General features: G+C 42.1%; 1 protein-coding gene across 3 annotated transcripts; it reads right to left on the bottom strand.

The window, feature by feature from the left end:
* Positions 1-13,016: 13,016 nt before the first annotated feature.
* Positions 13,017-52,670, bottom strand: LOC134601545 (C-type lectin domain family 10 member A-like). Of its 3 annotated transcripts, XM_063446062.1 has the most exons (7): positions 52,589-52,608; positions 42,271-42,328; positions 39,977-40,070; positions 37,392-37,463; positions 29,855-30,006; positions 28,452-28,558; positions 13,017-13,388 (listed from the first exon to the last, which is right to left on the bottom strand). In XM_063446062.1, the coding sequence occupies exons 3-7, from the start codon at positions 39,996-39,998 to the stop codon at positions 13,235-13,237; spliced, it is 507 nt and encodes a 168-aa protein (XP_063302132.1). In that variant the 5' UTR covers positions 39,999-40,070; positions 42,271-42,328; positions 52,589-52,608; the 3' UTR covers positions 13,017-13,234. The 3 variants fall into 3 exon arrangements, with proteins under 3 accessions (XP_063302132.1, XP_063302133.1, XP_063302134.1); XM_063446063.1 differs by lacking the exons at positions 42,271-42,328; positions 52,589-52,608 and adding an exon at positions 41,891-41,978; XM_063446064.1 differs by lacking the exons at positions 13,017-13,388; positions 28,452-28,558; positions 29,855-30,006; positions 37,392-37,463 and adding an exon at positions 41,891-42,016 and having other exon boundaries at positions 39,996-40,070; positions 52,589-52,670.
* Between the last annotated feature and the right edge of the window lie 14,786 nt (positions 52,671-67,456).

Raw genomic sequence — 67,456 nt, 5'->3', positions numbered from 1 at the left:
CTCTATATACCGTGTAAACATGGCTCCCTCTATATATAGAGTAACATGGCTCCCTCTATATACAGAGTAACATGGCTCCCTCTATATACAGAGTAACATGGCTCCCCTCTATATACAGTGTAAACATGGCTCCTCTCTATATACAGAGTAACATGGCTCCTCTCTATATACAGAGTAACATGGCTCCTCTCTATATACAGAGTAACATGACTCCCTCTATATACAGTGTAAACATGGCTCCTCTCTATATACAGAGTAACATGACTCCCTCTATATACAGTGTAAACATGGCTCCTCTCTATATACAGAGTAACATGGCTTCCCTCTATGTACCGTGTAAACATGGCTCCCTCTATATACAGAGTAACATGGCTTCCTCTATATACAGAGTAACATGGCTCCCCTCTATATACAGTGTAGCATGGCTCCCCTCTATATACCGTGTAAACATGGCTCCCTCTATATACAGAGTAACATGGCTCCTGAGCTGCGGGTGGGGGCCCTATAAAAGAATAATGGGGGGGCCTACAGTCCTCCCCCCGCTCCCAACCCCTGCGCAGTGGGTGGGGGACCTAAAAAACAATAAGGGGGGGACCTACTGTCCCCCCCTGGCCCCGAACCCTGAGCGGCGGGTGGGGGACCAAAATGAAAATCCCCCCCCCCATCAAAGGTGACTAGGGGTCCCCAAGCCCCTAGTTACCCACCCCCCCACCCAAATAAAAAAGCCCCTACATACCCCCCTCACCCTAAAAAATAGTGAGTGGGGAATAAAATTACTACCCTGTAAAGTAAAATTCAACTTACTGTTCAACGTCTTCTTTTTTCTAAAATCTTCATTTTTCAGCACCAAAAAAGGCCAAATAAAAAGCCATCATACCCGTCGAACTTAAAAATAAAATAAAAAACCCGAGCGCAAAAAATTAATCCATCTTCACCCATGGAGGGCTCCACGCAGACTAGGGTATTAACATAGACCCTATTGTTACAATAGTTACTTGAAAAGCATGAGGAATGCCGGTGGGGTACCAAATGCTCATTTGTTATACCTCCATGCACTACAAAAAAGAAAAATAAATAATTAAAAAATATATATAAAAAAAAATAGATGCAGCTTCCAAATGAATCTAAAATGGATGCTGTCCAGGAGGTGGGAGGGTCTGGGAGGGAGGGTCTGCTGCTGATTGGCTGGAATGTGTCTGCTGACTGTGAGGTACAGGGTCAAAGTTTAATCAATGATGAAGAATAGGGGGCAGACCGAACATCGCATATGTTCGCCATCCGTGGCGGACGCGAACACGCGATGTTCGCCAGGAACTATTCGGCAGCGAACCGTTCGGGACATCTCTAAACCTGACCAATCCGTATTCCCTAGTACACTTCTTCAGCTGAATAATATAAAATAAAATAAACATTGCAAAAAAGAATTATTGTACCAGCGCTATAATATTGGATATAGATTCTTAGTATCACAATGTGAGAGAAATATTAAATAAAAGCAGCTAGATCACCTGTTCTTATCTTATAGTATGGAAGTATCAAAGAAAATCAACGGTGAAGCGCTTAGTGTCAATATAGTGCAAGTTCTATCTATTAGACTTATGCAGTGAACTCAGCAATAAACATGCATATATACCTTTTATAGCTGTCTTATTGTAGAATATACGTAAAATGTATTGTTCCTTTAAAACATAAAATGGAAACACATCATGTATAGACTGTATAAAAAGTGAAATTACAAAGTCAAAGACAAGTCACTACTCACAATTTAATGAGCTAAAAGGTATAGCTCAATTTATGCACTTTTGGGGTCCGTTGAGGAGACCCTTTCCCTTCTTTTAGGAGATGAGCGTAATGTCTTTATCCTGTATTGGAAAAGAGAACATATATGGTGCAATATTGCAATATTCCTTTAAATGGTGAAATACAAGGGTAAATCATACTCACAAACCCTGAGCCTTCCAATTAGGCTCAAATCTGATAGCATATGTGGTTGAGGACCACATTCCTTCTTTTCAATAGCAGGAAAAAAATTGCCTTAGGTGTGTAATTTTTAAAAATATATATATATTTTATTACAATCAAATATCAACAAAATATTTAATAAAAAGCACACATAAAACAGGCAAATGGAAGTCCAATAATAAAGAGTCCTATGCTCACAAATCCCAGGACGCGTTTCGCCTCAAAGGCTTCCTCAGCTGGGTAGAAAAAAGTCTCTGTCAACTATAAAAGGTATATATGCATGTTTATTGCTGAGTTCACTGCATAAGTCTAATAGATAGAACTTGCACTATATTGACACTAAGCGCTTCACCGTTAGAATTTCTAAAATAAACATTGGGTCATACTGCCCAGAAACTCTTATTCCTAGTCTGTGTCTAACAAACTCAGGGTAATCATAACAAATAACAACGTATACATTGGATACCCTCATAATTATAATAATAATAATAATATCCATAAACCTATTCTCCCTAGCGCACATCATTATAGACTTAGGTTAAATATAATTGTGTACTATACTCTTAACTAAACTTCCATTCTAAGTCAATTCCTCTTGGATTTCTGAACTCTTATATTCAAAGTAATCCTAATGTATACCATTACTTAATATTAATCATTAGAACTTATCCCTCATTACTTTTCTTCCTTTTGTTACCATAATTTGTTTTACTTCACCTCGATATCAACAAATTACTTATTCTTTTGAATCTATAAAATACAGTTGAACTCAATCTTTGTATTATTAAGTATACATGAACCTCATTTTATCCACTTCATGTTTTGTCTACCCCTGATACTTCTCATCCTATGTATAGGTCATAATGTAATACTTCTCTTCATAATACTGCCGTTTGTAATTTTACTCCATGTGTTATATAGTTATAAGAACTCTTTTTTGGTATTAATACTCATAACTGTTTAATAACTTTTCATTGTCTGTTTTCTTCTTCGTTAATATTTTAAAATATATATGTATGTTAGTGTAAATTATTTATTTCTTTGTAAGTCTGTTAATCTTCTGTAACAAATAAAATATGTAGAATCTTCCATCACAGTTTGCAGGTCAGATGAAAAGTCTCTTTCCAACAGTCGATGTCCAGTTGTCTCTGAACGTTTTAATTTTCCAAACTTTTTATTAACCATACCTTACTAATCATACCCCCCTTTTAAACTGTTTAATAATCTGGAGGTATAACCTTGTCATATATTAGATGTTATAGACAAACATTGTTTCACACTATACTTTAGCAATAGTAGCCATCTTGTCTTAACACTGGCACCATTTTGTCATATGAAACAAACTACAAAAGGCATATATTGTTTCCTACATCAAATGTATTTGCAAATCTAGGTTTTATCCTATCAAAACTTTTTTTCTTATATATAGTCAAAACATATGTGTGTCCAGGCTTTGCAAAATATAGTAATCCCTTATCAGTCCTGATAATAAAATCTTATTCTCATGAATTAAATCAAAGATTTGAAATCAACCCCAGAAGTAACAAGGAATATATCCATTGTTTTTCCTTCAGTAAAATGGTTGGAGTTACTCTATATTTGCTCACACCCAATATAACATACGTTGTATGTTCCTAACTCACTTGCAACTTGCCGCTTATATAGCGGTTTCTCTTTACAATTCATATATTAATTAAACATTGTTATTGAAACATATTATACATAGAATACTCATTTTTACTACTTTGTTTCAGCGGTTGTACATAGTACTTTTATTAGTGCCTGTTCAACTTCCTTAGGGTCATAATGTTTAGCAAAAAAACGTTTATTTTATTTTCTCCGCCTATTCTAAGTATGCTGGTTGGTCCGTGCAGTTTCGTCTTAGTCTTCTGAATTCGTTGTGGATATATGGAAGACAGTTTTAAGATTCTGTAAATGTTGAATACTTATTTTGTATGACTTCCCAGCTGTATTTTATACTATATTAAAGGACAGTGACATTATGAATACATGGCAGTTAAATTTTGAACGGAATTAGAGCGGGAGTAACCATGGTTACATACAAATGTAACTTGTTCTATTGAATAAGAATGAGAAATCGATACTATGTACAACCGCTGAAACAAAGTAGTAAAAATGAGTATTCTATGTATAATATGTTTCAATAACAATGTTTAATTAATTGTAAAGAGAAACCGCTATATAAGCGGCAAGTTGCAAGTGAGTCCACATCCATTGAAAAAGCCGTTGTTACGAAGAAACGCGTTTGGAGGGACTGACTGGAAATCACGGAAAGCCAGCATCTAGGACGCATCTGCCTTTACTGCATTCAGCCATATAACAACTATACTGCTAATCCGGGACGCCGGGAGCACTAAAGTTCGGCACCTAGTCTGCATTCTGTAAACCAGTTTACAGACACTCGTTTATGAGGTCTGGATTTGCATTATTATGTTTTATTAAGAAAGTTTTATAGTGATTTTTTTGTTGAGCACAAAATACAATAAAGTAAATTTTATTTTTTCAAAAAAAGAAATTTTGGACTGCACTTTATGAATATATATCGACACTGAGATTGATTAACTAATTGGTTCCCCCCTTTTTTTCTGTATTTCACCTAATGCTTTCGTATAACACACATAAAAACAACAAAAAGCAATGCAGACTAATAATTCAGTAAAACAACAAACAAACATATATTTTAATTTGTGTGCTGTTCTTATCTCTGGAATCAGCCTGTGCACATCTGTCGGCACACATATCCATGCCCATTCTATAAACTAATCATGTCTTGTGAAGTTATTTGATTCTTATAACTTTGTGTCTTACACTGCATTTCTATTTAGCTAAAATTGCTCTTATTTGTCTGATTATCAGTTTACAAGGAAAGGCCTTCATTGATTTAACACTACATGTATTTTTTCTGTCAAAATTATCAATCAACAAATTCAATTTCTCATTTGTTTTTGATTTTATATTTTGGATAAAATACTTGCAAGATCTTAAATAATGTTGTTTATTGCACCAAAAACAAATCATTTTTGGAGTTATATTCTGCCTTTGATTGTTAACTCTGCAGTATAGCTGAGCAAATTGGGAGGGGTTTAGCTGTCTGTATCACTCTTTCACACTCTGTCCAAGAAGATGGAGGAGGAGGAGGAGGAGGGTTGTTAAATCTGGGCTTCTTTCTCTGCCTAATTTTACAATCCATTTTAACCCTTTCATTTCTGGACGCCTGCCTTAATTTATATAAGAACAAAGCAACTTTTCTCAAGGTTCTTTTTTCTTTTGCAATTACAATTGCAGTTGGATCTAGAGTTTAAATTTTTTTTTTCACAAATTCATGAATTAACTGATCTTCAGGAAACTTAGCAACAAGTCTATATGCACTTTCAATTTTACCAGAAAACTAAAAATATCCTCATCATTGTGTGGTTTTAGTTTTTCCAACATTTCAGTGTCTGCAAAATTGTCCCCTATTGTTAATTTTATTAACTGTGTAATAATAATTGTCCTCAAATCTTACGGGCACAGTCAGTCTACATGTCATTTGAGTCAGCAGCCATATTTTAAATAGTCTATTCCTTTGTTCGTCATTTAGGCTGTATTTGTCCAAATTTGACTTAAACATTTCAGCATTAGTAAATGCATCCACTGACGTGTCATCAACTGGAATACATTTCACAATTTTCATTAATTGTTCATGGATTTTCAAATTAAGTTTTGCAGCACTGTCTTGAAATTTACATTTCTGCAAAGCACTCTGTGATGATACATTTTCAGTTTCAATTGGTTCTGGGATTAAATTCTGTGCCTGCACTTTTCTTGTGTTCAGACACACTTGATTTAATTCATTTCTAAGCTGGCAAATAAGATCATTTCTTAATTCAACTATATCCTCTAGCTCACAGACTGTTATATATACTCTGTGTTACATTGATACACTTTTCATTTAAATCTGATTTGTCTTCTGTTAACCCATTCAAATCTATTTCTTTATCTGCTGATTCAAAATGTTCTTGTCGTGCATCTTATTTACAAATCAATGCATTGTAAGTACAGATTAGTTTTCATTGATCTTTTGATTTTTCTTATTAACACCAAACAATTTCTTGTCAATTTCACTATGGGCAATTTTACATTGTGTGTATAAAGCAGGGGTCCTCAAACTTTTTAAACAGGGGGCCAGTTCACGATCCCTCAGACACTGTTGGGGCGGTAATGAAACAAAAATGATCACTATATGCAGGGCCGGCCTTAGGCCCTTAGGTGCCCTGTGCGAAAAATCTTCACAGTGCCCCCCCCCCCCCCCCCCGCCCAAACACACAGGTACAGACAGACCATCACATACATACAGCCAAACATACAGTCTCTCTCACACACACAGTAACATGCAGACAGTCACACACAGAGGCAGACAGTCACACAGGCACATAGTCAAACGCACACACACACACAGAGGCAGACAGCCACACACACACACACACACACACACAGAGGCAGACAGTCAAACACACACAGGCAGAAAGTCACACACACACACAGGCAGACAGTCAAGCACACACACAGGCAGACACACAGAGGCAGACAGTTAAACACACACACACACACACACACAGGCAGGCAGACAGTCAAACACACACACACACACACACACACACACACACACACACACACACAGGCAGGCAGTTAAACACACACACACACACAGGCAGACAGCCACACACACAGGTACTCACACACACAGAGGCAGACAGTTGCACATACTCACTCACTCACAAACAGGCAGTGATACATGGTTACCTTTGTCCTTTATGGTCTGGGAGGAGTGAAGGCAGTGCAGTCCAGGCAGCTCCTGGGGTCTGGTTGTTGGTGAGGCAGGTACTCCTTCCTGCTTCCCATGCAGCTGTCATTTTAGCTCCGCCCCACTGTCATTTAAGCTCTGCCCCGCCGTCAATTAGCTCCGCCCCTGCCGCACAGTAAGCCCCGCCCCCGCCGCAATGCTGGGGTTTTTTTTTCTACTCCCGGGTGGAGAATAATGAAATCCTCCACCCGGGTAGCCGACAATGTGTGAGCTGTGTCGACCACAGGGCGCCCCCTGCTCCACGGCGCCCTGTGCGGCCGCACAGCTCGCACACCCCTAAGGCCAGCCCTGACTATATGCTCTGAGACACACAAGACTCCTTAGGTTAAAGTATTCCCTAGAGACACTCCAAGTTACAAGTGTTAAAAAGAAATATAAAAAAGGAAAAAATGTGTGTGAAATCATCAGAAGTGATAACAAATGGTACAACCTGTGTAGTAGTCGGTAGAATCTACCATAAACACCATATTTCTGGTGGAATAAAATACACATATAGTGCAATACAATAAGAACAAGCAGGGGGTAAGGGGTGGTAGAAAACTCAATATAAAGTAGCAAATTCAGGCGTATCTCCCTCAATGTTAGGATAATTGTGTAAATACAGGGAATCTTCCAGCCATACAAATCCTGACATGGATGTATCTTCATGAATAACTCAAAATATAAGTAGAGAAGAGAGAGAGTGCAGACTGTATAAAAATTAACAAATATATTTTACAAGTAGCACTTACAATGTGTCAAAAGACAGACAAACAGCATGTCTCCACATCAAAGTGCTATCCGGATTCTCAGCAGATGGCAAAGCAGCAATCAGGATCACAGACACAGAATAAAATAAAATAAAAGTCTGTAAACAAGTTGATAGTTGAAATCCTAAAATCCTACACGTTTCGTCTCGTTCTGGACTTCCTCGTTAATGTATGATCTTGATCCATCGGGTATCTTCTTATATACCGGCTCAATTCCGGTGAAAATTTGTGGCAGCTGATGGCATATGTTCCACTGTGGAACGCATGTAACACTTCCGTGTATACACGTCACTTCCGGTTGATGGTATTCATACGCGGGTATATCAGGAACACGGCATCAATAAGAGGCATCAGGGAAAATTTAGTTTTTTTCATGGAAAAATCATAATATACAGAAGTATAATACAATAAAATAATACAATGTAATACTATTTTTAAGGCAGAATATGTCAGTCGTGGCTACCAACTGTTGGGGGCCAGACTAAAAAATAGGAACGAATTCCTATGCACACTGCACACACGCATAAGGACATAACTACACACACATATACATACATACATAAACAGACAGACATAGACATACACATACATACATAGATGTGGACATACATACCCTCACATACATACATACATACAGACATACATACAGACATACATACATAAATACACACAAACATATATGTGGCGAAACCAACCTCGCCAATGGGCATTGGAGAAGCCTGTTTGCCCGCCTCCTGCCTGCTGACTATGGCCCCTGGGAGATTTGGCCCTTTAAATACAGTATTTGGGCATATTGTATTTTATTATGCTGCTGGCCCTTTAAGAACCATCTGGGGACATACTGTGGAGTTACTGGGTGGCCACCATTTAATGTATCAGAGGCACATGGTGAGACCAATGGATGAAGCACATGGTGAGAACAATGGATGGCGGCCATTTTAACTCACAGACACTGTTGTGACTTTTCTACACTGTGTCATCTCGCCGGTATTTGGTACACAAAGACATTGTGCAGTAGTTTTAAACTATACAACAGGGGACACATTATACAGTAATTATTTTTTATATAATCTGTATATGTTCTGCGGAATCTGCATTCAACTGTATCTTCCAAACTACTGAATGGATCTGGGTGAATTTTGGATATGTTGTTCACCCAGATCCCCCGGTTCTGAGGATATGTATGTGGTTATTGCATGTTTTGGGGTCCCTGAAATATGTTTTATAAAACTGTATTTCTCTGTCTGTGATAATTACATTACCCATTGTGTTCAGTAATCATATCACAGGCAGAGGGGAGGATTTTGTGTGGGAGTGTCTGTGTGTATTGTATGTATTGATTGGTTGTTCTGTAAAACCCTGTGGGCAGTACTATGTTTGTGGATTGGGAATAAAAGTGGCTGTATGTGCCAGTACAGTCAGTTCTGCTTGACCTCAAAATGAAGTGTCATCTCGTTATTGGGGGAATTGGATTGTATGCTGATTGCCAGGAGTGTAAGCTGATTGTATGCTTTTCCTGTTCAGCTGTTTACAGCATTCATATGCTTGAGAGCATTCGTATGCTTCTCCGGTTCGGTGGTTGTGGTGTCTGCTGCAGTGCTTGGAGTCCTCAGGAAGCGCTAGGAGCATCATTCAACGGAGGTACCCAGTCGGGGTGCCCGTCAATCCGTTACAATATACATACATACATACACACATACATACACACATACATACTGACATAGCTAATTTTTCTTACCTTTATTTGCAGGAGGGTGGCTGTGGCTGATGGGAGTCGGCGTGGCACCCGTGCCCTGTCTCTCCTCCCTCCCCTGTGGAGGGAGCTGGAAGGAAGTGACCACCGGCCTTCACTTTCTCCCAGCACAACTTGCGGCTGCAATTTTTTAAAGGGGCCCTGTTGCGCTATTCCACTGCCACAACACTGACCGAGCCCCTGAAGATATAGGGCCCTTTGGGCCGTAGTTTGAGGACCCCTGGTATAAAGATTGCCACAATACAGCATCTGAAAAGCTGCTATTAAATGCAAACTGCAATTTACTTTTTTCTGCAATATCATTTATGAACTCCATGTTACTCACCAGATCAGTTATTTCTGTCTAGTTAGTTGATTCACCTACACAGCTGCGCTTAGCTTCACAGTCTAAGCTCAACACGCGTTTCGTCACTATGTTGCACCTTTATCAAGAGCATTGTATTCCTCCAAATTGCATCATACGGACAATCCGGTACCGCAACGTCAGGTGTGAGGTGACTAAAGAATACTAGCGTCATGTTGCCAATCCAGTAACACCACGTCACGGTAGGCGGGTAAAACCCCTGAAATAGACTGCAGGCACTGAGACCGCCTGTGTACCAGATTAACCCCTAAGAGTTTAAAGGCACCCAGGATAATTTATCCTATGCGTATATACAGGGCTCTAGATTAAAATCATACTATGTTGGTAAAAGGTACATTATAAATTAGGATCCCTTCGTATTGTTATAAGTTAGCAGGCCATGATGGATGTACATATTATTGCGGATCTGGAAATATATATCTAATAATCCAATATTTTGAAAAAAAGGAGGGGTACTACGTGGTTCAGATGTCAAGATAGATGCTGATTGAATACATCATCATACTTGTAGATTTTACAAAAATACATAGGATGTCAGCATCAATAAGTAAGGACCAAAGATCATGGTTGTCAGTTGGGACATAGGAGAATATATAATGACATTAATAAAGTAAAGTTACAACCTACATACTTTGATAAAGTGCTTGCCTTATTAGTAGTAATATTGATCATAGTAACAGTATTCAATAGTGAGATCAGTAAGTGGTTATCCTGCCCTATGCGTACTTACAATACAAAGTCCAAATATCCCATGCTAAAGTGCTTACACGTATTCTGTGACAAATAGGAACAATCAAGTCTATATCTATACACAGGGAAGGGATAGTGAATGGTGGAGAAAATTATTATTAGAGGAAAGGGGAGAAGGAAAAGCCTTCATTAAGTCCCTTTGGACTCAATGTTTTCAATCTATGTATCCAAAAAGACTCTCTTTGCCTCAAACAATTATCATAGTCGCCTCTCCTTGTAGTTTTTTTCACCAGTTCTAAACCACAAAAACGTAGACCTTTTGAATCCCCTTCATGATATTCCCTGAAATGTCTCAAAATGGGATTGTCTACTGTATTTTTTGGAGACCTAATGTGATCATGAATAAGTTTTTTGAACAGGCGAAAATTCTTCCCAACATATTTGAAATTACATTGGCAGGTGAGCAAATATACTAAACCTGCCATGTTGCATTTGAAGAAAGATGTTATTTTGAACTCCCTTTTCCCTTCACTATCCTTCACTATTTTGAATCTCTCTTAATGTATTTACGTAAAACACACCTTCCAGATCCAAAAGTACCAGTTAGAGGATTGTGAAGCCACATTGTGGGGAAGGGCTGTCTCTGTTGTAAATGGCTTGGGGCCAGAAGATCTCACAGATTTTTTTCCCCTGCATGCTGTAATGGTTACATTAGGGGCAAGTACCTCTTTCAAATCTTCATCATGGTGAGTAGTGGCCAGAAACGCTGAAGTGATTCTTTGACACTCCCCCAGCCTGAATCATAAGTAGCTATAAGTTTAATAGTCCTCTTGGAGTCCTTAGACGCCACATTGGGGACAGTCTCATTTATCAGTGCACTACAGTCAGACTCCAATGACCAAAACTCAAAAAGGTAATTTTTGTACACTTAGCATGGGAAATTTGGACTTTGTATTGCAAGTATGCATAGGGCAGGATAACCACTGACTGATCTCAGTATTGAATAATGATACTATGAGTCTACATAGTTAGACAGCCAGAGAAGAACAACCTCATGCAGCAAACAACATAAACAGCAAGACCAAGACCTTGTGGTCCTTTGTTCACTTATATATATATATAGATATGACCATAAGGACATCAGAGTATAACCCTAGTCATATAAGGACACGACCCCCAATCCACATTCCAGACTTCTCAGACAAAGAAAGCCTTGTGAATATTGATACCATCTGTTACTTATGTCAATCCAGACATCCATACATAATCGATAGAAACATAGAATATGCAATATTCTACACGCACCCCGGCCACCCTGCATTCTGCAAACCAGTCAGGGTGGCTTTTGATGATGGAGCATGGTGCTGGAGTTACAATGGAACCCGGCCTCTGTAGGCAGGAAAAGTTCAGGGAAGTGTGCTCAATGCTCATGGATGATGTTATATAGGGAAGAAGTGTCTCTTCTTCCCTATATAATAGCTGGTCTCCTAGTCCTCTACAATAAGTTGTACTATGCTCCTAATGTTGTTCATTTCTGTACCCAGCATTGTCATCTAATAGTTTTTGACTCCTTTGATTGATAAATCATTTATAAATCTGTGACTCCTGACTACTTTCCCTTAATTCCTATATGTACTTTGATATTTGTGTCTTGTCCCAGCTTCCTGCTGCATTTTAGAGCTTCTTCTTCTAAACCTTACAGATGGAAGAAATATTTCTCCCAACTATTGCTATCTGTCCAAAGCCATTTCTGCTATAAAGCAGAGCAAATAATGCACCAATTGTGTGAACTATAGATGAGTCCTGTAGTCTCATTGTATTGGTGGTCATAGCATTGCTGTTATCTGTGGGGTGCCTATGGTATTTGATACTTGGGACAACATTTTCTTTTGACACGATCAATTAAAAAAGAAATATTTCCCCCGGTGTCTCTTCACCCCTTGCTTTTTGTGTGTCTTTCCTGATCCCCTTAACCTCTTGTGTCTCCATGTAACCCTCACTTTCTAGTGTGTCTCTCCTTGTGTGTACCGTGTTAGCTCAGTTACCCCCTCACATGACTCTCTTTATCCCCGCATCCTATTTTGTGTATCTTCTTACCTCCTCACCTCCTGTTATGCTTGTTATTTACCCTTAAGTCTCTGTGTCTCTGTTTTCAACCTCAGACTCCTGAATGCCTGGTCCTAACCCCCACCCACTTTTGTGTCTTTCTTAATTTCTACCTTGTGTGTCTTACTTCCCCCTCGTTATTATATTATCCCAGATTGCAGCATAGCTGAAAAGGGCAATTTCAGAGAATCTTCTGCCCGTTCAGTGTGGTGCCATGTGACTAAAGAATGGACAGAACATGATATTCACTCAAAAAAAATAAAAAAAAACCCTCCCTCACTCTTTGCTCAGAGCCTAGGTCAACTCTAACAGACCAAGTCTAGGATCATGAATTTCCTGTGCTACTGAAGCTTAATGGCCACACCACAAACAGTGACAGTCTAGCTGTATGCACCCCTTACGATTTATTACATGTGGTGGTCTGCAACTGCACCATGTATGTATGCTACATTCAGACACAACATCTTTATCCCTTAACAAATATTCTTATATCAGTTTTCCAATTTTTGTATACACACTGACAATAGATGTGTATTAAACTTTATTTCCAATATTGACATGGCTCATTGTTTACCATATGTTATACGCATTACAATATATTTTAATAACATTTATACAGATTCAACAGCGGATAATACATATGCATTAAGTGAACCTCTCCTCTTGTATTGTGCTGGGTTATTAGATGGGAATTTTTTTGATGGACTCAGATGGTCATCACATCGTCTCCTCATGGCTTACAGTCCTCAACGAGATAAGATGTCCTTCTCACACACAAATGGGCTATAATTGGAACACAGTGCATCATTCCATAGACTATTTGGTCTAAAAGTAGCACAACTCTCAACTTCACCTGTCTCCTGGTCCCTCCAATCATCAGGTTGTCCTGGACCCCAATAGCTACAACATAGAATGTATAAAGTTACCAAACAAAGTCAGAATGTGTTAATACATGTGTTAGCAAAATGGATTTAGACAACATTTTATTGCCAACTATTATAAATCCTCTTAGACAATGAAATAAAAGATCCTTTTTATATACGGTGAAAATGAGTATAACCCCCTCTCCCTATTCTATAGCAATGATGACACCGACAAAGCATCCTCTAGCATTCTATAAAATTGAGAAACCTCATCATAAAAAAATAACTATTTATTAAGTCCACCTCCCTCCAATATTCTCTAACAGTGATAAATGCCAACATCCTCAAATAGTGAGAAAAAAAATGTGTCTAATATGTCTTTGTCTCCTTTGTCATATTAACCTCTCCAATAATGAAACTTGTGTAGAATTTTTTTTCTAATTTCATGTTGTTACGGTTGCCTCCAGGCTGGCTGGAAGTTGGACCGTAGAAAGGATGCTCCTAGCGCTTACCAAAGGACCATCAGCACCATAGACACTATAACTACTGCGTAGACACCATACGTACTGCAGACTCCATGAACCACCGCTGCTGGGCTGGTATCTCACCGTCTGCTCTGCGCCCTGGACCTACGACCAGTCTCCAGGTTCCAGTAGGTGAACCTCTTCCTTCTGTAGAGCGAAGCAGGATCAGGAACAAGAGCTCTTACAAGAGCTCAGTAGCTAAGGGAGTATGAAGAGCATAGCAATCCCTGTAGTGATTATAGCTGTCCACTACAAACATGAGTCAAGGCTGCAAATCAGAGGGTCAAGTCATTCTGTTTTATTGGCACCAACAGAACCTTCTTTTATGCAGGATCCCCTTAGATAGGACCGACCACAGGGTGTTACTGTTACAAATCGCTATTTGTAACTGGCCCTTTAAATGAAAAATTGCCCTGCTTCCCTGGATTGTGGAGAAGCCTATTTGCCAGCCTCCTTCCTTATGACTATGGCCCTGTGTGAGCGGTGATACCCCAGATGGCTATGCCATGGAGCCTATTCATATAATGAAAGACTATGGGAAAGACTTTAGCTCCTTGGCAATTGAACTGTGTGAATAGGATCTGCGCGCTATTCGGTAGTTTTGTGCGCTCAGATCCCAGCTATCTGGGGATATGTGAAATGTCTGTGTGTTGTGTGTAAAATGTGACTTTATGTGTTTTAAGGTGTTTTATGTTGTTTTGCAACCATGTGGTTAATGGAGTCTGCCTCTAGTCCTGGATAATTGAATTACTTCCCCCCATTGTCTCCAGGATAGAGGGCCCTGTAAAACCATGCTTCCAGAAGGTCAAATGCACATTTGTACTAACTTCTGAACCCCTGGTCCAATTCGTATGATTTTTGAGTATGTTGTTCCCCTGAATGGATTGATTGTGAATATGTATTTTTATGCGAATGATGTATATTTTGGGAGTTATGAATGTTGTGTAAAAACTGTATTCTTATTGTATGTAATAATTGGTTTAACTGTTTATCTGAGGGGAGGGAATGTGTGGGCTGCACCAGATGTGTGATTGGTGATTTTATGCCTCCCCCTGGGAGTGTCCTATTTGCATGTAACCTCAATAAAAGCCAGGCTGGGTGTTCCAGACCTCAGACCTCTTCTGACCCTCTAACTTGCAGCCTTGACTCATGTTTGTAGGGGACAGCTATAATCACTACAGGGATTGCTATGCTCGTCATACTCCCTTAGCTGTTGAGCTCTTGTAAGAGCTCTTGTTCCTGATCCTGCTTCGCTCTACAGAAGGGAGAGGTTCACCTATTGGAACCTGGAGCCTGGTCGTAGGTCCAGGGCGCAGAGCAGACGGCGAGATACCAGCCCAGCAGCGGTGGTTTGTGGAGTTCGCAGTGCTTATGGTGGCTACGGTGCTGATGGTCCTTTGGAAAGCGCTAGGAGCATCCTTTCTACGGTCCAACTTCCAGCCAGCCTGGAGGCAACCGTAACATTTGGTGGCAGCGGTGGGATGGCGTCCTAGCGCAAGGAGCAGCACCCCAACAGCACTGGTATCGTATGAGAGTTATTGAGGGCAACGCTAGCCACTGCGCAGCGTCCCTACCTTGAGCAGCATGGAGCCAGCCAGTCCGTGCACAGCAGCCGAAATGGAGGAGAGGTTCCTCAACAGATTGCATGGCTTCCTATCCTGGAGAGATGGGGAAGTCTCAGAAGAGGAGATGTGTGGGTACAGACATGAGGCCAGATTTGAGCTGTGGGAAGAAGCCCTACAGGAAGTTCAACGTTGGCGAGGAGATCGTAGTATCAGCCGAGAGCAGCAAATCCAGGCTCGAATGGCAGAGCGGATGCCCTTCCTGGGCAAACAACCCCTTCCAGTGTGGGTAGCTAAACTAGAGAAACTAGTATACAACGAACTGTGGCTCGACACCGCATACCAGGCGCTACAGTGGTACGCAACTCAGCTCGCTCCAGAGATGGCTGAGTATGAATTCCCAGAGTGTGGGGATTTCGATGGCCCTGATCTATTCTGGGAGAATATGGACGATGATGACTTTGGTAGGGCTACAGATTCACGCTTCTGGGACCTGTTTGATGACCGGGAAGACAAGCTGGGCCTCCCTAGAACTATTAACCTAGAGGCAGATCTGCGGTACCTAGTCACCAACGAATGTGACCTTGAGTGGAAGTACCAGCACCTCATCGATGGGTCCCGGGAAGAGACACCCGGTCCCCTTCCTCCACGGCATCCAGAGGTACCCCAGGAGAGCACAGCAGCAGAGCCAGGTCGAGAGCCCTTCAGCTGGCAGGACATCGTAGGGGTATACTGGGAGGAACCTCCGATGGCAGGTGGAGATGGGACCGCAGTCTCTCTACCGGCCCTACAGGGATGCTGGGCAGGAGGCCCAGATCCCCAACCCCAGGGTGAGTTACAGGGAGAGGAGAGCAACGACCTCCCTCCCCAGCGGCAGCGTGAGTTAAAGGGAGAGGAGAGCAGCGACCTCCCTCCCCAGCGGCAGTGCACTGTACAGAGGGAAGAGACAACCGGTCTCCTTCCCCAACCACAACCAGAGGTACCCGAGGCAGCAGGCCTCAAAGACTGGTCCTGGGAGGACCCCCAGCAGGCAGGTGGAGATGGGACCGCAGTCTCTCTACCGGCCCTACAGGGATGCTGGGCAGGCGGCCCAGATCCCCAGCGGCAGACCCAGCTACAGGGAGGGGAGAGCATCGACCACCCTCCCCAGCCGGAGTATGCCTTCCAGGGAGAGGAGACAACCGGTCTCTCTCCCCAGCCGCAGCATGTTCCACAAGAAGCGGAGAACATCGACCTCCCTTCTCAACGGCCGCAGGAGTATCAGGAGGAGGAGGTAAGCCAATTCCCCCCTCCTCAGCTAACTTCTAACCTGGGCCCAGGGTTAACAGTTCCCTTTGCCCCCGGGCAGGACTATGCCCCAATTCCCCCAGCAGAAGCGCTGGCACCAGGGCAGAGTGCCGCTGGCCTCTGCCCCCCAAGTACTACCAGCTATTTGCCCAGCTGCACCCGGAAGGCAGCGAGTGCTGCATGTTTACCCTACAACCTGGGACCTACAGGCCAGTACTATTTATTGTGGGGGGGCTTCTCTGCCAATGTTTATTTGTGGGTGGGCTGCGAGACTAACTTAGGCACTGACCGACAGAAGGTCAGGTGCCTGGTTAGTCTCCCTCCAAAAGGGGAGATGTGTTACAAATCGCTATTTGTAACTGGCCCTTTAAATGAAAAATTGCCCTGCTTCCCTGGATTGTGGAGAAGCCTATTTGCCAGCCTCCTTCCTTATGACTATGGCCCTGTGTGAGCGGTGATACCCCAGATGGCTATGCCATGGAGCCTATTCATATAATGAAAGACTATGGGAAAGACTTTAGCTCCTTGGCAATTGAACTGTGTGAATAGGATCTGCGCGCTATTCGGTAGTTTTGTGCGCTCAGATCCCAGCTATCTGGGGATATGTGAAATGTCTGTGTGTTGTGTGTAAAATGTGACTTTATGTGTTTTAAGGTGTTTTATGTTGTTTTGCAACCATGTGGTTAATGGAGTCTGCCTCTAGTCCTGGATAATTGAATTACTTCCCCCCATTGTCTCCAGGATAGAGGGCCCTGTAAAACCATGCTTCCAGAAGGTCAAATGCACATTTGTACTAACTTCTGAACCCCTGGTCCAATTCGTATGATTTTTGAGTATGTTGTTCCCCTGAATGGATTGATTGTGAATATGTATTTTTATGCGAATGATGTATATTTTGGGAGTTATGAATGTTGTGTAAAAACTGTATTCTTATTGTATGTAATAATTGGTTTAACTGTTTATCTGAGGGGAGGGAATGTGTGGGCTGCACCAGATGTGTGATTGGTGATTTTATGCCTCCCCCTGGGAGTGTCCTATTTGCATGTAACCTCAATAAAAGCCAGGCTGGGTGTTCCAGACCTCAGACCTCTTCTGACCCTCTAACTTGCAGCCTTGACTCATGTTTGTAGGGGACAGCTATAATCACTACAGGGATTGCTATGCTCGTCATACTCCCTTAGCTGTTGAGCTCTTGTAAGAGCTCTTGTTCCTGATCCTGCTTCGCTCTACAGAAGGGAGAGGTTCACCTATTGGAACCTGGAGCCTGGTCGTAGGTCCAGGGCGCAGAGCAGACGGCGAGATACCAGCCCAGCAGCGGTGGTTCGTGGAGTTCGCAGTGCTTATGGTGGCTACGGTGCTGATGGTCCTTTGGAAAGCGCTAGGAGCATCCTTTCTACGGTCCAACTTCCAGCCAGCCTGGAGGCAACCGTAACAGTTACAAAACAACCAATCATACACGTACATTACAGAAAACACTCCCAGCCATTACACACAAAATCCTCCCCTCTGCCTGTGATATAATTATGTTACACAAGGGATTAACATAATTATCACAGACAGTAAAAAATACAGTTTTTACCCATACCCTGTAACTATAAAACCATACATCCAATCTCCATAAAAATTACACATTTGGACTCAGCATACTTTAAACATAAACACTCTCAAAAATCATACAAATCCCTCCAGTGGATAAAAAGTTAGATGGAAGTCCTTTATGACCGACCGCAAGCACATTTTCCTGCCCCAAACAGTTCCATAGATTTGGGCTGTGCGGTCGGTCAATTTCCTGCAGAAAAATGGCCAAGTCCCCTTCGAACGCACGAATGGGTTCGTTCATGCAAATAACACATTGTAACAGGGGGTTCGAATTGTCGAACGTACTTCGACTTTAACCGAAGCGTTGAAGTGGAGGCGACGGTAAGGGTCAGCAGTGTTCGTGTATTTGCATAACCGATTTTAGATCCATAGATTCTTTAGCATACACCGCTGACCGCGTTCGACTAAATTAAAATGGCCGCTGCCACATGTTCCTTTGTCGAATGGCGGGCACTTCGACGACTTTGACAACTTCGGCACTTCATCTGCATCCGAAGTGCCATATAAAAAGTACCAATCCTTCCCTCCAAAAGGGCCAGAATGAGTGACACACACTCTGGTATGGCCGAATACTGGTTTTAAAGGGCCCAATCTCCCAGGTCCATAGTCATGCGGGAGGAGGCTGGCAAATAGGCTTCTCCACAATCCAGGGAAGCAGGGCAATTTGTCATGGTTGATTATATATTTCCTACCTGTTCTATGTTAAATTTTGTATATATTGTGTATTAATATTGTTTTTGTATTTTATTGTACACTAACTGTAACAATGCAATGATTTGTGGACCCAGGACATACTTGAAAACAAGCAAAATCTCAATGTATCTTTCCTGGTTAAATATTTTATAAATAAATTAATTAATTAAAAGGGCCAGTTACAAATAGCAGTTTGTAACACATGTACATTTTCAGTGATGTCTTATTGCACAGCAAAACAGAGCCGGTAGGATACAAATGAGTAAAGTGGGTAAACTGTGAGCAAAAACAAAAGTAAAATTTCAAACAATATTCAAGGAGCTTGCCATTTGATGTAAATTGTGAGTAATTTACTGAAAGTATTCAATACAATATGTAAATCACAACAGAGTGTGTGAAAAAAGCCTCATTCAATTCAAAAAGTGAGCAAATCAGAAATTGCAATCCTTTTACCATAGGATATTAATAGGGCTGTCTTATAGATATAGGGACACTCTGAACCCCTACAACATGGCTGTGCTCGCATTAGGATTTCCCCGTAAGAAAGCATTATTCAATGGGGATTCCGGTGATGCTGGAAGACCTCATGCATAGCGTGAGGACATCCAGTGTTGTTTAGGCAACCAAAGGTTGTCTTCGAGCCCCAAAGTCCCAAAGGTAGATAGCCACTAGAGGAGGAGTTAACCCTAGCAGGTAATTATTGAAGTTTACACAGTGTAGCTTTAATTCTGACTGCAATGATATTTCTCATATTTTAATAAAGCCAAATTAAATAAAGTCAGGCAAAGCAATCCTGCATCAATCGCTTGGAAGTATTTGGTGTCCGAAGTAAAATGATTATTTTCACATCCAAATCCTACACAAAGTATTGGAATTGGATTATTCTCAAAGCACTAATTTTGAACCGAATAAAGACCAAATGCAAAGTTTTTCAAATTGTCATTCATTTGCTTTTATGAAAGCGAACAATAATTTTAAGTACTATTTGCTTACTCGAAGTGCTTGCTAGAAAGTGGATGTTTTTTGACCCTTTGGTATGGGGCTTTGATAGATCACTCTGTCCCGGGATTGTAATTACTCTGTTTTATTCTCTTATATGTTCGGGACATTGCAGTTTAGTTCATTCTATTATTATTTTGTTTATCTACCAAACAAACTCCCGAATGTATAGACCACCCATATGAGGAGTGTGCCACTCAGTGACCCCTGTCACCTCATTAACACTCCTAAGCTTTATTGTTATTTTTATTGTATTATTTTGTTTATTTATTTTATTTTATGTGTTGGGTTTTTATTTTAATTTCTTCTGGCCACTACAAAGCTCGCCCTTAGAAAAGAAGGGACAGTGGTACTGGAATGACTGAGTGTCTGACATGCTGGATTTTAACTTCTATCTTGTGAGTGCAATCTAAAATAAAACCTTTCTTATTGATTATACTGGCGCACTATGTTTGCATCTCTCCCTCTTGATCATTTAATTAAAGGTTGAAAAAGAAGAAAACTGAGCTCCTCCAAATTCTACAGATTCTTATATGCCTACAACTTACTACTATCTTGTACATGCAATTTGCCACATGCTCATTTTCTGGTGCTTCAATATACCACACCATTGTTGGTTTCTGTATATTCTTATATTTGTAGATTGTATTGCTTGTATTTTATTAAGATGACTTGAGGGATCTTCTTACAATCTAATATATTCATAAAAAGGGTACATTTTATTTTATATACTATTACCCAATGTGTGTTAGATTTCATCTGTTGTACCACTAGTACAGTTCTTGACTCAATTATCTCTCAGGCACAGGGGAGGGATTACATAGTTTTTATGTGGGAGTGTCCTGGACCTGAGAGCCAATGTTATAACAGTGTGTAAATTATCATAGCCCACTCTCAGGTCCAGTGGGGATGCCTCTGGCATATGTAACAGTAGGTTCCATGGGGACTGACATAAAAGGCGTGTGTGGCCCCCATTAAACCAGTTGTCCCACAGCATAGAGCCTTGCCTCAAGTTTGTGGGAGAAAGCTATAACAGCTATCTTCCTACTGTTGGAGTGCTATATCACTAGCTCTTGTAAGAGCTGTTCCTGGTCTGCATCAAAGCATCCCTCACATTAGGGGGGATAGAACACCTCTGGTGGCGAAACCCCTTTTCCCTTTCTGGTTGTCCGCCACATCTGGTGGCAACTGTGGGATGGTTCTTTTTCCCTAGAGGAGATACTGCATCTGGATCCAAGAACGGTATAAGCGGATGGAGAATCGCAACTAATGATTGAAGCAATTAACCATGAAGGAGTTGTTGGAGAGCTGCGGTCGAACGGCAAACAACCGTACGAAAAGGGAACTACTGGCTGAACTGCTGGAAATGGACTGAACCAACGCAATGCCTGAACCGATGAACCCGAATGCAGAAGACGAATTTCTCAGAACCATTCAGCTGCGATTGGCATTGTATGGACCCAATCCCTCTGCAGTAATCTGCTGCAGATGCTGAGGCTCGGGAGAAGCAACAGTACCAGTGCTGCGTAGTATTGGAGTTGCTTATTCCCATCTATGAGATCCAAGTGAAGAGTCAGGCATAGCTATTAAAAGAGCAAGGTGGTTATGCTGTAAATCCCCTTCCAAGAACGAGACAAGGCTACGTTTTGAAGGGTCAAGAAGAACTGAGGTTTAATGACACACACTCTGCTTTTATGCAATTCTCCCATGCAAGGGAGACGCCCACAGACAATTATATATTACCCAATCACAAAATGGTTACATCCCACACATCTCCTCCCCTTAGCCTGAGAGGTAACCCAATTATCCGTACAGTTTAAAACATACTTTTTACCCAACTTTCATAACTCTAAAACTATACATCCAATATTAATAAAAGTCACATATTATTAATCAGCACATTCCAAATACAAACATACCCAAAAATCATTTGAATCCGTTCAGCCGTTCAGGAGATAGGTATAAGTCACTTTTGACCGACCGCAAGCACATTTTCCTGCCCAAAACAGTTCCATGGATTTGGGCTGTGCGGTCGGTCTATTTTACACTGAGAAAATGACTAATTCCCATTCGAACGAGCGTTTGAATCTTCGAACGGGACTTAGTCTCCAGCCGCAGTGTCGAAGTAGAGTAGAAGGTACGGTCAGCGGTGTTCGTGCAATTGGGTAGCCGAAAACAGTTCCATAGATTTGGCTGCACACACCGCTGACCGCATTCGAATAAGTTAAAATGGCCGCTGCCACGTGTTCGTTTGTTGAATGGCGGCCACTTCGACGACTTCGGCACTTCCACTGCATCCGAAGGGCCAGTTCAAATGTACCCATTCTTTGTACAACACAGTTAAAGGGCCAGAAACAGCATAATATAAGTCCATAAGCCCCAACTCAGTTCCTTAAAGGGCAATACATCCCAGGGCCATAGTCGCAGGGCAGGAGGCTAGCAATCAGTCCTCTCCAATGCCCAGTGGCAAATGGCAGTTTGTCACACTCCCCACCCAAGAACGGGGTGCAGTTTTACTGTTGCAAACAGTTGGGACATGTTCAGAGTGATTGTCCCCTAGAGCCCCCAGACCTACATTGGGCCGCACCGGCACTCCACCACCCTGTGCTCCAGCTCCGGCCGCTCATTGCTTGGAAACTGAGACCAACACAGAGGAATACTAGGGAGTTTTGCATGAGGTTGACCTGGTGCAAGCAGCCACCTGGGATAACCAACAACACCACCGGCAAATTGTGCTGATGAATGGGAAATCGGACGGTGGATTAAGAGAACCTGGAGCTACCCTGACTTTGGTCCAGCGCAACCTGGTAAGAGACAAGGAACACACCGGACAAACCATGGCTGTTCGGGTGGCTGGGGGATCTGTAAATCACCTACCTACTGCCGCATTCACCTGGATTGGGGGACTGGATCTAGCACCATGAATGTGGGGATTATGAAGGATTATTGGGGAATGACTTGGATCCCCTAATGTCTGCCTACATCCCGAGCGAACCTGCTGAAGCCCAGCCTGTCACAACTCGACTGCAAGCGAGGACTGCGGCAGCCGACTCACATGCCAGAGAGACCCAGGGAAGAGACCAAACCCCGACTGTGACTTTAGACTCAACCCCATTAGCCTGGGATATCCCAGAGGAGTTTGTGAGGGAAACTCTGTTTAATCCCACATTGCATAAGTGCCGAGTCACGACAGACACTGAGCAAGAGTTAGAGGGTGAGAGGTTTATCTGGGAACAGGATAGGTTATACCAACTTACTGAAACCCTTGGCAAGACATTTGGGAGCCGCATGTCAAAAATGTCTTGCCAATGATTTCAGTAAGTCAGTATAACCTATCCTGTTATACCAACTTACTGAAACCCTTGGCAAGACATTTGGGAGCTGCATGTCCCATAGGGTGAGTCTCTAGGAATGTGCAACAATACCGCAAGACCTGTGATGCTTGTCAGCGAGTAGGGAAGGGTGGTGGCCACCCTAAAGCTTGACTGTTATCTATGCCCATTATTGAGGAGCCCTATAGCTGGATAGCAGTCAACCTAGTGGGACCCCTGGCTAGACCCAGTCCATCCGGTAAGAAGTACATTTTTATCATGGTGGACTATGCCACCCGCTATCCTGAAGCGATTCCACTCTTGAATTTCCATGCAGAGACCATTGCCGAGGCTCTGGTTAGGATGTTCGCTAGGGTGGGGTTTCCCAAGGAGATCATTCACCGCAGACCTAATCCAACAGCTGTGGAAGGTATGTGGTATTAAGCCCATACTTAGCTCACCTTACCACCCCCAGACTAATGGTCTCTGTGAGCGGTTCAATGGTATCCTCAAGCAGATGCTGAGGACCTTTACCGATGTTTGCAGAGACTTGGAGCGGTTCATGCCGCACCTCTTGTTTACTTATTCAGAGGTGCCGCAGGAATCTCATTAGGGAACACTTAAAGGGGATATGGAACACGAAGGGACCCCCATTGTGCCGTATGTACTGGAACTCAGGGACTGCATGGAGCAGTTGGCTAAGATGGTAAAGGACAATCTCCAGGCGGCTCAGGGGTGACCTACCAGACAGGACAAACTTCAGGCAGCATGGCAGGTCCCCTACAAGGTGGTGGAACAGCTCTGTGACACCACCTATGTAGTCGCCAGCTGTGCCGATGAGAGGATACTGAGATCCTTTTATATCAACATGCTGAAGGAGTACCAAGAGAGACAGGAAGGCATAGCAGCAGTATGTGCCCCAGTTACAGATGACTAGGGCAATCTCCCCCTCCCCAGTCTGCTAGAAAGGGCTATTCAAACTGATATCATTAGTCAGGTGAAATTAGTTATAAATTAATGGAGGTAGAGAAGGATCAGGCTCGCCAGTTATTAGAAAGTAAGCAAAAGACCTTCTCCCAAGAGCACAGGTACACCACTCTAGCTACCCACAGTAGAGACCCCCGGGCAAGCCCCACTCAGACAACCTCCCTACCGTATCCCTGAAGCAGTTCGAGAGGGAAGGAGATACAGAAAATTTGACAGCTACGCATCATCAAACCCTCTGACAGTCCATGGGCCTCACCAGTTGTCCTCGTATCTAAGAAAGATGGGACTACCCAGTTCTGTGTGGACTACCAGCGACTAAACGACAAGACTGTTACAGATGTGTTCTCGATGCCCTGGGTAGATTAACTGCCAAATTGCATCTCCAGGGGACGATATCTGACCACCATAGACTTGTGCAAAGGATATTGGCAGATCCCCCTGGCCGAGGAAGCTATCCCCAAGTCGGCCTCCATCAACTAATTTGGCTTGTACCAGTTTAGGGTCATGCCATTCAGGGTGAAGAATGCCCTGGACACCTTCCAGCGGATGGTGGATAGTCTCCTTGATGGCTTAGAGGATTTCGCCTGCGTGTACCTGGATGACATTGCAATCTACAGTGAGTCCTGGGAAGAACACTTAGTTCATGTAGGGACAGTGCTGGACCAGGCCTGACTCTGAAGCCAGACAAGTGTCATCTTGGTATGGCAGAAGTTCAGTATTTGGGACAAAGGGTGAGGCGTGGAAAGCAGTGACCAAATCCCAAGTGTTGGCTTTTTTGGAAACCACGGGGTATTACAGACATTTCGTACCTGAATATAGCACTATTGCCAAACCCCTGACTGACCTGACAAAGAAAAGCTTACCCAGGCAGGTCCTGTGGTCTCCAACATGTGAAGCCGTGTTACAGTCACTAAAGCAAACCCTGATCAATGCTCCTGTCCTGGCTGCCCCAGTCCCTAACAAGTGTTTTATTGTACACACAGATGCTTCCATGTTTGGACTGGGGGCAGTCCTAATCCAAGTTGGAGAAGATGGAGTAGGGCACCCTGTCACATATCTCAGTAGGAAGTTGTCGCCCCGGGAGCTGAGCTACACGGCAGTGGAAAAAGAATGTCTAGCCTTGGTTGGGCATTGAAGAAACTAACCCCTTATTTGTCTGCACGGGAATTTACATTGGTCACCGATTCCAATCTGTTAGCGTGGCTTAACCGGATTGCGGGTTATAATGACCGACTACTATGGTGCAATTTGGCACTACAACCCTACATTTTTTCCACTACCGGCCAGGTAAGCAGAATGGCAACGCCGATGGTTTGTCCTGACAGATGGAACTAAGCACATAACCCAAGTCCAGACATCCCCAAGTTGACCTAAAAAGGGTCAAACCAGAGTGTTCCACAAGGGGGAAACACTGCAACGGATCACCCTGTCCCTGAATTGTAATTACTGTTTTATTCTCTTATGTGTTCAGGGCATTTCAGTTAATTTCGCTCTATTATTATTTCATTCACCTACCAAACAAACTCCCGCACAAATAGACCACCCATATGTGGAGTGTGCCACTCATTGACTCCTGTATCCTCATCCTCACTGTTCGACATGCCATTCTGACTTTAGTAAATAACCCCATAAATTATATACAGGATGTATATGTAATAGACAATAATTTAGTGGATGTTGTGTTGTTTAGTTTATATAATGTTTTACTGATATCTAGTAGACTATTCAAATAACAACACAAATTATAGCACTCAAGTAATATCTTAAGAAAAATCAATCCTTTACTTCAATTAGTCAGGATATATATATATATATATATATATATATATATATATATATACACACACACACACATATATATATATATATATATATACATATACATATACATATATATATATATATTACAATATATATCTGTATATCTAGAATATGTTTTAGATATTCTAGATAAAAAGTCATTAGTAGTGGAGAGTATTGTTAGCCTTTATCAGCAATAGGTCTCCATATTCTATGGTCCACGGTATGGTATTTGAAGAAAAAAAAATGCTTTGTATCTGCATGACGCAGCAAATAATCGGATTAGTTAGACAAGTCAACTTTTTTTCCAAGATTTCACTCTGTAGATTTGGTACAACTGTGCCCACTGTTGCCATCTTTCTGTTCTTAGCATGTGTGCTCTTCTGCACAGCACTGTTGTAATGCATGGTTATTTTAGTTTGGACCAGTTTGGTCATTCTTCTTTTGCTTTTTTTATTAACAAGGAATTTCACCCTCAGAACATCTATCCCTTTTTACTTTTCATACCATTAGCTATAATATCTAGACACTTTTATATGTTAAAATCCCAGATGAGAATGTTTAACCCCTTAAGGACACATGACATGTCTGACACGTCATGATTCCCTTTTATTCCAGAAGTTTGGTCCTTAAGGGGTTAAAGACACTCAAACCAGCATGTCTGGCACCAGGTCACAGTCACATAATAAATATTTATTCCCCATTTTGATGTTTGGTGTGACTAATAGCTTAACCTATTGGCCATGCTTGCAGACTTTCATGCATTGGGTCGCTGCCCCGTGATTCATTGTTAAGATAGTTCTATTGATGGAGAAGTGTACCTCCTGATGTAACCAATAAGTAGAGAATATGGGGTAGCTATAAGGTAAGCGATTATAAAATAAAACATGAAGACACACAGGGTTCTTGACCAAATATCAGATTTTGTTCCAATGGACAAAATATGGTTAAAATTACCGAATTCCATATCTGACCGATTTTGTAGAATTTGTTCAAATGCATTAGAAAATCACTAATATCTGCATCCGAACCAATTTACAGCACAGGATTCGGACATTGATCTGCATGGCAGCCAAGGATAAACAGAATGCATGCGAAGGAGACACATTTGCAAATTATCATTCACTTACTTTTTGCAAGTGAATCGATAATTTGAAGAACTATTTGCCCACTGACAGCACTAGCAGACAGTGGGTAGTTAGTTAAAAATCCTTAGCGGAATAAGGTTAATTAAAAAGTAAGAAAAGAAAATGAAAGTAAGAATAAAACATCCTATAGGGTTGATAAGACTGTCGTATTACTGTAAAAGAGGTGGATTACCTTGATAATTCTCCACGGGGCATGGCTTATCTACTATATATATGAACCTAGTGACTGGGTAGCCATTTTCCATGCTTTGCAATATGCCCAAGATCTCTCTGATTGGTTGACTAGTAAGACAACCAATCCGCTCTGACAGCCAAGTCTTGAAAGAAGTGACTTTTGGTCATACTGCAAAGTTTGGAAAATGTACCCACATTTTTGGTAGCCATCATAGTGTAGTAAAGCCTATAAAAGTGCTTTGCAACACGGTTTTGATTTTTGTGATTGGACCTTTTTTAAATTTATTTAGTGGTGTTGGTTATTCTGTATTTTTATTTGATATTTTTGGGGGGCTGAAGTATTAGAAAAAATAAAACTTTGAATGGTACGTGTAATTGAACACTTTTTAGATCTATTGGCTCCCTGCTTACTATTAGGGGGTAGGTATGGACTTTAATTTTAATGGCATGTGTACAATGGCATGTCCACCACCCTATTTTACAATAAATTAGGCCTCCACCCCCACCTGCCACCCATGGGTGGACAATAAGCCCCTCCTTTTATTACTAATATTAGGACATCCACCAACCCAACATTTAGAAGATGTGCCCACACCTGCCACATAGCACATGGAGACATGTGGAGGTGTTATGTGAAGTTATTACTATTATAGTAATTTGAGGGTCTTATTGAATCCATATAATCTTTTTTCTTTATTTTAATTTTTTTCTATGTGTTTTTCTTTGGTGTCTGGTTAATTGTTATTTTAACTATTTACCTGCTGGATGCTAAATGCTGCTAGCATACAAAGAGTTCACATCTTTCTAAATACGGGCCTGGATTTGCAGCATTCGGTCTGGATTTCAGTCGTCCGAGTTAGTTAAAAAATCCATACATTTATGAATTCCACAAAAAATTTCTGGATTTTGCAGTCTGAATGGTCCAATACAACATCACATGGTTTAACCCATTCGGTATGGGGCCATTTGGACTATGGTAAATTAGTCAAAAAACAGCTGCACTTGAATCTACTTACGTTTGATTAAGGTCATATCTTGTTCCGTCAACCCATTTCCAATCACCATTTTCCTTAGAAAGACCGATCCAATATATCTCATTGCCAGTAAATTCAACTATATATTCCTTGTAGAGATGAAGAATGAAACAATCAAAGCTCATTCCATTCCCATTAATGCATACACCTACTTCCTAGCAAGTTCTATTAGAATCTGCTTCTTTACATCAACTCACAGGCACTCTATTCCCATTACTCTACTCATATCATACCACATTCTGGCTTTCTCACTTTTGTATTCTCTTTTTACTTTTATATTTATTTTTCTTCTACTTTTTTTCTCCATTTATGTATTTTTTTAAGGAAAGAGAAACATGATAGAATCATCTTTATCTTTAAGGATATTTTTCAGTTTTTTGTTTCACATAGTATTTTATTTTAAATTGCTGCATATATTTGTTGCATATTTTTTTGTATTTTATTTTACAAATTCTATTTATATAACACAGATCATGTATGCAACTTTCAATATATGTATGTGCGAAGTGAATTATTAACACCCGGTTATTTATACACTCTAAATACACAAATAGGGTTCCAGTTCAATAATTTTGAATAAGCTTTATAAATGATTTAATATTTTGGAAAAAAAAAAACTAAAAAAATTATTTATTAAAAAAATATCAAATTATTAAAATATTAAAATGTTTTCAAAATAGTACATCCATTTAAAAGTGTATCCAAAAATATGAAATCATTTGAAAAGTGTATCCACAAATTTTAAACCATGGCCTATATGTCTCCTTTCTGTTCCTTGATTTAATTTAAGATTTAACATAGGTGATTTTTGGTATGTACACAGATATATCACTCACTTTCATGGTGGCATATATAGTGTTTCACAAGATAAATATTTAATGGGCCAACAGTTATATATTTTCTTATATATTCTTTGAAAAAGGCCTGCATTGGGGAGTACTCATTAATTATAGTCCTATCAGTTTTTGTAACACCAATTAAGAACACACCCTTAATTCAGTATATGTTTGTGTAAGTATGATCACCCTCATATAATATAAATGTGAGTTATTCACTAACATGAGAATTAAAAGTAAATTAAAAGTGAATTACACATCTAATGCCAAAATATCCGAATTGTAAAAAAATATCTAAGCTTTCAGTTTGTCTGCTTTGGGCTAAAATGTAAAATTCTCATTGAATTCATTTTGAATTCTCACTTTATGGAATACCTTGTTAATGTTGGCCGTTATGTTACTTTTATATTTTATTAGTCATTAATTGAAATTGGGATCCCTGGATAAAAATACTCTTCAGTAGGATGAGAAATTAGTGCTAATGTTCTTTTCTGACAGGTAGATAGTTATGGCACTGTTATTAAATCATGTCAGTGTTTTTAAACCAACCTTTTCAGCCGCACTGTTGATTACAACCAAGTGAGAGTTTTTTGACTCACAAAATGTTTTGGAATTATTGAAAGATTTCTTATCCTTGAAGTATTTGTAACAGCTCAGGTGGGAATAAGACCAGCCTTGTTCACAGATGGGGTCCAAGGATTCTGCAACAGGTAGATATATGGTTATCCGGATATATATGGCACTGAACGGAAGTCGGTGGTAGCTTTGAACAAGGTCAGAAGATTGAGTGGCTTTAAAATGCAGCCTTGATAAGTTTCCAACCCCATCTCTGCATGAAATAGTGGTGGTGGTTGGTGGCCTGACCCTTAACTCTTATTCAAGAAAAAAATATTACACAGTTCAACTCTAAATATGTTGAAAGCTGTATTCCTTCTGTCCTTAAATCCCTCGCCCTGGGTTTAATGGACTAAATAATCCTTTAACTACTCACCTGATTCCAGCACTGAGGTCACTCGGTGCTGGATGGCTCTTCACCTCATCTGACGTCAGTGATGGGGAGACTTAATGCACATGTGTGTCGAGCACTGTGGCAGATTAGACCTTCCCCATAGGGAATTATTGACTTAATACTTTCCTATGGAAATTCTGGAGGACATCCAGCATCAATTCATGTGAAACTGCAAGAAGCCCATCTACTGGCTGTCTTAACCATGGAACATAAACATTGCTGGTGTGACCAGGTAAGGGCTCTGTGAACATTATTTACACAGGGCACCTAAAAACCTAAGGCCAGACCTGTGTATTAGAGCTTCCTTCCCCTGACACTCAATACATAACATTTGTAAACCATTTCTTTGCTTCCCTCTCCCCTTTCAGAATGCACTAGTAGTCATAAAACCCCACTGGTAATTGTGTGAATCTTCATTTTACAATATATATATATATATATATATATATATATATATATATATATATATATATATATATATATATACACAGGGAGTGCAGAATTATTAGGCAAGTTGCATTTTTGAGGATTTTATTATTGAACAACAACCATGTTCTCAATGAACCCAAAAAACTCATTAATATCAAAGCTGAATATTTTTGGAAGTAGTTTTTAGTTTGTTTTTAGTTATAGCTATTTTAGGGGGATATCTGTGTGTGCAGGTGACTATTACTGTGCATAATTATTAGGCAACTTAACAAAAAACAAATATATACCCATTTCAATTATTTATTTTTACCAGTGAAACCAATATAACATCTCAACATTCACAAATATACATTTCTGACATTCAAAAACATAACAAAAACAAATCAGTGACCAATATAGCCACCTTTCTTTGCAAGGACACTCAAAAGCCTGCCATCCATGGATTCTGTCAGTGTTTTGATCTGTTATCCATCAACATTGCGTGCAGAAGCAACCACAGCCTCCCAGACACTGTTCAGAGAGGTGTACTGTTTTCCCTCCTTGTAAATCTCACATTTGATGATGGACCACAGGTTCTCAATGGGGTTCAGATCAGGTGAACAAGGAGGCCATGTCATTAGATTTTCTTCTTTTATACCCTTTCTTGCCAGCCATGCTGTGGAGTACTTGGACGCGTGTGATGGAGCATTGTCCTGCATGAAAATCATGTTTTTCTTGAAGGATGCAGACTTCTTCCTGTACCACTGCTTGAAGAAGGTGTCTTCCAGAAACTGGCAGTAGGACTGGGAGTTGAGCTTGACTCCATCCTCAACCCGAAAAGGCCCCACAAGCTCATCTTTGATGATACCAGCCCAAACCAGTACTCCACCTCCACCTTGCTGGCGTCTGAGTCGGACTGGAGCTCTCTGCCCTTTACCAATCCAGCCACGGGCCCATCCATCTGGCCCATCAAGACTCACTCTCATTTCATCAGTCCATAAAACCTTAGAAAAATCAGTCTTGAGATATTTCTTGGCCCAGTCTTGACGTTTCAGCTTGTGTGTCTTGTTCAGTGGTGGTCGTCTTTCAGCCTTTCTTACCTTGGCCATGTCTCTGAGTATTGCACACCTTGTGATTTTGGGCACTCCAGTGATGTTGCAGCTCTGAAATATGGCCAAACTGGTGGCAAGTGGCATCTTGGCAGCTGCACGCTTGACTTTTCTCAGTTCATGGGCAGTTATTTTGCGCCTTGGTTTTTCCACACGCTTCTTGTGACCCTGTTGACTATTTTGAATGAAACGCTTGATTGTTCGATGATCACGCTTCAGAAGCTTTGCAATTTTAAGAGTGCTGCATCCCTCTGCAAGATATCTCACTATTTTTGACTTTTCTGAGCCTGTCAAGTCCTTCTTTTGACCCATTTTGCCAAAGGAAAGGACGTTGCCTAATAATTATGCACACCTGATATAGGGTGTTGATGTCATTAGACCACACCCCTTCTCATTACAGAGATGCACATCACCTAATATGCTTAATTGGTAGTAGGCTTTCGAGCCTATACAGCTTGGAGTAAGACAACATGCATAAAGAGGATGATGTGGTCAAAATACTCATTTGCCTAATAATTCTGCACTCCCTGTATATATATATATATATATATATATATATATGTATATAATAGCAAGTTTCTTTTTATACCTGTCTGGTACCTTGGAAATCCACAACAAAAAAAATGAAGGCAGCCTAGAAAAGTAAATATTAAAGAATAACCTTAATTTCATTTTCATAATATTAATATTTATTTTCCTAGGCTGCCTCTGGGTTTTTCTTTTGTATTTCTCTATTCATTAAAGGGGATTCCCCGCTGTTTTTGGCAACCTCTATCATTCCTTTCTATCTAGCTAACACTTTATTATCTGTCCGTTACCTTATCTCACAGAAACATGTGTGCCCAACATATATATTTCTCATCTGTGCTTACCTCTCAAGAAATCTTAGATTGTAACCATTTCTCATTCTTCAGAACTAGAAATCCCCATTGAAATGATTAAGCAGCAAGTAAACTGTGTATTTCAGATGTCATGTAATCAGCTGTCTGTTCCTTTTACATATACTCATATCTACACCTCCGCACAACATATGGATTTCCTTCTTCTTGCTGTGTCTCTCGTGCAGAGAGAACTTGCTGGCATTTTAGATCTGGACTGCCCGTATGGGTGGCATCAGTCTGATATGCTTTAGAGATGTTCTCTCTGTAATGGCACAAGATGAGCTTAAACCAGCTTGAGTTCTGAGCGGGGACCCACCGAAGGGCAGGCTATTTCAGCTGCTGTCCGTCCTCAGTGCAGTCTTGCGACTTGTTTTTTGGATTTCCTTCTTTACATTCTGACATAATGTTTTTTTGTTAAACTTTTCAGATGCCTGGTGTGGTGACATTCTGTCATCAAACTAATATGGTGACCAGGGGTCATGTGACCAAGCTCAGCAATGTCTTTCTTATAGGGGGATAAGCTTTACCCTTTGATATGGTAATTAGATAATTCAATACCTTTACAAGTCAGGAAAAAGAGAACCACTTTACTTTATCTCCATTCCTCCCTCTTCCCTTTTGGATGTGATACTGAACAGACATGTGAGCAGACATGAGCTAAGATGATCATGGTGAACTGTGAGTGGGATCTGATTATTATGGCGATTTATATAGCGCCAACAGATTCCGTAGCGCTTTACAATATTATTAGATTATTATTATTAAATTATTAGATTATTATAAATAGGACAATTACAAGAAAACTCACAGAAACGAAGGGTTGAAGAGGGCCCTGCTCAAATGAGCTTACAGGCTATAGGAGGTGGGGTATAAAACACATTAGGACAGGAAATGGCAATCAAATATGGTGGGAGTGGAGCAGAGCTGGAGGAGAGAGTAGAGTGCTGCCCTTTTGGAAAGAGCAAGAGACAGGTATGTGAGGTAGAGGTTAGTCTGGGAGGCCATAGGCTTTCCTAGAGAAATTAGTTTTAAGGCACTTCTTAAATGATTAAAAATAGGGGAGAGTCTGATGGCGGTAGGCAGGCTATTCCATAGGACGGGAGCCGCCCGCGAAAAGTCCTGCAAGTGCAAGTTGGGCGTACGGGTACGAGCAGCAGACAGAAGAAGGTCTCGGGCAGAGCGGAGAGACCGAGAAGGGGCATACCTAATGATCTGTGAAGAGATATAAGAGGGGCTAGATTTGATCAATGCTTTATAGGTATGGGTTAGCACTTTGAATTGACTCCTATAGGATACAGGAAGCCAATGTAAGGACTGACAGAGGGGTGAGGTGTGAGAGGACCGACTAGAGAGGAAAATCAGCCTTGCGGCAGCATTCATTGCAGACTGTAGCGGGGCAATACTGCTATTGGGAAGACCAATTAGGAGAGAGTTACAATAGTCCATGTAAGAGATTACTAGAGCATGGACAAGCTCTTTAGTAGCATCTTGTGTAAGAAAGGGGCGGATGCGGGCAGGTGGAATTGGCATGATTTGACAACAGACCAGATGTGAGACTCAAAGGTGAGGCGAGAATCAAAAGTAACACCAAGACAATGTGCTTGTAAGGATGGGCTGATATGGATACCACCAATCTGAAGGGAGAGCGAGAGAGGAGGATTAATATTAGGAGGAGGAAAGACAAGAAGTTCTGTTTTGGAAAGATTCAGTTTCAGAAAGCGGGAGGATATCCAATCAGAGATAGAAGAAAGGCAAGAGGTGACACATTGCAGGACATCAGGGGAGAGGTCTGGGGAGGAGAGATATATCTGGGTGTCATCAGTGTACAGGTGGTATTTGAATTCAAAAGAGGTAATGAGCTTGCCAAGAGAGGCAGTGTAAAGAGAAAAAAGAAGGGGACCAAGGATAGCCTTGAGGGACTCCAACTTAGACAGGATGAATGGTGGAGGTATCATTAGAAAAGGAGATGCTGAATGGGCATTGGGAGAGATAGGAGGAAAACCATGAGAGGACAGAGTAACAGAGACCGAGTGATTGAAGCGTTTGGAGAAGGACAACATGATCAACAGTGTCAAAAGCAGCGGAACGGTCAAGAAGAATTAATATGGAGGAGAGACCTATGGATTTAGCTGTGATTAGGTCATTAGTGACTTTGATAAGGGCAGTCTCAGTAGAGTAGAGGGGGCAGAAGCCGGACTGAAGAGGGTCGAGGAGAGAGTAGGAGTTGAGGAAGCAGGCCAGATGGCTGAAGACTAGTCTTTCAAGAAGCTTTGAGGAAAAAGGGAGCAGGGATATAGGACGATAGTTAGAGGGGGAGGATGGGTCAAGACCTGTTTTTTTTTTAAAGATGGGTACTACAGTAGCATGTTTCAGGACAGCAGGAACAGTGCCAGAAGAAAGGGAGCAGTTGAAGATGTGTGTTAAGGAGGGCACAAGACAAGAAAAGAGAGATCTAATAAGGTGAGACGGGACAGGATCAAGCGGGCAAGTGGTGGGGCGAGAGGAAAGGATAAGTGCAGCCACCTCTTGTTCAGTAGTAGTGGGAGAAGGTTGGAAGGGTTGGAGAGGCATGGTCCAGGGGGAGGTTGAAAAGGTGAGGGGCAAGGTGGTGGGAATTATTTCCTTATCTGTTCAATCTTGTCAGTAAAGTAGCAAGCAAGACTATCAGCTGTAAGGTTAGTTTGGGGCATGGCCACAGCAGGGCAAAGAAGAGAGTTAAAGGTATCAAAGAGACGCCTGGGATTGTGGGAGCCTGAACGAATAAGAGAAGGAAAGTATGACTGTTTGGCTGTGCTGTATGATCGCAATATGGATTTGTAGTGTAGAAAGTCTGACTCGGTGTGAGACTGCCTCCAGCAGTGTTCAGCAGAACGAGAACATCTTTGCAGGTAGCGTGTTGATTTAGTGTCCCATGGTTGGGGGCGTGTCCTCCTTGCGGTGTGTATTTGGAGAGGGGCTGCAGTGGGCAGGGCTGAGGTGAGGGTAGAGTTATATGAGGAGATAGCTAGTGAGGGACATGAGTGAGCAGGAATGGATAATAGTTGGGAATTGATATCAGCTGACAGCTGCTGGAGGTTTATAGAACTCAGATTCCTTCTAAATTGAGGGGGGTTAGGTTAAGGTTGTTGGGGGAGGGGGCTATTGAGAGCAAATGATGGGAAATTATGATCTGAGAGGGGAAATGGAGTGTTGCAGATGGTAGAGACTGTACAATCATGAGTGAAAATAAGGTCGTCATCACCCAGACCCCACCTGTGTATTGCCTGCTACATGGGTGGGGGAATTAGCCCACTGTGAAAGTCCAAGGGAGGAGGTAATAGAAAGTAGTTTTGAGGCTGCTGAGGTCAAGGGTGAGTTAATGGGAATGTTGAAGTCTCAGAATTACAGATGGAATGTTAGAGGAGAGGAAGTGAGGAAGCCAGGCGGAAAAGACGTGGGGAATGATAGATAACCGCAATGGTAGCCGAGATGGGTTTAAAAAGGTGGATTGAATGAATCTCAAATGAAGAGAAAGAGAGGGAAGGGGGTGTGGGTAGAGGTTTGAAAGAGCAGTGAGGTGAGAGAGCAGTAACCCTACGCCACCACCTTTATTTTCAGAGTTTCTTGGGTTGTGCGAAAATTGAAAACCACCAAAGGATAAAGAGGCAGGGGTAGCAGTATCAGAAGGAGAGAGCCATGTTATCTGATGACTTTATAAGGTTTAGTTGTTATTGTCAGTTAGTTAGATTGGAGTTATTGTTATTGTTTTAGTTTAATTAGATTGTGTGTCATACTTGAATGTTGTTTTTTTTGTCTCTGAATAAATGTTTGTTAAAGTAGGCAGACCAAAGTTTATATGTGTATGCGTACATATTTTATATAGTTTGATAATTCACGACACCTGGCAATCATCATATTTGACCAACTCTTGGTACTGAAAGGGTTAATATATATTCCCCTAAAATGTTTTTTCTAGTACTGGGATCTGCAAATCGTAGATCTCCTGTTGTTGTACAACTGCAAATTCTATTGTATTTGCCATTCATCTTATTGAAAAGGCTATAGTTCTTGGAGTATCACCTTGTCCCTTCATTCAGAGTTAAAACAGTTTTGAGCAGTGTAACACTGAAAGGGGGTTTCTGTCTATCCATAGTCTGGCACCTACCAGAGGCAGGAGCAGACAGGCAACTCCCAGGGCCCCTGGGAAATAAGTAATCGAAAGCCCCCCTTTGTCCCAGTGCCACACTTCCACTGGCTGAGACACACACATCCTCCCCACACATTGACTGTAATAGCCTAAATGTTAAAGTTGTCCTTATTAGACAGTGTGTTTAATTTAGATTTTCATTTTGCCTGCTCTGTTAATTGCTGATAAATCCTACAACTTCCTGTGTGTGATAAAAGTTCAATAAACGCAGCAGGGAATAAGAATATCTAAAGTAAACATAGTGTGCTGTAAGATCTAATTATAAAACAGACCTTATTTTTCTTTTTCATGGAGGCTGTGTGAATCACATGCAGGGAGGTGTGACTTGGTTTAATTTTTTTTTTTATCTAACTCCTAAGTGTCAGATAATTGAGCAGTGAGATTGCAGGGGTATGTTCTATACACCAAAACTGTTTAAGATGTAGTTGTTTATTTAGAGTGTCTTTTTAAACCCAGCACGAGTAAGCATACAGTGGTACAATAATCTACTTACTAACCAATTGCTTGAACGCCCAGCCTGATAGTCTCTCCAAGGTGGATTTCAAATTATCATGCTGCAACCTTCCTGTCAAGAGAACACACATTTATTGCGGACTTTCTCAACAATGACAATCTCCCCTATAACTATTACAGAACACGTTCACTTGCCTTCTACAAACCCCATCTCGTTCCCTCTTCAATAACTCTTCCTTATTTAATCTACATACCTTTCATCATTTACAGTCACTATAACCACACAGAGCCTCTCTCTAAATCCCCCAAACCTGTCTGTCACACTCAAAATATAATGGGAGGGAACCTACTGCCTCCCCCCGGCCCAACCCATAAGCAGCGGGTGGGGGCCCTAGTAAAAAATAGGGGGGGAGAGGACCTATTGTCCCCCTCCGGTCCCCACTCATGAGTGGCAGATGGGGCCTAGTGTCGCCCCCCCCCAGACCCCACCCATGAGCAGCGAGTTGGGGCTCTCACTTTTAATGGGGGGAGACCTACTGCCTTCCCCCTAACCCCCACCCATGTGCAGCAGGTGGGGGCCCTCACATACAATGGGGGGGACCTATTGCCTACCCCCCAGCCCTCACCCACCAATGAGTAGTGGGTGGGAGCCCTAGTAAAAAATAGGGGGGACCACTGGCTGCTCACTATTTAGTAGACATGCCCCTACTCGCGGTATAGCGAGTAGATGCAGAAGGGAGATCTTAAACTCCCTTAATTACTTAATCTTTACTTAGTATTAGTAAATTTGTCTGAAAGACCAATTTAGGTCTTTCAGCCTTTTAGTAGAAAGCTTCCTAATACCGTGGGAATTAGGCAGCTATCTACTCGCAGCACGAATAGGATCGGAGGATGTTCTCATTCTGTTAGGATGAAATTCAGTAGTTTCGCCAGCGTTCGAACACCCAATGAAGCAGCAAGAGGAAGGTGAGTATTGTGGGAAATTAAGATCTTGAGAGAGGGAGAGAAGAGGAAGCGAATGGGGAAAGGTAAGTTTGGCATGTCAGTGCTGCTTTGATTAATAATGCTGAATTAATATTAAAGTTAAATGACAACTGTCACTTCCCAAGGTTGTTAATAATATGTTTACTTATTTCCTGTATTTAACAAATATATGTTTGTGAATAGTGAAACATAACATGAAATGTAGAAATTAACACATTTTTATCCTAATACTGAGTTTCCCCATCTTAGCTCCCTGTCAATAATCATTATCTGTCCTTTGCCCCTGGTGGTCAGCATCGAGAGGCCATACAGAGAAGAGGAGAAATGAAATAATGAGGGTCATGTAAAAAGAGTGTTGCTCATTTATTTCACCTTTTATGTATTTTTTTCCATTATTAAAGGGACATTGTAGGCATGTAACTGCTTCATCTCATTGAAGTGGTGATATTGTCTGCAGTCCCCTGGTGTCATCTTTTTATTCTGTGTAAACCTATTTATGTTCTATGGCATATATATATATTTGGTTTTATACCTAGGAAACTGACCATGTTGGAAAGTTATGGTGTGGACTTAAAAAGAAAACAGCTTTTATACATAGTTTCGATTTATCCTCTTCATTCGCAATGTGTGCCCTGCCTGTGCCTTGCCTGAACTGGATTAGGATGTCATTTGTAAAATTGTCAATGTGTTATCCAAAGGTATAAATACTAGAAAAGTGACAGTTAACCTTTAAAATTACTTAAGGGAAAATTCACAGAAAGCAAGTATTATATGTGTGATTGCTGTGTGTGACTGTTTGCAAGTGTGTGACTGTAACTGTGTGTGTGGCTGTCTACATGTAACTGTGTGTTAGTTAGACTGTATGTATGGCTGTATACATGTGACTGCCCGCCTGCACCTGTGTATTCTTCATTGTCTGCTTGTAACTGTGTGTGTGTGTGTGACTGTCTGCCTGTAACTCTGTGTGTTACTGTCTGTCATTTTGTGTGTGTGACTGTCTGCCTGTAATTGTGTGAGTGCATCTATCTGCCCATAACTGTTCATGACTGCCTGTACCTGTGTGTGGCTGCCTGATCCCACCCCTGGAGTATAATAGCGGAGTGTTGTTTTAATTCTAGGGTGTAACAGCTGAAGCAGCTGTGGAATAATTGCAAAACTATATGCAATGAGCATACCCCAAACAGGAACGCAGTGGGTGGGGTAAAAGGAGGCATTGATGGGGAATATTTAATATTTTTGGAATGTGGTATGTGTATACTGTACCTGTATGTGATGTGAACAATTGGAGTTATCATGCATGTTACACTTTTACAAATTCCTGTTAATCTATGCCTGAACTAATCGATTCATTGCGTAAATCCTGGATCAATTCATTTGGCCATAGAGTAACATGAATTTGTTTAGTTCGTTGCAGGTGAGAAGGATTTTGAAGTGAATTTCCAACTTAAAACCAAAGTAGCCAAACAGCTGACTTGGAGAATATTTCCAGTTAAATCAGAAATGTAGTTCAAATTCACTTTAGTAAATAACGTGAATTGTGTTTATAAGATAAACATAGTCTAGTGCATTATTCCATGCTTTCAGCTCGAAGGTATCGAGGGCTTTAAATATTAATAAATAATTAAATCAAATCGTACTTACCTTCTTGAGAAATAAACTCCATCTGTGAGTTCACACTAAGATTCAGATTAATAAACAAAAACTAGTTTTTGGTTCATCTCTTTCAGTTTATGGTCTGCGCAAGAAATAAATAGAAGAGTCATTGTTACAGTGAGCTATCTGAGAGCCCTCGAGCCACTACTCTATCAAGTACATAAGTTCATGCTATGGTTTTTTTTCAATAATCAATGATCAGTTAACAACAGCTCTGCAAAGCTTAGATCATAATAAAAAGCTGCAAAGTTAGTTAGAGTTTTGTTAAGAACTTGGAAGATGATCTCTGGGGTACCTAATATAAAAACACAGATTTAAGATGTTTGATATGTAAACTGTGTTTGGGGACGCCTGACGTAAATTGTGCTTAGTCCTCTATGCTTCCCTTTAATTACTGCTTTCATATCAAGTAGAAGATAACATGTAGATGATGGTCTCCACTTGGATGCACCCTCTCTGTCGGCACTGACAATCTACACTCCTTGGATAATTTTTACTTTTTATTTTAAATAAAAAAAAAAATTATTTATTTAAATATATGTATAGATTTTTTTTTTTTTTACTAATTACTCTAATCGAAATGTTAAAATATATTTTAATATCATTTTATTTTATTTGTTTTTTTTTCAGGATCTCTTTCTAAACATCCAAATGCTGATATATATATATATATATATAATTTCAGAAAGGGGCTTGTTGCGGACCGTTTCAGCATAAAAGGGAATACAATCCGTTTAGGCGATAATCCCCTTTCCTAGAGACAGGCACAGCTACTGCAGAACACCAAACTCCCGATCTGGATACGAAATAACACTCCGAACTGGAACAGCTGAACAAGAAAAGCATACAATCCGCTTACACTCCTGGCAGTCAGCTTACAATCCAATTCCCCCCAAGAACGAGGCGACACTTCATTTTGAGGGTTAAACAGGAACTGAGGACTGGCTCATCCAGCCTGGCTTTTATTTCCAACTCACACATACAGGCCACACCCAGGGGGAGGCATAAAATAACCAATGACTTTAGATGTTACCTCCCACACATCCCCTCCCCTTAGTGTGACACATAATCCCATTAGGCATACAGTTTAAAATATACTTTTACACCACTTTCATAACTTTTAAACCATACATCCCATCCACATAAAAACCACATATTCAGACTCAGCATACTTTAAACATAAACACTCTCAAAAATCATACCAATCCCTTCAGTAAATAAAAAGTTACACGGAAGTCCTTTTATGACCAACCGCAAGCACCTTTTCTTGCCCAAAATAGTTCCATGGATTTGGGCTGTGCGGTCGGTCCCTTCCTGGTATAAAAACGACTAAGTCCCGTTCGAAGTGTGTTCGGTACTTCGACTTTAGCCGAAGTGTCGAAGTGTAGTCGATGATACGGGTCGGCGGTGTTCGAGTTAAAATGGCCGCCGCCACGTGGTCCTTTGCCCGATGCCGGTCACTTCGACAACTTCGGTATCTTCGGCACTTCGGCTGTATCCGAAGTGCCCTCTAGTAAGTGCCAATCCTTCTCCCATAGTCATTAAAGGAGCGAACACTGTTCTTAAAGGGCCCAATCTCCCAGGACCATAATCGCTGGGCAGGAGGCTAACAACCAGGCCTCTCCAGTTCAGTGGCGAAGCTGGTTTCGCCACAGGGCTTAAAAGAGTAATTTTTCTTGTTAAAAAAACCAAAACAAAACATGGTGGATATGGAGACCCAAGATGAACTTGGTCTAGTGCAGGTGGTACAATAGTTACTTTAAATGGATGCTCTGCTGTTGGTTTTGACTTTTCGCATTGACCAGTTTAGAATCAATAACCAATCAATAACCAGTCGCATTGACCAGTTTAGAATCAATAACTCTATGTTTCTTCATAAGATCATTAATATACAGTTCTTACATGGGACAAGTGCAGTTATCATGGCAGTCATGATGAGAAGTCCAACACATAGGGCAACCAGTCCATAAAGTACACGAAAACATTGTTGTGGACTCTGTGCTTGTAATGGCTTTTTTTTCCTGAAATCTGAGCGAGATATACAGTAAATATTTCTTTATATAGAAAATATTATTCATTATTTCTGAGATAACATCTATTTAGCTTTAGGTTGCTTCCATAACAATTTAGCATTCCATCCTTCTCCTCTGTATATGAGTCTTAACTTCCCATAACAGCTATGATTACACTTTTCTAGAGACATTACCCTCTGTCTCCCATAATCTCCATTATGACTGACTTTAGGTGTATTACTATTGTTATGTTTCTGTATTATTTTTTACCTGTTACGGTGTTTAAATGTAGGCTCTTCGCATTCTGGTATTCATTCTCTGACATTTCCTAGGGGAGGGAGGTACAATATAAACACCACGTACTCCATAAGAATGGCCTCAGATACAAATCATACACATATTCAACCATTTTCTTTATTTATTTAGGAGTAGCTTACTAGCAGTCAGTGTCCTTAAAGCGGGTGTCAGGCCTTCAGCATGTGCTCTGCCAACCTCAGCAAGTGTACTTTGCCACTCATATCTGGTGTCTCTATAGCGTGCTTTTACAAAGAAAAAAAGTTTTTCAGTGTAAGCTCATAGCAGTCAGTGTCCTTAAAGCGGGTGTCAGGCCTTCAGCGTGTGCTCTGCCAACCTCAGCAAGTGTACTTTGCCACTCATATCTGGTGTCTCTATAGCGTGCCTTTACAAAGAAAAAAAGTTTTTCACTGTTATAGATTGAATAGCAGTTAGTTGTCTTCAAGCGGGTGTCAGGCCTACAGCGTGTACTCTGCAGACCTCACCAGTGCACATTGCCACTCATATCTGGTGTCACAATAGCGTGCATTTAAAACCCAAAAACCTTTTTCACTGTTATAGATTGAATAGCAGTTAGTTGTCTTCAAGCGGGTGTCAGGCCTACAGCGTGTACTCTGCAGACCTCTGCCAGTGCACATTGCCACTCATATCTTCTGTCACAATAGCGTGCATTTAAAACCAAAAAACTTTTTTCACTGTTATAGATTGAATAGCAGTTAGTTGTCTGCAAGCTTCAGAAACTCACCCCCTTGCCCGGTGTCTGACACCTGGCTTGTCTGAACTATTAGCCCGCCAGCTTTTACCATACAAGCTGGTGGAGTCTGAGGCGTTACCCGGCCAAAATTTCTTTGCACAAAAGGCAATCCCCAACCTGTACTCGACTGTGCAAAAGGAAGTAATGGCATGTCTGGCACACAGTGTTGGGGCAAGGGTCCATCTGACCACTGATACCTTGTCTGCAAAGCATGGTCTGGGCAGGTATATCACCTACACTGCGCATTGGGTAAACCTGCTGACGGCTGCCAAGCATGGAATGCGTGGCTCTGCAGAGTAGTTGGTGACACCGCCATGACTTGCAGGCAGGCCTGCTGTCACCTCCTCTACTCCTCCTACTCCATCCTCTTTCATAACCTCCTCGGCTGCTGCTGCGTCTTGCTCCACATCAACGGCACCCCCACAGCTCTCCAGGTACTATTCCACATCCCTATTCTGCTCTGTGTCAGTTTGTATCAGGGATCCTTAGGATAGGTGTCAATCCATACCTGCCAAGTGACCCTATGTAGGGGGAACAGTCTCTATTCTACTCTTTGTCAGTGTGTATCAGGGATCCTTAGGATAGGTATCAATCCATATCTGCCAAGTAACCCTATGTAGGGGTAACAGTCTATATTCTGCTCTGTGTCAGTGTGTATCATGGTCTCTGAGGACAGGTGTCAATCCATAACTGCCAAGTGACCTTATGTAGGGGTAACAGTCCCTATTCTGCCCTGTGTCAGTGTGTATCATGGTCTCTGAGGACAGGTGTCAATCCATACCTGAAAAGTGACCCTATGTAGGGGGAACAGTCCCTATTCTGCTCTGTGTCAGTGTGTATCAGGGGCTTTGAGGACAGGTGTCAATCCATATCTGCCAAGTGACCCTATGTAGGGGGAACAGTCTCTATTCTGCTCTGTGTCAGTGTGTATCATGGTCTCTGAGGACAGGTGTCCCATACCTGCCAAGTGACCCTATGTAGGGGGAACAGTCTCTATTCTGCTCTGTGTCAGTGTGTATCATGGTCTCTGAGGACAGGTGTATATCCATACCTGCCAAGTGACCCTATGTACGGGGAACAGTCCCTATTCTGCTCTGTGTCAGTGTGTATCAGGGGCTTTGAGGACAGGTGTCAATCCATATCTGCCAAGTAACCCTATGTAGGGGTAACAGTCTATATTCTGCTCTGTGTCAGTGTGTATCATGGTCTCTGTGGACAGTTGTCCCATACCTGCCAAGTGACCCTATATAGGGGGAACAGTCTCTATTCTGCTCTGTGTCAGTGTGTGTCATGGTCTCTGAGGACAGGTGTCAATCCATACCTGCCAAGTAACCCTATGTGTCAGGGTGGTGACATGGTAGTGAAGTCAGATATTGGTACCTCTAAAAAATAGACTAGGTTTTTTTCAGAACCCAAGAAGGGCACCTTTCCTTGTCTTAACTGTTCACATTGTAACAGTGTCATTAAGGGGGAATATTTTGTTCATCCTAGATCAGGTAAAAAATTTTTTGTTAAAGACTATTATACATGCAACTCGGACTTTGTCGTGTATGCTCTAAAGTGTCCCTGTGGGCTCCTTTATGTGGGGGAGACCATCAGGCCAGTGAAAGAGCGGATAGGGGAGCACAAAAGGAGCATCAGGGCGGCATTATTACACAATAAAGTGGAAGCTCCGGTACCCAGACATTTTAAAATACCGTATATACTCGAGTATAAGCCGACCCGAATATAAGACGAGGCCCCTAATTTTACCCAAAAAAACTGGGAAAAATTATTGACTCGAGTATAAGACTAGGGTGGGAAACGCAGCCGCTACTGGTAAATTTCTAAATAAAATTAGATCCTAAAAAAATTATATTAATTGAATATTTATTTACAGTGTGTGTGTATGAGTGCAGCATGTGTGTATGAGTGCAGCATGTGTGTATGAGTGCAGCATGTGTGTATGAGTGCAGCATGTGTGTATGAGTGCAGCATGTGTGTATGAGTGCAGCATGTGTGTATGAGTGCAGCATGTGTGTATGAGTGCAGCATGTGTGTATGAGTGCAGCATGTGTGTATGAGTGCAGCATGTGTGTATGAGTGCAGCATGTGTGTATGAGTGCAGCATGTGTGTATGAGTGCAGCATGTGTGTATGAGTGCAGCATGTGTGTATGAGTGCAGCATGTGTGTATATGAGTGCACCGTGTGTATATGAGTGCAGTGTGTGTGCAGTGTGTGTATGAATGCAGCGTGTGTGTGTATGAATGCAGCGTGTGTGTGTATGAATGCAGTGTGTGTGTGTATGAATGCAGTGTGTGTGTGTATGAATGCAGTGTGTGTGTGTATGAATGCAGTGTGTGTGTGTGTGTATGAATGCAGTGTGTGTGTATGTGTGCAGTGTGTGTATGAGTATGTGTGCAGTGTGTGTGTGTGTGTGTGTGTGTGTGTGTGTTGCAGAGCCTTTGTGGGGGTGGGCAATTTTATTATTATTATTTTTAATTATTTTAATATTTTATTTTATTATTTTTTATTTTATTTTATTATTATTTTTTATTATTTTAATATTTTTTTATGGTTATTTTTTATTTTATTTGTAATATTTTTTTTTTTTACTTATTAATATTCTATTATTTCGATTTTTTTTTTTCGTCCCCCCTCCCTGCTTGATACATGGCAGGGAGGGGGGCTCTCCTTCCCTGGTGGTCCAGCATTGGCAGTTCAGTGGGGGGGGCTGTGGGGGCTGCAGAGAGCGTTACTTACCTCTCCTGCAGCTCCTGTCAGCTCTCTCCTCCTCCGCGCCGTCCGTTCAGCACCTCAGTCAGCTCCCACTGTAAGTCTCGTGAGAGCCGCGGCTCTCGCGAGACTTACAGTGGGAGCTGACAGAAGAGCTGACCGGACGGCGCGGAGGAGAAGAGAGCTGACAGGAGCTGCAGGAGAGGTAAGTAACGCTCTCTGCAGCCCCCACAGCCCCAGTCTGTATTATGTCAATGCAAATTGCCATAATACAGACTATTGACTCGAGTATAAGCCGAGTTGGGGTTTTTCAGCACAAAAAATGTGCTGAAAAACTCGGCTTATACTCGAGTATATACGGTACATGGCCACAACGTGAACCAATTGAGGTTCCAAATCCTAGACAGAATCCCACCCCTACGAAGGGGGGGAGACAGACAGAAGCTCTTACTCCAGAGAGAGACCAAATGGATCAGTATCTTGGAGACTCTGTCATCGCTAGGACTCAATGAGGATTATGACCTTAAACATTTCTTATAAAATATTTATATTCCGATATCCTCACTATTGTCTGATCTGGGATTTTGTGCTCCGTACAGAGGCTCCCCTTGACTAATTTTGGTCCGTGGCTCTCTCCTGCCAACAATTTGACTCTTAAGGGTCCGCTACCTGTCGCTATTACAGGGTCCCCCACAGACAGGGTCTAGGGACACAATGGGGTCATAGTAGACAGGTCGATTGCATTGTACTAGTTACCTGTTCCTAATAAACCTGTTTAAATAAACTTTTTCTTCCCCCTCCCTTTCATTGTCTATTAAATACATTTTTTGTATATTTTTTAAAAAATTTTTTGCAGTTTTAACCAAATCTCTATTGGAGAATATAATAGTTGTTCTTTCTTTTTCATACAGCTGGTTACCCAACTAGCTTTCTCACAACAAGATTTCGCTTTTCCCTCTTGATCTCCTGTTACAGGTGAGCATTAACATAACGACACAATATACTATTCTGTGTTTTAAGTGTATGCAAGCCTGTCTATAAGATATGCATCCATTGATGCAGTACCTATGCATTATCATTGGTGTACATATTAATCCATTGTTTATATAAAATTTATATCCTTATTCTCATTGGGGTTTATATATAGATCCCTACTGCACGGTCCGATTCACATTTGTATCTGTAAATGCATTGTGGTAACACAAACAACCTGTATTTTCGCAAGCTTAAGAATTCTATCAGAATGCTCGTTTTCAATAAAGTTGTGTGAAATACGCATGACTCAATGACGCACGTATGCGTCGGAATGCGGAAGTAGGACCGTGGACTTAATGCGGCAGGGTTTGCCGCCTAATCTGAGGATATTTAAACCCTGATGTTTTCCTTTTGACAGCACGGACACTGGGGCCACCGAAGGGACGCATATGTCCCGAGCGCGCAGCCCATTCACAAGGAAAGCTCACAAGGAAAGCCCTTCTATCAACTACAGTCCATCTCCAAAGGAGCCTTATACTGCCGATTGACTTCATTGACTACAAACAGATCTGACCAACCACCAGCAGATACAGAGTGGTGATCACTCTTTCTACCATCAGGAAATCGTTTTATTCATCCCCTCCATCCAGACCATCTCTCACAGACTACAGCACCTTCCTACAGGATACAGCATAAAGAAACAGACGACATTGGTGAGATCTACCCACAGATAGTGGGCAAACATATAGTGCACTATATACTGGACTGCCACTTATTAGGACTTATATTTGATAATTTTTTCATCTCTTTCATTTTTTGCAGTTCTCATTTTTTCATTATTTTTCCATTTTTTCATTTTTGCAGTTTTTTCATTTTTATTCTTTTCTTTTTTGCCTTTTCTTCATTTTTCTCTTTATCTTTTTTGACTTTTTTTCTTTCCAATTTTTTCTATTTTTTTCACTTTTTTGAACTATTCATTACACATAGGAAGATACTGTGTCTAGATAGATATTTGTACATAGTTTGTGTATATAAGATGAATTATGTGCCAATCTGATGAAATACCATTATCTTTATGAATTATACTTATATGCTTTACAATAAATACTATGAAATTAAGCATAGGTTTAACATTTATTTATGCTATTGATTGAGTGCGGTATTCATATTTGTTTATTATATTCTGCTCTGTGTCAGTGTGTATCATGGTCTCTGAGGACAGGTGTCAATCCATACCTGCCAAGTGACCCTATGTAGGGGGAACAGTCCCTATTCTGCTCTGTGTCAGTGTGTATCATGGTCTCTGAGGACAGGTGTCAATCCATACCTGCCAAGTGACCATATGTAGGGGGAACAGTCCCTATTCTGCTCTGTGTCAGTGTGTATCAGGGGCTTTGAGGACAGGTGTCATTCCATATCTGCCAAGTGACCCTATGTAGGGTTAACAGTCTCTTTTCTGCTCTGTGTCAGTGTGTATCATGGTCTCTGTGGACAGTTGTCCCATACCTGCCAAGTGACCCTATATAGGGGGAACAGTCTCTATTCTGCTCTGTGTCAGTGTGTGTCATGGTCTCTGAGGACAGGTGTCAATCCATACCTGCCAAGTAACCCTATGTGTCAGGGTGGTAGTCCGGTGCCCGGAACCCAGACACAGTGTCCAGGTGGCGGTGCATGGACCGGGACCCAATATGCCTGATGTTAAGTGGGAGTCTTCAGCATGGAGGTGGATTAGCAGGGTCTGGTGCAGGGTAACCGCACGCCCCCTGGTGTTGAGCACCAGCGTTTGTGCAGCCACAACCAGAACCCTGATTCAGCTTCTGCGGATCCAAGGAACTAGGAGCTAGGAAATAAGCAGACCTCACAGGAGCTGAATAGGGAGGCTCTGCAGCAAGGGTGTATCCAGTACTAGAAACAAGACAAAGCTAGAACAGGCACCAAACATGAAAACAAGACATAACTAGTAGAACCCAGAACCAGAGAAGGATAGGAAGCTAAACCCAGAACATGACACAATACATAAGGGAACATTAACTAAACATGGGCATGACTGGACAGGACTGAACATGGACAGGTATATACAAACTAAGACACAAGATAACAGGCAAAACAAGAGGAGAAATAACTAAGTACTACATATGGAAATCATGGGGGTTTAGTCACACTATATGATCATACATTGCATAAGCCTGCCAACAACGCCAATGTACCCCATATCTGGCAGGTCCTACACTGCCTAATGTATGCTAAAACAACCACAGATTAAGAACACATATATAGCACTTACCTGCAAGAAAGGACAGAAGCTTTGAGCCGCTGCCTGCAGGAACTCTAACACATAATGAAAGCTGGAAACATAAGGGTGTGGCAAATAAAACAAACATTTAAAGGAAACCTGGAGACTGGGAAATCCAGGGATGAACTATAGGAATGAACCCAGAAATCCCAGCATAAAGAAAACCAGACACAGAATAGAAAACCAAAAACCAAGAAATATTAAACAAGAATAGCAAAAGGAGTACTGGATACCAGAAGCCATTACCAGAATGATCCGCAGCCAGGAACGGAACGTGACACTATGTAGGGGTAACAGTCTATATTCTGCTCTGTGTCAGTGTGTATCATGGTCTCTGAGGACAGGTGTCAATCCATACCTGCCAAGTGACCCTATGTGGGGGGAACAGTCCCTATTCTGCTCTGTGTCAGTGTGTATCAGGGGCTTTGAGGATAGGTGTCAATCCATATCTGCCAAGTGACCCTATGTAGGGGGAACAGTCTCTATTCTGCTCTTTGTCAGTGTGTATCAGGGATCCTTAGGATAGGTGTCAATCCATATCTGCCAAGTGACCCTATGTAGGGGGAACAGTCTCTATTCTGCTCTGTGTCAGTGTGTATATTGGTCTCTGAGGACAGGTGTCAATCCACATCTGCCAAGTGACCCTATGTAGGGGGAACAGTCCCTATTCTGCTCTGTGTGAGGAGGAGGAACGGGAAATGAGTAGCTCGGCATCCAACCTTGTGCAAATGGGGTCTTTCATGCTGTCGTGCCTGTTGAGGGACCCTAGTATAAAAAGGCTGAAGGAGAATGACCTGTGCTGGGTGTCCACGCTACTAGACCCCCGGTATAAGCAGATAGTGGCGGAAATGTTACCGAATTACAAGTCGGAAAGGATGCAGCATTTGCAAAAAAAATGAAAAAGTATGCTTTACACAGCATATAAGGGTGATGTCGCAGCACAACGGGAATCTAACAGGGGAAGAGGTGAAAGTCATCCTCCTCCTCCCACGACCCTATGTAGTGGGAACAGTCTCTATTCTGCTCTGTGTCAGTGTGTATCATGGTCTCTGAGGACAGGTGTCAATCCATTCCTGCCAAGTGACCCTATGTAGGGGGAACAGTCCCTATTCTGCTCTGTGTCAGTGTGTATCAGGGTCTCTGAGGACAGGTGTCAATCCATATGTCAAGGTGTCAATCCATATGTCAAGGTGTCAATATGTCATATGTCAGGTGTCAATCCATATCCATTGTGATTTAGGAATGTTAGGTGATTTATGCCCTTTATGTATTAAAACCAGACTCTGCATCAACTGTGTAATTTTCCATGGGAGTTTTGCCATGGATCCCCCTCCGGCATGCCACAGTCCAGGTGTTAGTCCTCTTGTAACAACTTTTCCATCACTTTTGTGGCCAGAAACAGTCCCTGTGGGTTTTAAAATTCGCCTGCTCATTGAAGTCAAAGGCGGTTCGCCCGGTTCGCCCGGTTCGCCCGGTTCGCTGGTTCGCGGACGTTTGCGGAAGTTCCCGTTCGCGAACCGAAAATTTGGTGTTCGCGACATCACTACCAGTCAACTATGTCCTCAGAACTTTTCAAGTTCAGGGTACGTGGCCTCTGAAAACTGGGCATTATTCTAGGGCAAAAGGGAATCACAGCACCATGACCATGATGTCCCCTGCGGGGTGGCCTGCCTCTGCCTGTCATTTTTTTTTGGATTAGTGGTACTATGCGTGCAAGCTACTGTGCAACCAGATATGAGTGGCACTGTGCAGTGGCAGAGGTTGGCAGAGTACACACTGTAGGCCTGACACACCTGCTTGAAGACAACTAACTGCTATTCAATCTATAACAGTGAAAAAAAAAATGTTTTTAAATCAACGCTATTGTGACACCAGATATGAGTGGCAATCTGCACTTGCAGAGGTTGACAGAGTACACACTGAAGGCCTGACACCCGCTTTAAGGACACTGACTGCTATTAGCTTACAGTGAAAAACGTTTTTCCTTTCTAAAGGCACGCTATAGTGACACCAGATATGAGTGGCAAAGTACACTGGCAGAGGTTGCCAAAGTACACGCTGAAGGCCTGACACCCAATACTCATTAGTATATTTTTTTATTTTGCAACTCCATTATTCTTGTACTAAAATATTTTACAGTCTGCCTGTATGTCAGTAATTATTCTGTTCACTATTTGTTTGCCAGTGTGACCATGTCAGTCATTATTTTGCAAGTCTTACTCTGTCAGAATGGTTAACAGAAACATACTGATGGTCTCTTTGGCTAGCTTTCTGTCTATGATTATTGATTCTCTATGGCCATCCATGTCTATCAGTCTGTCTGCCACAGCATTTGTCTATCAGTCTCTCTGACAGCAACAGACAGACCAAATTTAAAACAAACATACTGTATTTTTTTTGACAAGGTTAAATACAAAATATGTGTGTGTTTATTACAATCTGTTAATGATGTATATGTTGATTGTAACTAGCACTTCATAGAGTAATAAGTGGATATAGCAACTCTGGCACCTAGTTTCGCAAATGTAACTTTTTTGTACTTGTTAATATCTTTCATGTTTCTTAGGAAAGTGTTCAAATTGTGCAAGGGATACTATGAAAATAGTTTTTTTTATGTTAATAGACAGACAGACAGGCAGACATATGTATATATGTTCATATTTATATACTGGCTAGCAGTGGATACACGTATATATGTTTCATACTTACTTTTTTCTATATTTTGATACTTTGTGCTTGTGTGTTAGTTTTGTTATCTATTTAACTTGTCCTGTAGAGAGTCTGGAACATGCTATGTTTAGTACGTGTTAAACAGAGTATGGACTCAGTATGAAGATAGCAGTGCAGCACGAACTTTGCAAACCACCGAGTTTAGCATTGTAGCAGCTGGTTGTAATATTACATATCAGTCTCTCTTTGGCTAATACAGTCTTTGCTTGTCTGTTTTTCTGGCTGTCAAAGTCTGTGTTTGTCAGTTTCCATGGCTGTCAGTCTTTCTAATTGTCACATTCCTTGTCTGCAAATTAGCAAAATGTAGTACATTATGATTAAAAAGGAATAGTTAAACATAATCAGGCACTTAATACATATTAGATATGTGATAGGAATGTGCACTGGTGAAAAAAAAAATCACATTTCAAATCATCACAAATTCGTAAAATATGAATTCTGAAAAAAACGAATTTTGTCTCAAAGTTTAATTAATCTCTGAAATTTGTAAATGAGAAAAGAGCTTTTCTTTATTTTGATTCTTTACCTGTTTAGTAAAAAAACTTCCAACGTGGTATCCTTACGTAGAATTGCCATAGTTAAGGACTTACCTACTATCTACTAAGGAGCTGAAAGAGAAAACTTTGGAAAATGACTCTTCACTTTGCTCATTCGCTTATTAGTAGATAGAACCATAATTTGGTATCCTTATCATTTATCCAGCCAGGGATATAACCTGTGTCTCTAATGCTCAGTCTCTAAAGCATAGTGGATAACATTGTCCAACGATTAAAAAAATCTGAAATACTATCTACATCAGACAAGCATAACATAGAAAGAAACTCACCAAGTCCATGATTAATGATCACCAACTAGGCTTCGAGAAATGAAGTCGAAAGAAACAAAAACAAAGCTTGGATAGCAGAGACCTATTTCCTGTCTCAATATTAACATTACGTTTAAATATATGTAAGAGAAATACTTCCTTTTTGTAAATGTGCCAGGAAGAGATAGTGAAATCATTTTTGGAGAGGGGGCATTAACCTTAAGTAAAGGCATCTTTTTTATTATTCATATTATACATTATTATATTATTATACATTGTTGCAAAATTATTTTCATTGATGACTCACTTAATTTAGAGTATAAATTTTAAGATATCCAATGCTGTCAGCTTGCTATTCTCTTCAATATATTGCATCCATCTCTTGTCTGACCACTGCCTAAATGTACCCAAATATGTCAGTAGAGAAGCCACATACTACCATATCACCTATTTAAAAAAAAAAATGGAAGAGTGAATTAGGTAAGTGGATTAATGGCCACACATTTTTTATTTATTTATTTATTTATTTATTTTAAACCCTTGTTTTCAAATTAAATTACTCATGCAAGCAGGGCATAATTACAATGAAAGGTATTTGAAAAAAGGGGAGCAGCAGCAGTAATTTATTTGTTCTTATTATTTTTAAAGCGGATGAACACCAGCACCATCACCACATTTTAGAATACTTTTTATATTCAAAGTTTGTTTGTGCAATAATCTGCAGCTACACACTGTGTTTGTTTATTACTGAGTGTAGAACGAATGCAGATGCACAATGCAAATCAAATAAATCTGAATTTTACTATCACAAATCAGTAAAGCTATTCTAAATCAGTGAATTATATTTATTGTAAGTGGCACTGGCAGTGTAAGGAATGCAAAATTAACTTTTCTTTTTTTTTCTTCCTATTCTTTTCATTCTTTTCTTTTTTTAATTCACCTGATAATGAGGGGTCTGACTGCTCCAGTCCAAACAGCCTTTGCCTACTACTTGCACAATCCTCATCATCATCATCATCATCATCAGGGGAGGCCCTGGGGGGGCAAAACCAGTCAAGTGGCCCATTGTGCCACCAAATCAGTTCACCGTTCATGCCCACCTTTTTCTGGTTTTATAACGGATGTTATGCTAATCAGTAGCTCTTTGCCATACCCGCTCCTTCACTGCTCTGACTTTCAATGTTGTCAGAGCGCAGGCTGAGAATCTCTGAGCCTGTGCTCTGACTCACTAACTGAGCGCAGGAACCACGAGGGAGAGGATATGATCTGACTGCACCTACTGCTGGTGCGCACCAGTGGACCACCAGCGAATCGTTTAAATTAAATATGCTGGTGTACCCAACTTGTGAGCTGTGTTGGCCGCCGGGCGCCTCTGTTGTCATGGCACCCTGCGTGACCGCACAGCTTGCCCACCCCAACGGCTGGCCCTGCTGACACACACTGACGTTACTACTTAGACATTCCTCAATATTAATACAGAGATGAGAGTAAACACCAATAAACTGTGGAAACAGAGCTGATCCCCCCAAATTTCTAAAGGTTTGCTTAGAGGATTTATTCAAGATTAAATCATGCCTCCTCCTCTCTCTCCCCCATGCGCTGCTCTGTAGGCTGGGAGGAAGTGAAGAGTAATCACAGTCTCCCAGCACAACACCACCTGTGGCTGCATGGGGAACAGCTGTTTAATGTAATGCTTGCAGGACGGCTAGCTGCCGCAGAACCTCTTTGTTTCCATCTCTGCAAAGGGCTCCAGGCACTGCTTGTTGTGAGTGTGAGCCACTGTAAATTAGGGGCAGAGGGCACTTGCACTGTGGTCAAGACTGGTCTGGGCAGGAGGAGAGTGCAGTGCAATCAGTTCACTCCCCTCCTGTGGGTCACCAGTAGACTGTTGCACCTGCCCAGGATCAGAGCCGGTGCAATGATTTTTGCCGCCCTAGACAAAATATAAATTTGCCGCCCCCCCATGTGACATCACAATGCCCTACCCATATGATCTGCCATATGAACTAACGCCAGTGCTGCACACAGTGTGTGTTTACATTAAAAAGCCTGCAGGGACCAGCTATAGACACCAGAACCACTTCATTAAGCTATAGTGTCCCTTTAATGTGAGGTAAATTATAGATTAGTGTCACTAATAATATACTAGATTGCCTACTTACAATTAGATGAGGATGATGATGGGCTGCAGTTTGGCTCCACTGGTCTGGTGTAGAACAGGACCTCTGGAGGCTGTTTGCAACTGTGGTCACAAAATTCAACGTTCTGGGAGAATTGGAAGCAGCTCCATTTTTTGGGGGCCTCTTACACAGCTCAAGGTCTGGGCACCAGTGCCTGACGGTGAGTATGCCCATAAGGCCCACTCATAAGTCCACTTATACGTTCCACCCACCCATGAGTTCGCTCACAGGGAGTGGAGTGTGTAGGGGATGTGTTATGTGTTATTGTAGAGGATCTAATATGTGTGCTTATGGTATGTAGTGTATAGGGATACCAGTTTGTGCAGGTGATGCAGTGTGTTTGTGTGTAGTGGAAGCAGTGTGTATTTGTGTATAAGGGATGTATTATGTGTTTCTGGTTGTGTGTAAGGGATGCATTGTGTGAATCTGTGTTTGTATGCATAAGGGATGCAATGTGTGTGTCTGTATGTGTGTGCATTGAGTGCAAGAGATGCATTGTGTTTCTGTGTGTATGTAAGAAAAACAGTGTGTGTGTTTGCATGTGTGTGTAAGGGTTTGCATTGTATGTTTCTGTGTATGTGTGCAAATTATGCATTGTCTTTGTGTGTAAGGGTTGCATTGTGTGTGTGTGTAATGGATGCATTGTGTGTTTCTCTGTGTGTAAGGGAAGCATGTTGTGTTTCTGTGTATGTATAGGGATGCATTGTGTGTTTCTGTGTATGCATAGGGATGCATTGTGTGTGTGTGTGTGTGTGTGTGTGTGTGTGTGCGTAGTGTGAAAGAGCTCCCTGTCTTGCCCCCTGTCCTATAGTTCTGTCCCTTAGAGTTCTCCCCTGCCCCTTAGTGGTCTCTCCTCTCCCCCACCCTCCCCTAGCGGTCTCTTCTCACACTCACCCACCCTCCCTGTGCTCTTCTCATCCCCCCTTCACCCTCCCTGTGTTCTTCTCACTCCTCTCTCTGTGTGTTCTCCTCACCCCCGTGTTCTTCTTACCCCCCTCCTCCCTGTGTTCTTCTTACTTCCCCCTCCTTGTTCTTCTTCTTACCCCCTTCTTCTTACCCCCTTCTTCTTACCCCCCTCTTATTCTTCTTACTCCCCCCTTCTTCTTCTTAACCCTCCTACTTCTTCTTACTCACCCTTCTTCTTCTTACCCCCTCTTCTTCTTCTTCTTACCCCCACTTCTTCTTCTTAACCCCTTCTTCTTCTTACCCCATTCTTCTTCTTACCCCCTTCTTCTTCTTACCCCCTTCTTCTTCTTACCCCCCTTATGCTTCTTACCCCCTTCTTCTTCTTACTCCCCCCTCTTCTTTTTACTCCCCCTTCTTCTTCTTACCCTCCTCTTCTTCTTACCCCCTTCTTCTAATTACTCCCCACTCTTTTTCTTACTCCCCCCTTCTACTTCTTACCCCTTCTTTGTCTTACTCTCCACCCCTTCTTCTTCTTACTCCCCCATATTTTTCTTACTCCCTCATCTTCTTCTTCTTACTCCCCCTCTTTTTCTTACTCCCCCTTCTTCTTCTTACCCCCCTCTTTTTCTTATCTCCCCTCCTTCTTACTCCCCCCTCCCCCTCTTCTTACTCCCCTCCCCCTCTTCTTCCCCCCTCTTTTTCTTTTCTCCTCTCCTTCTTACACTCCCCCTCCCCTCTTCTTACTCCCCCCTCTTCTTATCCCCCCTCCCCTCTTCTTACTCCCTCTCTTCCCTCTTCTTACTCCCCCTCACCTCTTCTAACTCCCCCTCCCCTCTTACTCCCCCCTCTTCTTCTTACTCCCCTTTCTTCTTCTTACCCTCCTCTTCTTCTTACCCCCTTCTTCTAATTACTCCCCACTCTTTTTCTTACTCCCCCCTTCTACTTCTTACCCCTTCTTTGTCTTACTCTCCACCCCTTCTTCTTCTTACTCCCCCATATTTTTCTTACTCCCTCATCTTCTTCTTCTTACCCCCCTCTTTTTCTTACCCCCCTTCTTCTTCTTACCCCCCTCTTTTTCTTATCTCCCCTCCTTCTTACTCCCCCCCTCTTCTTACTCCCCTCCCCCTCTTCTTCCCCCTCTTTTTCTTTTCTCCTCTCCTTCTTACACTCCCCCTCCCCTCTTCTTACTCCCCCCCTCTTCTTATCCCCACTCCCCTCTTCTTACTCCCTCTCTTCCCTCTTCTTACTCCCCCCTCACCTCTTCTAACTCACCCTCCCCTCTTACTCCCCCCTCCCCTCTTCTTACTCCCCCTCCCCTCTTCTTACTCCCCCCCTCCCCTCTTCTTACTCACCCCTTCTTCTTACTCTCCCCCCTCCCCTCTTCTTACTCCCCACCCTCTTCTTACTCCCCTCTTACTCTCCCCCTCTTCTTACTCCCCTCTTACCCCCTCCCTTTTTCCTACTCCCCCCTCCCCTCTTCTTACTCTCCCCCCTCCCCTCTTCTTTTTCTTCCCCCTCCCCTCTTCTTACTCCCCCCATCTTCTTACTCCCCTCTTACTCCCCCTCCCCTCTTCTTACCCCCCCTCCCTTTTTCCTACTCCCCCCTCCCCTCTTCTTACTCTCCCCCCACCCCTCTTCTTACTCTTCCCCCCTCCCCTCTTCTTACTCTCCCCCTCCCTCCCCTCTTCTTACTCTCCCCCCCTTCTTCTTACCCCCTCCCCTGTAGCATGGCCGAGCTGCTCTCCGGTCCGCGGTGCCCGGCCGGAGTGATGGGCAGGTGCACACTCAGTGGGAGGGGAGGGAAAAGCAGCTGCAGCCGTCTGAGCGCTCTTTACAGAGCACTCAGCAGCTGCAGCATTTAAAGGGCCGGCCCGCCGCGGCCAGTCCTAAAAGAATTTCGGGCGGCCTGGGGGGCAATTGCCTCCCTGCCCCCCGGCCCAGCCCGCCCCTGATCATCATCATCATCATCATCATCATGAGTGGTAGTAGTAGTGGAGGAGGTAGAGCTAGTAGTAGGTTGTGAGAACTGCACACAATGATATGCAGCATCAGTGGACCTACTGCCTTCCCTAGTACTTTCCTGTAATGCTTCTTCCCTCGGCTATTCCGACTTGTGGTATCTTTGCTTCTACTTCATCCAGCACTAGTGAGATGACCCTTTACTTGCCCCTTTCTCAATTACTTGCTACACAATTTGCACTTTTGCAAGTTGGCCTTCTTGGAGGCACTTAAGGTGATCCCAAACTTTGTATTTTTGTATCAGTAGCACTAGCCTTTATAGTAGAACTTGGTTGATTAATGCTACTGGAAATGTTGATGGTGCTGGTAGATATGATGGTGATGGTATTGGAGGTAGGTTTGGTGCTTGTGAAATGGACATTGACAGTGGGTGTGCTACTTATGCCAGTGGTAACAGGCGCAGCTGATGTTTTGTTGGAAGAATACAGATGGACTTAGAGATGTTGGACAAGATGCAGGAGGTGAGTGCACACTAGCTGCCTTAGAAAATACTGGACTGCAGCCTGTCCTCTCCATAATATCCTATTCTAATTCCTCTTGCTCATCATAGTCATAGTCAATTAGCTCCTGGGTCAGTGGTACAAGTGCGATGTCTGCAATGGTTGGGGAACAGAACTATCATCACTGCATTCGTTACCACCACCACCAATACCAGACATCGGGGCACTACTTGGTGTATATAGTGGTTATGTTGGTGTCCCAAATTTAGCTGAATTGCAGTTTGGTCCAAAATTAAACAGCATGATTAGTATACATTATATGTACACTTTAATGTTGTCTAATAGTTATTTTGAACTTGTTAGTGTTATATTTTTATAATTGTTTTCTAATATTTTTAAATTATTTAATTATCGTCCTTTTGGTTTCACTCACATATATTGCACATGTCTGGAGTTGTTTTTGTGTATACACTTAAAAAAATCCAAACACTGTTATTCTAAATGGTTTTTAGAAACAGCAATGATACTTGAAAATAAATAAAGTAATGTTTACTAAGTGATCCAGGTAACATACTGTAAGTGGCCATAATAAGTACTGTGAGCAGGGGCAGCTGAGAGAAACGGCGAGATGAGGGGATCTGAGTGGAAACACGGGTGACTTGTCAATAAGCTGGCGGGTCCGTCTAGGTGCTGGGTGGTGGGAAGGATCAGCTGTGGACAGACAGGTGACACACTTTGATATAAAGCAGAGTGGGGGACAGGAGCCAACAAAAGTCATTAGAAGTAAAGGTGTCCCAGACATGTCTGAAACCAGGACTGAAACTATCAGGAATATTGAAGTGGTCTGGTAAGGCGAAGTTCGACTACCATTCTCAATACTAGCAGGCACTCTCTTTTTAAAAAGTAGAAGATCTATTTTTTATTTAATTTTTTTTGTTTTCTTTTTCCAACTCTGGTGACTGTGACTAGTAGTAACTACTTCTAACCACACAAATCCATATTGTTCTGCTCTTTGGGACTAAAAAGCCTGGAGGTTATTTGTTTTTTAAAGCTTAAAGGGATATACTTACTAGAAATTTATAAAAAAAAAAAAAAAAAAGGTAAAACAAAGAGGTGAAAGCTGAAGAAAAGCAAAGAATTAAGAGAGAAAAAGAAATAAAATAATATGGCAACAAAAAAATACAGGAACATTGGGGACAACGAAGCCCCCCAAAAAAGACACATTACAAGAAAGAAGAGTATCTAATTTCTTACCTCCTCAGCCTGATAAAGGAGTTAACCCCAAATTACAGGATGACAATCCTTCTAAATTACATTAAAGAACCTGAAACAGACAGAGGGTCCTTTGAAAATTCTTGGTCAGAACCTCTTACTACTACCGCTTATTATCTAGCCAAATGTTTCGAGGAACAACTTGACAATATTAAAGTGGAAAAAACCTTTTCCTCAACAGAAATTAAGTGTGACCTATCCAAAATTGGAGACAGGCTTAAAGTAATGGAGGAGAAGACAGAAAATATGTTGTCTACAAACTCAGATTAAGGGGATGGATTGGCCCATGAGGTTGTCTAGTGTAACTGGACAGGGAGGGGGTAACCCTCAAAGTATAAAGTACAAAGGGAGAGAAATCTGTCCTTAAGGTGAAACCTAATATAGGAATATTTGTATCAAAAATATGTTCCTAATTCGTATTAGAAACTAAACATTCTTAGTGTCACTAACAATAAGGTGTAGTGTACTATAGCGGTAGAGGTTAAAATGTAATACTTTAATATAGTGAAGAGACGTTCCTAACGTAAACTGTCACTAATTTTAAGGTGCAGTATATACTGGCTGGCTCTTGGCTAGCAGTCAGAATTCCTGACACAAGAAAATTGGGGCATATAGATAGGGGGATAAAGAAGGAGGGAAGGACACAACATAAAATGTAGACACAATTTGTTTGGTCGTTCAACTATGTGTGAAAAAATGTCGTTATTCAATTAGAGTGGATATAAGTATCAAATAACCATGTGTATCATTATTCACTTGTAACCAAATATATTTATCAACACCGGGGTAAGACAGTTTATCAAAAGCCTCCCCAGAGACCAAATATGTGGCTACTCTATTCACCAGTATTCAATAGGGATTGACTTGATAGTTATATATTGTTGTAAACTATTCAAGGTGATGCTTAAAGGACCACTCTAGTGCCAGGAAAGCATACTCGTTTTCCTGGCACTAGAGTGCCCTGAGGGTGCCCCCACCCTCAGGGACCCCCTCCCGCCCGGCTCTGGAAAGGGGAAAAGGGTTAAAACTTACCTTTTTCCAGCGCTGGGCGGGGGAGCTCTCCTCCTCCTCTCCGCCTCCAATCCTCCCCGTCAGCTGAATGCGCACGCGCGGCAAGAGCTGCGCGCGCATTCAGCCGGTCGCATAGGAAAGCATTCATAATGCTTTCCTATGGACGCTTGCGTGCTCTCACTGTGATTTTCACAGTGAGAATCACGCAAGCGCCTCTAGCGGCTGTCAGTGAGACAGCCACTAGAGGAAAAAGGGGAAGGCTTAACTAATTGATAAACATAGCAGTTTCTATGAAACTGCTATGTTTATAAAAAAAATAGTTAACTCTAGCTGGACCTGGCACCCATACCACTTCATTAAGCTGAAGTGGTCTGGGTGCCTAGAGTGGTCCTTTAAATTTTTAGTGTCTATAGATCGAAGGGTCGCCAGTGTTGTAGAACTGGATATAATTGCCAGCCTGGGTAGGCTCCAAGATTCCAAGGTAAATACCGGAATAATTCCTAAGAGGTAGTTAGTAAGTAGGAAAATGTCGGCTGACTAGGTCATAGGTATAGTACTGAACAGACCAATTAGTGTACTTAGTTGTCTGTAAAAGTAATACTAGGCGTGGTTTGCCGTTTTACCATGTGGCTGAGCACAGGTTCAGTGAAGCTAATGACATCAGACCAAATAGAGAGAGAAGTATATCTATATATTAGTTCAGAGTAATCTGTATACTAGGTGACCACTATCTTGCTCATAGAGTGAGCCGTGGCAAAAGTAGCTAAGTGGTTAAGTGATTAAGAATAGAAACCATCGGTCGGTCAGTTAGTTATTCCGCACTGCTTCTCACTGAGCTGCATGCCCCAGTGCCTTGGTCGGTATCTAGGACAAGTTTGATTGCTGAGGTTTTCAGGGGAGCAGTCAAGTGTGCAATGTTTCTAATGCGAGTGCAGAATAATGTCGGAAAACCCGACATTATTCTGCACTCGCATTAGAAACATTGCACACTTGGTTTCTATTCTTAATCACTTAACCACTTAGCTACTTTTGCCACGGCTCACTCTATGCATTGGCAAATCCCTTATATTCTTGCTTTACTATTACTGATGCCCTCGAAGGCATTTTCTTTTCTTTGAGTCTCTAGAATTGTTTAAAGTAGAGAAGCTGACGAAAATAATTGGGCTATCCATCTAGACAAAATAACGTTGCGTGACCAGCACCTAAGTAATTGTACCAACACTCAGAACGCAAGTATTTGCAATAGACGGCACAAATTTGAGAAGCAAGTCAGCGGTAACACTGCACACTCATCAGACTAAATATCCACCTCACTATTTGTCTCATCCAAGCTTATTATCTTGGAGCAAGTGAGTGGATAAAATCTGACCATTTCTCAGTACATATTTTATGACTTGTCTTACCAACCTCAAAAGGCCAGGCATCATACCAAGAAGCAATCCAGCAGACATACTATACATCTACGATTTCCAGCAGTTATTCCACTGTACATCCAAGTATGGCATAACATTACAGAGGTTTTCCTGTATACTAACCGCTCTCGATATTCACTCCGCTATCTGTCTCATTACGGTAGAATACCCTGGAGCAAGATAGTGGTCACCTAGTATACAGATTACTCTGAACTAATATATAGATATACTTCTCTCTCTATTTGGTCTGATGTCATTAGCTTCACTGAACCTGTGCTCAGCCACATGGTAAAACGGCAAACCACGCCTAGTATTACTTTTACAGACAACTAAGTACACTAATTGGTCTGTTCAGTACTATACCTATGACCTAGTCAGCCGACATTTTCCTACTTACTAACTACCTCTTAGGAATTATTCCGGTATTTACCTCGGAATCTTGGAGCCTACCCCGGCTGGCACTTACGTCCTGTTCTACAACACTGACGACCCTTCGATCTATAGACACTAAAAATTTAAGCATCACCTTGAATAGTTTACAACGATATATAACTATCAAGTCAATCCCTATTGAATACTGGTGAATAGAGTAGCCACATATTTGGTCTCTGGGGAGGCTTTTGATAAACTGTCTTACCCCGGTGTTGATAAATATATTTGGTTACAAGTTAATAATGATACACATGGTTATTTGATACTTATATCCACTCTAATTGAATAACGACATTTTTTCACACATAGTTGAACGACCAAACAAATGTGTCTACGTTTTATGTTGTGTCCTTCCCTCCTTCTTTATCCCCCTATCTATATGCCCCGATTTTCTTATGTCAGGAATTCTGACTGCTAGCCAAGAGCCAGCCAGTATATACTGCACCTTAAAATTGGTGACAGTTTACGTTAGGAACGTCTCTTCACTATATTAAAGTATTACATTTTAACCTCTACCGCTATAGTACACTACACCTTATTGTTAGTGACACTAAGAATGTTTAGTTTCTAATACGAATTAGGAACATCTTTTTGATACAAATATTCCTATATTAGGTTTCACCTTAAGGACAGATTTCTCTCCCTTTGTACAAACTCAGATTAATACTAACAAGATGAAAATGGTTAAAGAAAAAATGGATTCTTCGCTTAACAAAATGGGTGACCTCAAAAACAGGTCACGTAGAAATGACCTCAGAATTAGGGGTATCCCTGAAAATATTTTTACCTCCAAGTTAGAAGATTACTGTGATGATTTTTTCAAATTTTTGAGATTATCCCCAAATAAAGAAGCCAACTATAGCGAAAGATGTCACAGAACAATGAAACCCAGCAATGTGCCTGACCACTTTCCAAGAGACGAGATTATATGTCTACACTCATTCCGTTTTAAATTGCAAGTGATGCGTGCCAATGCTGCTAAAGATTTAAAGGACTCGTCTTGCCAACAAATAAAAAAAAATGTCAAGACTTCTCTTCACAAACCAGACTTAATAGGAAAGCCTATGCCTCATTTACTGCCAACAGAGAAAATATTATATAAATATGTATGGGGCTTTCCAACACGACTTACTCTAACTTATGAAGATCAAACCTCAGACATTCAAACAATAGTTACAAGATAATAATTTAAACTAAGGGAAAAGAAGGAAAAAGAGAAGGAAAGAGAAGTTCTAAACAAAGATCGAAACAGATTTTTAAGAGACCTTTTTTTTTCGTTCTCTCTCAATTAATCAGAGAAAATGTTGTTTCTATTTCATTAAACATATTTTTGGACAGTTACCAAAATCAACAGGGTACACATGTGTCAGTAATAGGAAGGTGAACAGAAGAAATCAAACAGGTACATATTATTTTCATTGTGGACCTTCAATCTGTGGTCTTAAACAGACACACTATACCAACAATTTTTTTTTTTTTTTTTAATATGTAGACAATTTGAACTCAGTTTTAAGGAAAACTAATATAAAAGATACACCATTTTGATGGATGTAACTAATTTTGAACATGATGTTCATTAAATAAGTCTGTTTTTTTCTTTTGTTTTCTCTAGTTTTTTTTTTTTTTTTTTCTTAAAAAAAAATCAGAGCACCAAAAGAGTATATAAAGTAATATTACGATTTTTGGCTAGCTTAAGAAACAGAGAGGGCAAGGGTATAAAAATGCTGTATATATCTGAGTAAGATGACCAATATTAGGGTTCACAGAATTTCTGGACATATATATATATGCACACGGTCAGACATATAGATACAGTCTGTGTTATTATGTGTGATATTGTGTAGTAATTGTATTTCTAGTCATTTTCTTTTTTCACGGTTGACAACTGTAAGTTTAAAAGGGCACGTAGCCGTAGGTATAAATATAAATAATATACACAAATTCACATTTGTTTATTAGAAAGTATATGTAAGTGACCTAACTGAGCATGGTGCAAGCTGCATGCGTATTGAGCTCTATTTTCCCATTTTAACCGACCATGGTGTGCACCAAGAAGCATCTGGGCTCTGCCTCGACTGCTGCATGGGCACCCTGGATGATTTTATCTCCATGTTTGCAGATATCTAAAGCTGCGATCAGACAGACAAGATGGCACACTTCTCCCCGGGATCGGAGAGCACAGGGAAAGTTCTGAAGGAAAAGACCCCACAGGTTGAGGCTTTAACTCAAATCAGGGCCGAGCTGGTGCTGATCTCGGGGATTATGCTCACCAAAGCACACTCCAGCACGCTGATCCAGAAGTTCCAGACGGCAATGAGGGAGGAACTGGCCAGGATACACTCTGACACCAGTGCTATGGACGCCGTGTCGAGGCAGCGGATGCGGAGGCACAGATCTGCTTACAATGACACAGGGCTGCCGAAAATGCAGCAATGCAACAAGGTAACATGTTGCTGTCCCTGCGCAGGCAAGTGGACTACCTGGAAAACCACAGGAGGCACCAAAACAGAGTGCGCGGCCTACCTGAACTGGATGCCTCCCCAGTAGCTACATTACTAGAAGCCGTGTTCCACCAAATACTCAGCCCAGCAGCCCCTGCGGAGATCTAATTGACCAGGCACACAGAGCCCTCGGCCCGGTCCGCCAGGATGGCAGACCTAGAGACGTCCTGTGCTGCCCCCATGACTTTGCACTGAAGGAAAGCATTATGACTGCTGCCTAGCAACATTGGCCAGATATTACACTGCTACCCCAACCTCCCCTAGTGAACTGCTATGTGGGGCCCTTCAGACAACTGGCCTGGGGGCAATGGGTCTATAAGCCGACGAGACACGCTTTAAATTACAGCTGGACAGCCAGACCCACCTACTCTAACGCCCTGGGTCTTCTCTGTTCTTGCCAAGGGTCGCACGGACTGGGGACACTTACCACATCAAGGGATGCAAGGTACTTGAACATCACCAGACACTGGCACCTAAGCCCCCTACCTGAGGGTGGGATACTGCTGCATGGAATTTGGGAGGGTTTCTGGGCCTGATGGGCTTGTTTAGCACATTACCCTATGCTGTATCACTATGTTCCCCCACCTTCACTCACATGCCCACTAGATTACCAACCCCTACCCTACGATGTGAAGCCTACCTAGATCCAGATTAACTTAACCAACTGGTTTGGGAAGCACCTTCATTCACATACCCACTAGGTTACCAACCCCTATCCTACGATGTGAAATCGACATAGATTCAGATTAACATAACCAGCTGGGTTGGGATGCCCACCAAGGAATGTGGGATCGATGGCAGAGGGGGCGCATGGGGGAGCCGGAAGGGCAAGGTTTTGGCACACGGGTGGCTGGGAGGGATGGAGTGGAGGCTCAGACATTAGAGCCAAAGCAAGGGGTAGGTGGGGGGGGGGGGAACAACATGAAAGGAAAGGAAAGAAAAGGGGAAAAAAAGGTGAAAGGGGAGAAGGTGAGGTGAGAGGGGTATGGTAAAGAGAGGCACAACAGGAGGGAGGTGGATGGATGGGAGTTGGAGCGTGAGCAGGAGGGGTTTTTAACATCCGCTTATCCACACCAACCTCATAGATTGAATTTTAAACCCATATGACCCATATACCGGATCGCCCAGACTGTCCCCAAGCTCACCCCGATGCTGCTTAACCACATGTAGCCCACATATCACCTGCATCATACTCCTGCAAATGTATTTTTGATGCCATGTTATTGTATACCTGTATGTGTCCCACCTTGTTATCAGGCACAAGCAGATGATAGTTGCCTAACACCAGCCCATCACGTTATGACCCGGATGTGAAACACAACATGACGAGAAAGGACACGGCCCTCGCTGTTGCACAGGCTCCCTCTTCCTCCCCTCCCCTTGGGCTGGAGTCGGACGCCAGCCTATGGGGATGGGGCGCTCACTGCACCAACGCCTCCACGGGAGGCCCATGGCAAGGGGAGGAGACCAACCTACAAATCAACTGCCTGGAACTGATCGCGGGGTCCTTTGCCATCCGCAGCTTGGCCAAGGACAAGTCGAACTGCTGCATCCTGCTCCGCATGGATAACGCGTCGGCAGTGCAGTACATCAACCACCTAGGCGGAGCCAGGTCTCGAGCTTTGACAGAAGCCACAAAGGACATTTACAAATTCTGCCTAACAAGGAACATCACACTACAGGCGGAATACCTACCGGGAATCTCCAACCTGACGGCGGACTGGTTCTCACGCCACTGGCGAGACAACAGCGATTGGAAACTCAACAAGGAGATATTCCAAGAACTGCGATGGTGGAAAGAACCATTAACAATAGATCTATTCGCCTCCAGGACCGACCACCAACTACCGAGGTATTACAGTTGGTTTCCAGATCCGAAGGGCGAAGCTGCGGACGCATTCCTACAGAACTGGCCCACTCAGGGGGCGTATGCATTTCCACCGTTCTCCATGACTCCACGAGTACTTTGATACACACGCACCCACAAGATATCGCTCCTGCTCATAACACCCCTCTGGCAGAGCCAACCATGGTTCCCAGATCTCCTGGAGCTGTCTCACGAAAAACCCCTTCTGCTTCCTACCTTCCCTCTACTTCTGACGGGACCTCGAGGGGAAGCCCACTCCCTCGTCCTGGAAGGACAACTGGAGCTAGTGGCCTGGATGATTTCAGGGGTTCCTGGTCAGTCCACAGCCTATCACAATCATCTAAAGACCTCCTATGGGACTCATGGGCTCCCGGTACCAGGAAATGCTATATTTACGCCTGGTCGGCCTGGAGTGATTGGTGTGTGGAAAGGGATTCTGATCCCTTTACTACCCCTATCCCACTGATCCTTAACTATCTGTCACATCTGTTCTCGTTGGGACGATCATATCGATCCCTCAATGTGATCAGATCCGCCATATCGGCGGCACACGTTCCAGTACAAGGCAGACCAGTAGGTCAAGATCCACTGGTTTGTCAACTACTACAGGGTGCCAAATTATCGAGACCCCCAGCACCCAAGTATTCACGCCTCTGGCAGGTGGATGTGGTGCTGACATTCCTTAGGGAATGGCCGGACAACCCTTATCTGTCACTGAAACAACTTTCAGCCAAACTAGCCCTCTTATTATGCCTCGCCTCATTTAGACGGGTGGCAGACGTTAGGGCGTTCGATGTGGATGGTTTCTCTCTCACACCGGAAGGAGTTACCTTTACCATATCGAGACGA

The sequence above is a fragment of the Pelobates fuscus genome, chromosome 3, assembly GCF_036172605.1.
Source record: "Pelobates fuscus isolate aPelFus1 chromosome 3, aPelFus1.pri, whole genome shotgun sequence".
Taxonomy (NCBI): domain Eukaryota; kingdom Metazoa; phylum Chordata; class Amphibia; order Anura; family Pelobatidae; genus Pelobates; species Pelobates fuscus.
This window is presented reverse-complemented; position numbering and strand designations above follow the sequence as displayed.

Excerpts from the sequence above, each read along its gene's own strand:
- LOC134601545 (XM_063446062.1), bottom strand. The coding sequence starts at position 39,998 with ATGGAGTTTATTTCTCAAGAAG. Across the intron at positions 37,464-39,976 it reads GGAGTTTATTTCTCAAGAAG|GAAGGTTGCAGCATGATAAT; the intron begins GTAAGTACGATT and ends TTCTCTTGACAG. Across the intron at positions 30,007-37,391 it reads GGCGTTCAAGCAATTGGTTA|AATCCTTGGACCCCATCTGT; the intron begins GTAAGTAGATTA and ends TACCTGTTGCAG.